This window comes from Piliocolobus tephrosceles, chromosome 9 (assembly GCF_002776525.5).
Source record: "Piliocolobus tephrosceles isolate RC106 chromosome 9, ASM277652v3, whole genome shotgun sequence".
Lineage (NCBI taxonomy): Eukaryota > Metazoa > Chordata > Mammalia > Primates > Cercopithecidae > Piliocolobus > Piliocolobus tephrosceles.
The window spans coordinates 55,646,960-55,719,048 of NC_045442.1; the positions used below are offsets into that span (position 1 = coordinate 55,646,960).

The window sequence follows — 72,089 nt, forward strand, 5'->3', positions numbered from 1 at the left end:
ACAGATATGAGCCACTGTGCCCAGCCCAAGATTGTTATTAATGAAGGAGAAAGTGCATGACACTGCTAATGTAAATCATGTATTTTATGTGCTCAGTATAATATTCCTAAGTAAAAGAGAAAATGAGACGTCCTTTGTTTCAAAATGGAGCTCCCCTTTATGTCCTGGAACATCCTGAGTTAGGATAATTCTATACCAATTGCCAAGTGCTGAGGCTACCTAAGGTCATGGGACTGGTTGGCTGGCAGATATGTTTTTGGTCATGACCTCCCAGTGCTGGAACTCCTGGTTCTTGGGAATTGTTCCTCATGAGCCCTTTAAAGATTGGTGGCTCAACCTTCTTCCCTGCTGACATGATTACCCTACAGAAAATTTTCTCTGTTCACTGAAGGATTGGTTTTAGAGCAACCCTCCTGGGTAGGCCTAATTTCTGAACCATGTTAGAAATTAAAAGGTTTACTTTAATTTCTACAAAGAGAAACATTTTGCGTTTTGGTTTTGGAAATTACTTATACTTTTATAATATGTTGTCCATAGTATTATGACAATTATATTTTAGATTATAAAATGAGGGTCATAGTTTCCATCTCACAAGGTTATTATGAGGGTTAAACAACATAAGCTTGAAACATATTAAGAATTCTATAAATGATTGGTGAAATTATTATTAAGAATTAAGACCTGCAGAATACTCTTTACAACAAGAGGTAAAGCTGATATACCAGCTTTTTGGAAGGCAATGGTCAAAGTAGCTAAGCATTTAGAATATGCTTTTGTCCAGTCACCATGTTCCAGAGTCTGAATTATGCTGGGTAATTTATAGTTTTACATTCAAGTGATGTGTCATTATAATTGGGTGGAGAACTAAGAGGAGAGAAAGCAACCAAACTGATGCAAAACAAAAATATTTTATTGTAACTTAAAATTCATCCCCTAGACAATAGATAACGCCCACATTGGATGTTATTTAGTAGACATAGTGAAGATGCCTTTGGACAATTATCAGCATTGATGAATATGAAGATGTCACATCAAAGTCAAACTTTTTCAGGTTATTGGGTTTCCTGAACATAACATTGGCAAAAAGGAACTTTCAACACAACAGGTAGGTTTTTTTTTTTTTTTTATGTCACTTATTTTATTTACTAACCTTGACAGGGACTAAAGAATGAGGTACGGAAAATTTTCCAGAAGTCTGAGTGTGGTGTAGAAGTCCAAGACATCTTGGAGCTCCATTATTGCATTATTAAGTAGAATGAACTGTTAGGAAATTCTCCATACTCCAGGTTTACTACATAGAAAAGTACTATTTACCTACCTCACAGAGGTGTTGTGAGGATTCGTGCTTATAAAGTGCTTCAGGTGCCTTCGAAGAAAGGCAACATACAAGTATAAAATAACCATACATATTTCAAAAGAAATGAAAAGATGATTTTGGCACAATGGGAAGGGTGCCTCCTATTTAAAGAACACTTGGCTATTTGTTTATAAAAACCTCTGACCTCTTGGGTTTTTAAAAAATTATTATTTAAAAGAATAAATGTTTTTCCATTGCCAATCTTATAAAAATTCTCAATCCAGGCTGTGTTACCAGAATCACTTGAAGAGCTCAATAAAATTATAGATGTTTGGGCAACAGCCTACACCAGCAGAACTAAAAGCTCCACACATGATACCCAGGCACCTATATTTTCAAAAAGATCTGTAGGGGATTCTGATGCACACCAAAGTTTAAACCCCATTTCTTTAGGGAAAAAAACCAATGTATTAAACATTGGAGTTTATCCCAAGGACATTTTTCTTAAGGCTAAATGCAGTTGAATAAGGGTATGAATTTCTTATTGCCCTTTTCCATTCCCATATCCCACGGAGACTTAGAGCATGCATAGCACATGCACACACACACACACACACACACACACACACTCACTTACTTTTAGTTCTGCCCTTGAATTAAATTTGATAGTGGTAAAATCCGATAGTAGCAAATAAATGCTTCACCGGGAGGATACGCAAGAACTTGCAACCCATCCCCACTGTGCCCAAAGCAAATGGATGGTTCCCATTTGCCAGAACGGAATGATTGAGAAATGTGTTTCCAATTTGGAAACAGGCAAAATTAGCACTTCCCGGGAAACATCAGCTGAGTGGATGGTCAAGAAACAAAAGTGAGCAAGGCTGGAGTGGCCAACCATGAAGAAAGTCTACAGTGACTACTCCTCCATTTGGAGTTCACTCACATCTCAGCAAACACCTTAGCAACTGAAACAGTGTATGCTCAGTGGGTACCAAACAACATGCGAGTACTTCAGTGAGGTAAATAAAACAGAGTAATGAAAACTGGTGACTGCAGGTTAAAATAACTTTTTTTAAAAAAATGACCAATTTGTTCCACTGCAATTTTAAGGCTGTTTTAGTAACCACTTTAATTTCCTGGCTGGCTTGAAGTCTTCTGTTTACTAGCAAGTCAAACATAGAGAAGAGAATGATTTATTTCCTAGCGGGCTTCACACATATCTTATCATGCTGCTTGCATCACTTTTAAAATAGGAGTGGTCTCTCTAGGTGCCTTGCAGTGTAATAAATGGAGTCGGCAGAGAAATTATACTTCTTTACACAGAGAAAGCCTTGTGAGGCTGGTCAAACTTTTTACAATGTTAAGAACTAGTGAATAACAGTAAAATAGAATAGTCCCATTTTTGGTGCAGGGAGGAGAAAGAGAAAAAAATACACGAGATAGAGGCTACGCATACACTACATAAAAAACAGGATATGTAAAAAATAATAATAATTCACTCAGAGTCATCCATTGTGAAATTTTGCTATAAGAAAATAATCTTGACTCTAGAAAATTTGCTTGAGAATCTTAAAATATCATTGCTATATGGTATAAAATAGCAAAAATAGTGTCTTCCAATATTCCTCTAAACATTAGAGGCAACTTTGTACAAGAAAGTTGTTGGAGCTGGCTTGGGGAGTTGCTTGTTGCATGTATTCCAAGAAGGCAAGGCTGCCAGCAGCAGAATAAAACCTCCCAGCAGGACGCAGAAGCCACTAAAATAAAATGCAATGTCATAGGTCTGGGTCCAGTCATAAAACCAACCTGAAAAGACAGTAAGAAAAAAAGTAAGTTTCATGGAAATAGTATGAACATCCAGCCCACACCCTAATTTCATCAGTTTTATATATAGTTATAATTATGATATGTATTACTCTACTACTTCCAACATGGTTTACTGGGAGTTAGAAGAAGAGAATCTCTCAAATATTTGGATAAGAATAAGCAGGCAAGCTGGGTGCAATGGCTCATGCCTGTAATCCCAGCACTTTGGGAGGCCAAGGCAGGTGGATCACGAGATCAGGAGATCAAGACCATCCTGCCTAACATGGTGAAACCCCGTCTCTACTAAAAAAAAAAACACAAACAAAAACAAAAACAAAAAATTAGCCGGGCGTGGTGGCAGGCGCCTATAGTCCCAGCTACTCCAGAGGCTGAGGCAGGAGAATGGCATGAACCTAGAAGGCGGAGCTTGCAGTGAGCTGAGATTGCGCCACTGCACTCCAGCCTGGGCAACAGAGTGAAACTCCATCTCAAAAAAAAAAGAATAAGCAGGCACTTTGAGTTTCTCCCAAATATAGAGTGAATACAAATCCCAGAGCATGCATACTGGGTTTCTCAATTACATCAAAGCAGTCTTGAATAAATCATTACCATGAGATGTTCCATGCAGATTTATTTTGTACAAATCTGTGCTACTATTATAATCTGGATTTCTGTATCTGGAGACATGACAGGGAAGAACAGTAAAATGGGATGACTTTAAGATAAATATCTTACCAACGATGGGTGGTCCAAGGCTATTTCCAAGTCCAGCAAAGAACATTAATATCCCATAGGCATGGGCTAATTTTTCAATTCCCACAGTCTTTGTGGTCACATATGGAAAGATGGACCAATTACCAGTAAAAAACCCTAGAATCGCAGAGAGCAACGCCAGTGTGACATAGCTTTTGGCAAATGGAATTGCACACAAGGCCAGGCCCATGATGATTAAGGTAGCAACATAAAGATACAAGGTATTAATCCACTTGAAGTCAGCCAGTATCCCTAAAAGCAGTTTACCAACTGCTGTCATAATGCCTATAATGGAAATAAGTGGCATAATAAACTCTTCTTCTTTCACATTTGAACTTCTTGCTACATCTTCCATAAGTAATGAAGGTGGAAACCCTCCGATGTCAAAGAGTAAGATAGCAATGAAAAGGGCTGAAAATACTTTGTTTTTAAAAAGAGCCACAGTTTCTCCACAGTAGTTTTTATATAACTGCCACTTCCTTTTGGCAAGCTGTTTGCAAAAATATGTCTGTTCTGCAACTTTCTTTTTGTACGTTTCAGGCTCTTTTGTGTGTGTCACTGTGAGGTTTTTAAAAAGTAGGCTCTCTTGTTTCCAGTCACCATTGGCTAACGTGCTCCTGCATTTCTCCTCACTACTGTAGCTCTTGTCAAGAATGTTTATGTTTTCTTCCAGATTCTTTCCTTTTTCATTGTAAATGGAGTATTTATCTGGTAGATCTTCTGGAGCTATTTTTTTAGGCAAAGGACAATCAGAAGATTGGAGGGGTCTCATCAGACTGCCACAGGCTAATATATTTAAAGCTAAAGCACCCACAATCAGCAAGCATCCATCCAGTCCATAGAACTCAACCAGCATCCTCTGCAGAGCAGCATATATGAAAAGGCCAACGCTTGAACCTAAAAAGGGAACGGGAACTGTTCAACCTCGTAATCTCAGGCTCTCAGGATTAGAATTTGTAGTATCACAATTCAATTTATTTTTTACACTGGCATTTATATGTAACTTTATATTAAAATCATAGTAAGAAGATAGAAATAACAATAATATAGCAATACTGATAGAACATTTAAGAATTAGAATTTGCAGCTCAGACACTGTTAAGCACTTTACTTGCATGATCATGTTTAATGCTTTTACTGATCCCATTGAGTAGGTCCTACTATTATTTCCAGTCTAGAGATAAAGTGACCTAGGGCTGGAATGGTTGAGAAATTTGCCATAGAGCAAAAATCTGTAAAGAACATAAATAGGATTCACACTCAGTCAGTTTGACCCCAGTAGCCCATATTCTTAACAAGTATCATTGGCAGGGCACGGTGGCTCAGGCCTGTAATCCCAGCACTTTGGGAGGCCAAGGCGGGTGGATCACGAGGTCGGGAGTTCGAGACCATCCTGACCAATATGGTGAAACCTCGTCTCTACTAAAAGTACAAAAATTAGCTGGGCATGTTGCCACACGCCTGTAGTCCCAGCTACTCGGGAGGCTGAGGCAGGAGAATCCCTTGAACCCAGGAGGTAGAGGTTGCCGTGAGCCATGATTGCGCCACTGCACTCCAGCCTCGTGACTGAGCGAGACTCGGTCTCAAACAAACAATCAAACAACAACAAAAAAAACCCAAAACAAAGTATCGTCATGAAACTACTTTCTTTGCACTTATTATGTGTCAGGCTCCATTCTACATATTTATTCCAGAAAAGCAAATTTTCATATTTTACTTTTTAAAAACAGTATGTTGCAGTTTAATGATATTTATAATGGCTTGATAGTTCAAATCCATTGCTGAATCACCAGAATGAGTGATTCACACATTTCATGCATTAATATAATTATGAAGAAAGTATAATTTTTAGGGTATTTAAATTACAAAGTATGCTGGTTTATACATCTGTGTAGCACTGTGAATAATTCACATTTTTAGCACTGATCACACTAAACACAGTGTTGCCAAGTTATGGTAGCCTAATCAATTCGTACTGTTCCCGTCTGGTTCTGATTGCAATCTTTAAAAACAGAGCATTTTAAAATTTAAATGTCATTGGGAAATGTCATGTGAAAAATCAGGAAAAAAATAGTCTGAAAAAGTTGATCATATGTTTAAGATGGTCAATATTAAATTACATTATAACCTTATGATGCCAATAGGACCAAGCTCAGAGGCATCACTGATTGCATGGATATGATTGCTATAAAAACCTATCTTATAAAACAATTCTTCTAAATAGCCAAATGACTCTGCCTTAGAGTTGTAAGAAAATATTTTCTTTGGGACCTCAGTTGTCCCTTCTTAACATTTTTTAAAGTTAACCCCTTCATTCCCAAAGGAAAAAAAAAACTTTGCATGCAAATATTAATGTCTCATGTTAATATAATGGCAGCTAAAATAGACTGCTGAGAGTATCTCTTTGCTAACTACTGAGAAGTAGTAACAGTAGACAAATGCAATCCTTTCTTTCTCTCATTAAATGTGGCATATACTGTAAAAGTTAAAAATGCTACAGAAAACACACTGACAGAATTAAAAACAGCAGGGTGACCTCATGTACTGCTGGCTGCATTAGTACCTATTAACTATAAATTTGTGATTTTTGCCTAACATTTCTTTGTACAGATTCTAACAAAGTGCCACATCATTAGATACTTAAAACTGCTCTAGGTGTTTTGAAAGTTCTATATTTTCACATAGAACAAATAAACAAACAAGTTTCCTATTCTTGCCAACCAAGTTTATCTGTCAACATGATGAAAATCAATTCAACAGATATTTATTGAACACATAAGATAGGAGAGAGTGGGGAAAATCAAATTACACATTGGAGGCTAGTTTCCTCAGCCTTCATCCCACAAGAACATGTCTGTGGTTTAGAAAGATGCAGGATTTTTTCCCCCAGGGTATTGAAGAGTAATTTAGAGTTTCCTGAATTTTGTAAACTGCAAAACTGTGATTTTTTTTTTTTAATTTTAAGTTCCAGGATACATGTGCAGGACGTGCAGGTTTGTTACATAGGTAAATGTGTGCCATGGTGGTTTGCTGCACCTATCAACCCATTACCTAGGTATTAAGCCCTGCATGCAATAGCTAAAACTGTAATTTTTAATCTTCAAAAAGAGCATCCTAATTTTAATATAATAATTGTAAAGGGTTAAGTGAAATAAAACTAATTATGCTTCCATGCATGTTATACATTATTACAAAGAGAGAAAATATTAAATGGTGTTCAGAGAACACAAAGCAGTGAGAAATACAGCCATGCTTTAACTCATTAATACCAGGGGTCAATAACTTCTGGAAAGGATCAGAGAGTAAATATTTAAGGCATAGAGGGTGTACAATCTCTGTCCCAAGTACTCAACTCTGCCCTTGAAGCATGAAACCAGCCAGAGACAATCCGTAAAAAAACAAGCATGGCTGTGTTATAATAAAATTTTATTTATGAACACTGAAATGGAAATTGCACCTAGTTTTCACATATTATGAATATTCTTCTTTTGATTTTTTTCAACATTTAAAAAAGTAAAAAGCAATCATAGCTTGTTAATCATACACAAACCAGCATTAGGCCAGATTTGGCCCATGGGCATTTGTAGACCAACCCCTGTTCACTATGAAGGAAGATCGCTTCCCCCAAACCTTCATTTCATGCCCACATTCCTTTCTTTCAACTAGGTCACAATATTTCAAGTGTTTGGATGTGCGGTTTCTTTTTAATTTTTAAAAACCTCTGCTGTGACTTTTGTTTTGTTTATTGCATCTTTGACTGAAGGTGGGTTCATACTTCTCCCTAATTTCCCTTCACCTAGCTCCCTGTGAGTTGAAACTGAAAACTCCTTTAAATCTTGACTGTCCATAGTTGCTTCATTTTTTATTTTGTGTGCTATGGACCAGGCCACTGTGCCCTCCTCTCAAGACTGAGTGAAAAGCAAGATCATCTGTCACAGCATGCAATTCCCAAAACCTTCAAAACAAATAAATTCGGACATTAGGGAAACCTAGGTCAGAATTATAACTTCTAACACTTGAGAGCTCTTGTCATGCGCCTTACACATACATCCCTTTCATATGTCCAATAACCCAGTGTGATGGGTACTATTTGTAAATCAAAAATAAAATTCTAAGCCACCCAGCCAGCTGATGGACCCTCCCCTTGGCCAAGGATAAACCTGAAAAACTAGTTCAGGCCATGATAAGGTCAGGGGGATGGGGGCTAGACATGCCTGATTTTACTCTCCCCTCTTTGGAATTCAGACACAGCTGACCAGTATTAACATTAAAACAGGCATCTTAAGATTGAAAGAACAGACTCTTTAAGGCTGATAAGAAATACTCCCTTCTATTGATTCTATCTGTATAATGGGACTCTTGGTCTCCACAACCCCTTGTCTTAACCCAGACATTCCCTTGTATTGAATCTAGATCTTTAGACAATAACTTAACCCTTTCAATTTACTGCCAATTAAAAAATTCCTGAATCCACCTACAACCTGGAAGCCCCTGTTTCCAGTTGTCCTGCCTTTCTAGATCAAGCCAATGTACAACTTACATGTATTGATCAATGTCTTATGTCTCCCTAAAATGTATAAAATGAAGTTTAGCCTGACCACCTGAGACAGAATCTCATGGGACTGTGTCACGGGCCACTTGCTACTCATGAAAATTCAAATATTTTAAAGAATTTGACTCTTTTCATCAACATACTATTATCCCTAGTTTACAGTTCCGAAACGGAGGCACAGAACAGTTAAGTAACTTGTCTAACACCAGATAGCTAGTGAGTGACAGAAGGAGGATTCAAAACTAGACAGTATGGATCCAGGATTGTGCTTCTAACTCGACGTCATGCTGCCTCTACAGAAAATATAGTACAGCTGAGACCCACTGTCCCTAAAGCTGCCATACCTACTCTCACAGTCCTTCCTACACTTGTAGAAGATCCTCACAGGTTCTGCAAACTGCAATCCGACTACTCTTCTGTTTTTGCATCCCTTCTCCCATCACTGCCTTAGCCATATCCTCTGACTCTGGCCTTGTCTCCGCCTAGACCACAATTCACACTTCTCACCAGGCAGTGCTTCTTAAAATACGCTGGAGAAATATCCAGCTGGATTCAATTCAACCACGAATCACTTTGTTGCCACTCGGTTGGCCTCAGGAACAAAATATTAGTTTGGATCCTGTTGCCAGAATAACTACCGACGTTCTTCAGCCTATCTAAAAGCCTGACCTTCCAGGGTTACCCACCTACCAGCAAGAAGCATATGTAAATTTACAACTTTTGATAACTTGGCAACTGTATGTCCTAAAAAAACTCAGGAAATGTTGGCCACATACGTTTTGATAAGAACTGTACATAACTTTAAAAAATTCATCTGAAAACTGAAACACCACTTTTATATGTCCAGAATGCTTTTATATTTAAAAATTATATTTTAGATTCCCCCCTCAGTGATTATCTCTTGATTACCAAAGGAATAACAAGAGTAAACAGCCTGTCATTTGGATATGCACACAGGCCAGTGAGAGGTATTGAGAAACCAGTACTTTAGAAAAATTGTAAGCTCTACACTACAAGGAGGTGGAGACATGATGAGCATGTCTTTCTGACAGTGGCCTTAGGGATGTTCATTTTCCTTCCTTTTCTCCTATCTTTTTCATGGATAAAGTGCTTTCTAGAAGCACTTGCTTTTTCTTTTAGCAAAGCCTTCACCAGCATGTGACTCTCAATTTACTGCACCCATAAGCTTTCTTTTCATATGTTATGTTGGACATTGAATGCCCCTAAATTAGATATCTTAGAGACATTTGAAAGCCACTCCTGCTCTCTAGTTCCTCCTCTCTGGGCAGGATATCTCTGAAAGAAAGGCAACAGCCCCAGGCAAGGGATTATAGATAAAACTCCCATCTCCCTGGGACAGAGCATGTGGGGGAAGGGGCGGCTATGAGTGCAGCTTCAGCAGACTTAAATGTTCCTGCCTGCCAGCTCTAAAGAGAGCAGCGGATCTCCCAGCACAACGCTTAAGCTCTGGTAAGGGACAGACTGCCTTCTCATGTGGGTCCCTGACCCCCATGCCTCCTGACTAGGAAACATCTCCCAGCAGGGGTAGACAGACACCTCATACAACAGAGCTCCAGCTGACATCTGGCAGGTGCCCCTCTGGGACGAAGCTTCCAGAAGAAGGAGCAAGAGGTAATTTTTGCTGTTCTCCAGCCTCTGCTGGTAATACCCAGGCAAATAGGGTCTGAAGTAGACCCTCAGCAAACTCCAGCAGAACTGCAGAAGAGGGGCCTGACTGATAGAAGGAAAACTAACAAAAAGAAAGTGATAGCATCAACATCAACAAAAAGGATGACCGCGCAAAAAATCCATCCAAAGGTCACCAACAGCAAAGACCAAAGGTAAATAAATCCATGAAGATGAGGAAAAACCAGCACAAAAAGGCTGAAAATTCCAAAAACCAGACTGCCTCTTCTTCTCCAAAGGATCACAACTCTTTGCCAGCAAAGGAACATAACTGGATGAAGAATGAGTTTGATGAATTGACAGAAGTAGGCTACAGAAGGTGGGTAATAACAAACTCCTCCGAGCTAAAGGAGCATTTTTTAACCCAATGCAAGGAAGCTAAGGAGCTTAAAAAAAGGTTAGAGGAATTGCTAACAGTTTAGAGAAGAACATAAATGACTTGATGAAGCTGAAAAACACAGCATGAGAACTCCATGAAGTATACACAAGGTATCAATAGCCAAATTGATCAAGTGGAAGAAAGGATATCAGAGGTTGAAGATCAACTTAATGAAATAAAGTATGAAGACAAGATTAGAGGAAAAAGAATAAAAAGGAACAAAGCCTCTAAGAAATATGGGACTATGTGAAAAGACCAAACCTACTTTTGACTGGTACACCTGAAAGTGATGGGGAGAATGGAACCAACTTGGAAAATACACTTCAGGATATTATCAAGGAGAACGTCCCCAACCTAGCAAGAAAGGCCAACATTCAAATTCAGGAAATACAGAGAACAACACAAAGATACTCCTTGAGGAGGGCAACCCAAAGACACATAGTTATAAGATTCACCAAGGTTGAAATGAAAGAAAAAATGTTAAGGGCAGCCAGAGAGAAAGGTCAGGTTACCCACAAAGGGAAGCCCATTGGACTAAAAGCGGATCTCTCTGCAGAGACCTTACAAGCCAGAAGAGAGTGGGGGCCAATGTTCAACATTCTTAAAGAAAATAATTTTCATCCCAGAATTTTATATCCAGCCAAACTAAGCTTCATAAGTGAAGGAGAAATAAAATTCTTTACAGACAAGCAAATACTGAGAGATTCTGTCTCCACCAGTCCTGCCTTACAAGAGCTTCTGAAGCAAGCACTAAATATGGAAAGGAAAAACAGGTACCAGCCACTGCAAAAACATACCAAAATGTAAAGACCATCGACACTATGAAGAAACTGCATCAACTAATGGGCAAAATAACCAACTAGCATCATAATGACAGGATCAAATTTATACATAACAATATTAACCCTAAATGTAAATGGGCTAAATGCCCCAATTAAAAGACACAGACAGGCAAATTGCATAAAGAGTCAAGACCCATTGGTGTGCTGCACTCAGGAGACCCATCTCGTGCAAAAACGCACGTAGGCTCAAAATAAAGGGATGGAGGAAGATTTACCAAGCAAATGGAAAGGAAAAAAAAGCAGGGGTTGCAATCCTAGTCTCCGATAAAACAGATTTGAAAGAAACAAAGATCAAAAAAGACAAAGAAGGGCACTATATAATGGTAAAGGGATTGATGCAACAAGAACAGCTAACAATCCTAAATATACATGCACCTAATACAAGAGCACCCATATTCATAAAGCAAGTTCTTAGAGACCTACAAGGAGACTTAGACTCCCACACAATAATAGTGGGAGGTTTTAATATCCCACTGTCAACACTGGACAGATCAATGAGACAGAAAATTAGCAAGGATATTCAGGACTTAAACTCAGCTCTGGACCAAGCAGACCTAATAGACATCTACAGAACTCTACACCCCCAAATCAACAGAATATACATTCTTCTCAGCATCACATAGCACTTATTCTGAAACAGACCACATAATTGGAAGTAAAACACTCCTCAGCAAATGAAAAAGAACAGAAATCATAACAAACAGTCTCTCAGACCACAGTGTAATCAAACTAGAATTCAGAATTAAGAAACTCACTGAAAACTGCACAACTACATGGAAACTGAACAACCTGCTTCTGAATGACTACTGGGTAAATAACAAAATTAAGGCAGAAATAAAAGTTCTTTGAAACCAAAGAGAACAAAGACACAATGAACCAGAATCTCTGGGACACAGCTAAAGCAGTGTTTAGAGGGAAATTTATAGCACTAAATGCCCACAGGAGAAAACGGAAATATCTAAAATCGACACCCTAACAACTCAATTTAAAGAACTAGAGAAGCAAGAGCAAACAAATTCAAAAGCTAGCATAAGATAAGAAACAACTAAGATCAAAGCAGAACTGAAGGAGATAGAGACAAGAAAAATCCTTCAAGAAAAAAATCAGTGAATCCAGGAGCTGGTTTTTTGAAAAGATTAACAAAATAGATAGACCACTAACCAGACTAATAAATAAGAAAAGAGAATAGAATCAAATAGACGCAATAAAAAATGACAAAGGGGAGATCACCACTGATCCCACAGAAATACAAATCCCATCAGAGAATACTATAAACACCTCTACACAAGTAAACTAGAAAATCTAGAATAAATGGATAAATTCCTGGACACATACACCCTCCCAAGACTAAACCAGGAAGAAGTCGAATTCCTGAATAGATCAACAACAAGCTCTGAAATTGAGGCAGTAATTAATAGCCTACCAACCAAAAAAATGCCCATGACCAGGCAGATTCACAGCCAAATTCTAACAGAGGTACAAAGAGGAGCTGGCAGCATTTCTTCTAAAACTATTCCAAACAATAGAAAAACAGGGACTCCTCCCTAACTCATTTTATGAGGCCAGCATCATCTTGATACCAAAACCTGGCAGAGACACAACAAAAAAAGAACATTTCAGGCCAATATCCCTGATGAACATTGATGCAAATTTCCTCAATAAAATACTGGCAAACAAAATCCAGCAGCACATTAAAAAGCTTATCCACCACGATCAAGTTGGCTTCATCCCTAGGATGCAAGGCTGGTTCAACATATGCAAATCGATAAACATAATCCATCACATAAACAGAACCAATGACAAAAACCAAATGATTATCTCAGTAGATGCAGAAAAGGCCTTGTAGAAAATTCAACACCCCTGCATGCTAAAAAGTCTCAATAGGTATTGATGGAGCATATCTCAAAATATGACAAACCCACAGTCAATATTATACTGAATGGGCAAAAGCTGGAAGTATTCCCTTTGAAAACTAGCACAAGACAAGGATACCCTCTCTCACCACTTTTATTCATCATAGTATTGGAAGTTCTGGCCAGGGCAATCAGGCAAGAGACAGAAATAAAGTGTATTCAAATAGGAAAAGAGGAAATCAAATTATCTCTGTTTGCAGATGACATGATTGTATATTTAGAAAACCCCATTGTCTCAGCCCAAAATTTCCTTAAGCTGACAAGCAACTTCAGCAAAGTCTCAGGATACAAAATCAATGTGTAAAAATCACAAGCATACCTATACACCAATAATAGACAGAGAGCCAAATCATGAGTGAATTCCCACTCACAATTGCTACATAGAGAATAAAATACTTAGAAATGCAATTTACAAGGGATGTGAAGGACCTCTTCAAGGAGAACTACAAAACACTGCTCAAGGAAATAAGAGAGGACACAAACAAATGAAAAAACTTTCCATGCTGATGCATAGGAAGAATCAATATCGTGAAAATGGCCATACTGCCCAAGGTAATTTACAGATTCAATGCTATTCCCATCAAGCTACCATTGACTTTCTTCATAGAATTGGGAAAAACTACTTTAAATTTCATATAGAACCAAAAAAGAGCCCATATAGCCAAGACAATTCTAAGCAAAAGGAACAAAGCTGAAGGCTTCACGCTACCTGACTTCAAACTACACTACACAGCTACAGTAACCAAAACAACATGGTACTGGTACCAAAACAGAGATATAGACCAATGGAACAGAACAGGGGCCTCAGAAATAACACCATACATATACAACCATCTGATCTTTGACAAACCTGACAAAAACAAGAAATGGGGAAAGGATTCCCTACTTAATAAGTGGTGTTGGGAAAACAGGCTAGCCATATACAGAAAACTGAAACTGAACCCCTTCTTTACACCTTATATAAAAATTAACTCAAGATGGATTAAAGACTTAAATGTTAGACCTAAAACCATAAAAACTCTAGAAGGAAACCTAGGCAATACCATTCAGGACATAGGCATGGGCAAAGACTTCATCACTAAAACACCAAAAGCAAAGGCAACAAAAGCCAAAATAGACAAATGGGATCTAATTAAAGTAAAGAGCTTTTGTACAGCAAAAGAAACTATCATCAGAGTGAACCAGCAAACTACAGAATGGGAGAAAATGTTTGCAATCTATCCATCTGACAAAGGACTAATATCCAGAATCTACAAGGAACATAAACAAATTTACAAGAAAAAAAAAACAACCCTATCAAAAAGTGGTGAAGGATATGAACAGACACTTTTCAACAGAAGACATCTGGCCAGGCACAATGGCTCATGCTTGTAATCCCAGCACTTCAGGAGCCTGAGGCAGGCAGATCACAAGGTCAGGAGTTTGAGACCACCATGGCCAATGTGGTGAAACCCTGTCTCTATTAAAAATACAAAACTTAGCCGGGCGTGGTGGTGGGCACCTATAATCCCAGCTACTCAGGAGGCTGAGGCAGGAGAATCACTTGAAACTGGAAGGTGGAGGTTGCAGTGAGCCGAGATTGTGCCACTGCACTCCAGCCTGGACAAAAGAGCGAAACTCCATCTCAAAAAAAAAAAAAGAAAAGAAAAAAAGAAGACATTAATGCAGCCAACAAACATGAAAAAAAAACTCATCATCACTGGTCATTAGAGAAATGCAAATCAAAACCACAATGAGATACCATCTCATGCCAGTTAGAATGGCAATCGTTAAAAAGTCAGGAAACAACAGGTGCTGGAGAGGATGTGGAGAAATAGGAATGCTTTTATACTTCAATCACTGTGGAAGACAGTGTGGCGATTCCTCAAGGATCTAGAACTAGAAATACCATTTGACCCAGCAATCCCATGACTGGGTATATACCCAAAGGATTATAAATCATTCTGCTATAATGACACATGCGCATGTATGTTTATTGCAGCACTATTCACAGTAGCAAAGACTTGGAACCAACCCAAATGTCCATCAGTGTTAGACTGGATAAAGAAAACGTGGCATGTATAGGCTGGGCGTGGTGGCTCATGCCTGTAATCCCAGCACTTTGGGAGGCCGAGGAGGGCAGATCACCTAAAATCGGGAGTTCAAGATCAGCCTGACCAATAGGAAGAAACCCCATCTCTACTAAAAATACAAAAAATTAGCCGGGCGTGGTGGCACATGCCTATAATTCCAGCTACTCAGGAGGCTGAGACAGGAGAATTGCTTGAACCCAGAAGGCAGAGGTTGCAGTGAGCCAAGATTGTGCCATTGCACTCCAGCCTGGGCAACACAAGTGAAACTCCATCTCAAAAAAAAAAAAAAGTAAAGGAAAAAAAAAGAAAGAAAATGTGGCACATATACTCCACAGAATACTATGCAGCCATAAAAAAAGAATGAGTTCATGTCCTTTACAGGCACATGAGTGAAGCTAGAAACCATCATTCTCAGCAAACTAACAGAACAGAAAACCAAACACCACATGTTCTCGCTGATAAGTGGGAGTTGAACAATGAAAACATATGGGCACAGGGAGGAGAACATCACACACTGGGCCTGTTGGGGTGGGGGCTAGGGGAGGGATAGCATTAGGAGAAATACCTAATGTAGATCATGGGTTGATGGGTGCAGCAAACCACCAGGGCACATGTATACCTATGTAACAAACCGCACGTTCTTGCACATGTATCCCGGAATTTAAAATATAATAATAATAAATAACAAGCAATGAGATGGTTCACTTTGGACTTTCAGAAAGCAAATACAATGGATGAAAAAATAGCTTTTTAAAAAATATCATAAAGACTAGTTTTCAAGTTTTATGGTCATTTAAGTTTCTAAAAGTGCTTTGACAATCATAGGTGTCCATGTAAAAATTTATTAATGTTATACTAAATATCAGTTTACAATTTTAGAAGAGCTATACAGTTTAGAAAACATCCCATATAAGACATAAAAATTTATAATGTAAAAAAAGAAAAAAGAAAGTCACTGCCATATTTACGATGTAAAATAAACTTTCCTTCTAGAAGTAAAGAAATTATTTTGCTACCTGATTGGTAGCTGGGTAATAATTGGTTAAACATGTCTGTGCTTGGTAACGTTTTACTTTGTTTAGCAGACTGAATGGTGACAATACTGTACTCAATTTGAAAATTTACCTGTTGAAATCAGGCCAAGTGCTAGGCCTCGGCGATCGTCAAAATACTGGCACGTAATGGTCACTGTTGCAGTGTATAATAAACCACATCCAAGACCTACGCATGAGAAGACATTGCATAAATTAAGACACTGCATTACATCAGTGCAAGAGAAAAAAGGAAAAACAAGTATGTCCAATAGGACATTCCATTATTTGCTGGCTAAAACTGTTATAAGTACAGACTCCTAGATTCCTTCCATGTGTGTAGCCCCAATAGACACCATTGGGCAGCCTCATTTTTCACCCCACACCCTAGATCAGGGTCAAGTAAAAAAGCATCCAATGTCTAAAGCATGAATGAATAATGCCAATGTAAATTAAGACATTATATATAAAGAGAGAGAAAATGGCTAAATTCACATACAAAACAGCAAATTTGATCAAGTTTGCCCCATAGAGATCTATGCCTCTTTCAAGTCCTTGCCCCCAGCTCAGTGTTCTTCTTCTTCTAAGTCCTCTAAACAACTTTTTAAAATACACTTGATCACTCAAAGCTGTTTTGTTAGAGTTTAGCCTGCACAACCCAGTCTGCAATATGAAGGCCCTGTGGGGTTCTTATATCATCTCACCACAGTGCAATTTATATCTGTAAGTCTTCATCTTTTAGAGGTGCATATTACCTTATTTAGAAGTAAAATGTAGTAATGTCTTTACTTTAAAATACTTTCACCAAAAAAAAGAAGCACATACAACAAAATACTAACAACTATGGTTGTTTGCTATACTATTCTCCACTTTTCTGTAAATTTGAAATTATTTTATAATTAACAACAAAAAAAGTTACAAGTAAATTTCTGTTCCTGAATCACAAGGGTAATATTTATCTCCAGATAATCTCCAAGGCTCTTGTTTGTTAGCTTAATATTTTCTTCCCTTTTAAGAATCTGACAACCCCAGTTTGTTTTTCATATAACTCTCCTTTGGCCCTCAGTCATTTACTTTATGCCTTTCTTCCACAACATTATCTGTTCTGAGGATCACTCTAAAACAACACAAGAGCCATAGTCTAACAACCGAATTTTAACTATGGCCTATTACGTGAATTATTAAGGTCATTTTCAGTACTTAAAATAGCTACCTGGACTATGATTTAAATGAATACATGAGTTTAACAAATACACTGCATAAACATTTTAGGAAATCAGCACTTAACCCACGACTCAGACGATCATCCATGATTGCATACAGAGTCTTATTAATGAAATGAGAGATTAAAACAATTAGACTTTAAATAACCCTTTAAAAATAGAGTGCCCTTTGATGTCATCTACGGGGAAAAAATACTTTCAAAATCTAAGGCATGAGTTGGATTAATTTATATAGTTGTCATTACTACACAGAGGACACTTCAGAACATGAAATAAGAACTGTTTCTAACCAATCAATTTTGTGAAGCCAAAAACTGTCACCTTTAACTTAACTAAGACTATTTCTGAAAGCCTTTGGAGGGGGCTTTATTGTAAATAATGCAAATTTATATTTGCATTATTCATTCATGTTTTCTGTGATTTCGTTGTCAGAGCTGTGTCAAAGGTTAAGCATCGAAGACATGGAAAAAAAGACATTTCAGATTACTAAGTGTCAATGCCAAAAAAGTTGAAACAGCAACTTTTAAACTTTAAATCTTATACTAAAATGAATTTTCAAAAATGATTTAAAGGTCTTAGGGTGCAGATAAGATTACTTCACTTTTTTTTAATGTACCAGAAATCTGAAATGCATTTACTTTAAATTTGTCAGAAAGCAAAAGTTGAGGCCAGGCACAGTGGCTCATGCCTGTAATCCCTGTAGTTTGGGAGGCTGAGGTGGGAGGATCACTTGAGGTCAGGAGTTTGAGACAAGCCTGGCCAACATGGCGAAACCCCATCTCTACTAAAAATACAAAAAATTAGCCAGGCACCCAATGGCGCACACCTGTAGTCTCAACTACTCAGGAGGCTGAGGCAAGAGAATCATTTGAACCCTGGAGGTGGAGGTTGCAGCAAGCTGAGATCGTGCCATTGCACTCCAGCCTAGGCAACAGAGTGAGACTCTGTCTCAAAAAAAAAAAAAAAGAAAGAAAGAAAAGGTGGCACGATTTCCTCTCTTAATCTGCATCAGGACAACCTTAAACCAGCAGCTGTTAAAGACAAGTCTGTATACCTACAGTCCCTAAGATCTTTCATGAAGTTAGTCAAGTCAAAACTATTTTTATAATAATACTGAGATGTTCTCTGCTCTTTTCACTATGTTTACATTTATGCTGATGGTGCAAAAGAGATGGTGAGTAAAACTGCAAAAAGCCTACCACAAACTAAGGTATTTCTAAGGAACTTGACACTTTATAGGTTTCACCACCACACCCTCACAGTCAGAACAAACACATTTGTTTTCAGTGCTTCACCTGAATTACTGCAAGGATAAGCACTTACAAGATTGTTTTACAGCTAGCTAAAATAACCACTTTTAAAATAGAACATTTTATTTGAAACAATGTCTGACAGAAACTAGGGTTATTTAACCTTGGGTGTCTGGCCGATATTTTCTTGGAAACGAACCAACGCCGGGAAACAACTGGCAGTAATTGTTACCAATGATAAAATTCATGTTTTCCAGCAAAAAAAAAAAAAAAAAAAAACCAGAATTTTGGAAAACTTGTATCTGTCACCATGCGTTTGACAGCTTCCCAATCCATAAAGATTTCTGATGAGCTTATGAGCTTTTTGGTAATATTAACCAAAGTGATGTTTTACAATGAAATGTGTTAACATTTTTAAGTTCTTGCATAACTCAGCAAATCAATATTTTTCAAATAGCCAATGCACAAAGCTACAAAGTTAGGTTTGAGTAAAGATCTATTCAAAGCACGGAATAAACAAATGGATTTCCTATGACAGAGTATGAAAAGTATACTGATACGGTATCAGGTTCGTCATTGCAATTAATCCTTAGGAAACTATCACTTACCAAGTTTCGGTAGAGGAATATCTATAATTACCTGTAATAGCTATTCAACACTCTTCCCTTTTCTAATTACATCTTTGTGTGTGAGACCAGATTTTCTTCATATATACTTCAATCAAGAAGCATATTGTAACATATTGAGTACAGAAGTAGATAGGAGAATACAGCTGCCTTCTATGAAACCAGACATTAAAGAGATTTGCAAACATGTAAGACAATGGCACTCTTTTCACCAAATTTTGTTTGCTTTGGAAAACAGTTATTTTTCATAATAAATATGATATTTATGTTAACATGTACTAGATTTGTTATCTTGAAATGAATAGCTAAATAAATATTTGTAAATGTCTTATCTCTTAATATAGTACATTTTAATAGACTAAATCTAAGTATAATATTCATAATCAAAAGCTTCTTGTGTCTTAAATAAAAGAATATAAAGGGCCCCAAGATTAAACAGTCCGGAAACCACTGCCTTAAAGCATTCCTTGGCCTCCAACCAGTTTGGATCAGACCCCTACCAGTGAAAAAATTCTGTGTACCAACCTCCAGTAAAAGTATAACAATTTTAAAAATTAAATACTTGTACTACTGACAATTCACAGCATCAGTATTAGTAAGGCATAGTTGTTTGTTTCCCTTTCTTTAAATGATAAAAACTAAATATATTTTACATGTTGCAACATTTCTTTTCCACACTTTACCTTCCATTTCACACACTGGAGACACAACTTCAGAGGCCTCTTTCCCCTCATCTCCTCTCATCAAACCAGATATCAAGCCCTTTATCACACCCATGGCCTGAACTGTCAACCTCAGCCTCTCTCTGCACTAACACTGCCTCAGTTCATCTCCTCATCTTTTTTTGTGTGTGTGTCATCTAAGGCCTCCTAATAGCTGTCTCAGCCTTCAGTACCTTTCCCACCAATCTGTCTTCTAAACTGTTGTCATACAGTTCTCATCATGTCATACTACTGCAATAAAGACCACATAAAACTGTTAGCATCTGGCCTCTGTTACACACCATGCTTTGACATATTTGCAACTCCTCACACCATCTGTGCATTCCTTAACAAACGCATATAAAAAGACTGCTGTTTAGCCATTCTATCTTGCTTCTCTGAGTACTTAGGCTACTGAAAGGTCCTCCTCACACCATCCGCACTCCCCTTCCAACCGTATTCACTTGAACCACTTCCTGCCTGTTCTTCAAGACTCAGCTGAAGCATAAATTAAGCATGAAGCCTCCACCGTGTCTCCCCTGCACACGCACATACATTGGCTTCATCATTGCACTTATTGTGCTGTGCTATAAGTTACATATTTTCAAGTCTATTCCTCCAACTAGACAATTGGTTGTGTGGCTCTGGCAAAGTCATTTAAACTCTAATTCCTAGTTTCTTTATCTATAAAACCATCTCCTAAGATAGTTGTAAAAATTAAGAGACATAAAAAATGTAAAGATGTAGTTTCTGCCCCTACACTATCATGAGTACTAAAAAATATCCATTATATTGGTATACTTTTTTCATTTTCACCTGAGTATTATAACATTATGTAGATACTGCCTCAGACTACATTAAAAAATCATAGTGCCTTACTACACCTGTATATCCATGACACTTAAAGATTATCTTCAATTATATAACAATTTTGAAAGGGGGGGGGCTTGTAAATCTCTATTTCTGCTAAAGCGAATATACAGGAAATGCCCTTTATCTCATTTGGCAGAATTACAGTAAGAGAATCAGACTGTCTACAAACATGTTCTTTTCCCTCCCCACTCTCAGTGGACTACGCAGATATTACCAAAAAAGGGCGGTGGCAGGAGGCGGGGGGGAAGAAAATGGAATTCTTCTAAAAATCGGGAAGGGAATAACAAGAAAACCATAATCAGGTAGCTAAATAACAATATATTCTAAAGAAAAGAGAATACCAGGAATTGATTTTGAGTTGTGCTTTTCAGAAAAGCAAAGAGAAATTATTAGAAAGAGGCTTGAGCAAATCATTACAGGCACATTTCCTGCACCGCCACCTCCTACCCACCTAATTTTCATCTCCCACTGTATTGCCTTTTTCCCAGTTTAGTAATTTTTTTGAGAAAACAGGAGCCTCAATTACCAGATTTGGCCGTGTGGCTTACAATCACTTGCCAATCCATAAAGATTTCTAATGAACTTGTTGGTAATATTAACCAAAGTGATGTTTTACAATGAAATGTGTTAACAGTTTTAAGTTCTTGCATAACTCAGCAAACCAATGTTTTTCAAAAAGACAACGCATGATGCTACAAAATCAGGTTTGAATGAAGATCTATTTGAAGTATAGAATAAACAGAGGCCGGGTACAGTGGCTCACGCCTGTAATCCCAGCACTTTGGGAGCCCAAGACTGAGGATCACCTGAGGTCAGGAGCTTAAGACCAGCCTGGCCAACATGGCAAAACCCCATCTCTACTAAAAATACAAAAATGAGTCAGGCGTGGTGGCATGCTCCTGTAATCCCAGCTTCCTCGGGAGGCTGAGGCAGGAGAATCGCTTGAACCCGTGAGGCGGAGGTTGCATTCATCTCAAAAAAACAAAAAAAAAAAACAAAGTACAGAATAAACACATGAACTTACTCTAACAGAGTACAAAAGCTATACTGATATGGTATCAGGTTCCTCACTGCAATTAATCCTGCAATCTGACAAGTTGGTACAGGTTTTCATTTGAGCTACAAAAACCTAAACAAAAGAGCATCATGTTTTCAAATTGTTCGTTTTGAAAAAATCAATTAAATGGTAAGACAGAATTATATCATTTAATACACTTTAGCATTCTTTTGACATTTTAGGTTATAATATCCAATATAACTTTAATTTCTTTTTCTACATTTTTAAATCTCTTACATAAATATTTCTGATTCAATAGAGCTTCTTCAGTAGCCAAAAACTACTGCTGTATGGGTCAGAAAGGAATTTAAGGAGAAAGGAACAAATACGTATTAAACATCTCTGTTTGTCTCTTTATAAACATTATCTCATGAATAGTCACAATACCTCCATGAACTCACATCAGTGCCATTTTATAAAAAATAAAAACGGAAGCTCAGAGAGGCTGAATAATTTTTCAGGGTCATAAAACAAATGATCATGGTTTTTGCTAGATAACATTCATTGCATTATGTTACTCATCTTCACAAACTCTTATAAATGGGTGCTATTATTATGCTCAGTTTAAAAATGATAAAACAGTAGTTACAAAACATGTTTACAGTCACACAGCTGGCAAGTGGATAAAAGAAGGTTAACCCACATGGTCCAACCCCAGAGCCTGCCTGCTAGTCAGTGTCTGATCTTTCCCTTGATCACACTGTCTAGCTTAAGAGGCCATCTAGCTCATTAAAGACAAATGAAAGTCTTTAGGATATGATTCTGCACAGAATTGCATCTTATAAATGTTACCATTAGACTGAACCCTTCAGCTCATGATACAGGAAAAAGATGTTAGACTGTGTAATAATTTCCTGTCACTTTCTTTTCAATTTGATACTCTACTTCAAATGGTAACAGAATGAAAGTGCCAGTGTTCATTATTATCTCATTTATTTATTCCACAAACATTCCATGAGCCCTTTACTATGAGCCTACTGATGAAATAAAACTGTGAAGAAATCAACGATGGTGGTAAATATTAATAATTTGCCAGCAAGCAGTAACTCACAGGTCCCCAGTAATTACCGTGGTGAGAGATACTTTTATTAATTGAAATCTAACTCAACTCTTTATTGTTATCTTGCTTGTCATCATTTAGTCCTCACAAGACCCATCTGAGGTAGGTTTCTTAGCCTGCTTTCACAGATGCGGGAGGGTACAGCCATTCACAGAGATGAAGGAGCTTGCTCAAACTCACAGAACCTTTGTCTGCTGACCTGAAGTCCAGCGCTCCCTCTATGAGCTGACAGTTTCCTCTTAGTCACTGAGAATCAGAACCTATTGCCAAATCAGAGTTATATACATCCTCAGACTTGAGCCTGTTTTCTGACCCAGAATCCACTAACTGAAGGAAAGGCCAGGACTCTAGGAGGAGGGACATTGCCACAAACATGATGACAAGTTTGTATACATGGAATGATAACCTGAGTCTTTCCCCAAAGAGAACTATGGCCATCTATTTGAGTAACTGTACACTGAGGAAAGTGAAATACATTTTGAACATTGTTGTCAGAGACACGAAGGGTCTACATGGCTTCCCCTTAGAGTGCGCTTACATGGGGCAGGTAATATATGGGATTATGCCCCAACTGCTCAGCCAATGGTCCTTTCCCCAGTCCCTGATATTTAATTATAGCACATATATGCAACAGCTGTAGAACTCCCCATATTGTTCTTTGGTCCCTTGGCCAAAGCAATAAGAGTTATCATTCCTTACAACACCATCATAGTGAGGAAAGCCAAGTGAAAGCCCTGTAACTCCACCATCAGCAGCAGCAGTCAAAAGTGTAAGCCAAATCCTGTATAAATGGACAGACTACTGAGTGTCTCTAAGTATCAGACCAAGTCTTCTAGCTTTGTTAATTTAGTTAGTAATATTTTTACTTCTCTGAGCTTCACTTTCCTTCTCTGTAAAATGGGTTCTTGTGAAGAGGAAATGAGGTCATATAAAGCATTTAGCACAGTCCCTAGCATACGATAAGTACTCAGAGAATATTAGTTGCTACATTTTCTATTTATTTATTATTATTATTATTATTTTTTTTTTTTTTTTTTGAGATGGAAGTCTCGCTCTGTCGCCGAAGCTGGAGTGCAGTGGCCGGATCTCAGCTCACTGCAAGCTCCGCCTCCCGGGTTTACGCCATTCTCCTGCCTCAGCCTCCCGAGTAGCTGGGACTACAGGCGCCTGCCACCTTGCCCGGCTAGTTTTTTGTATTTTTTTAGTAGAGATGGGGTTTCACCATGTTAGCCAGGATGGTCTGGATCTCCTGACCTCGTGATCCACCCCCCTCGGTCTCCCAAAGTGCTGGGATTACAGGCTTGAGCCACCGCACCCGGCCCATTTTCTATTTATTATTGGGGAACTATTTCCAGGCAGAAAAGAGGAATATTGGTAGTCAACATAATTAGCTCCTTTGAGGCATTAAGAAGAAACTTGAAACCTGGAGGCCATCTTTTTCTAAGTCTCTACCAACAGCTCCTAGAAATACCAAGTCTGGTGATCTTTAACACTGAACAGAATTAGTGTAACGACATGACAAGGATATCTTCCCAAATTTTCTGTACTCTAAGGTCCTGAGCCTCCTATACTTTCCTCCCCTGTAACCAGTATCATCCCACCACTCAGCTTTCTTCACTCATGTCTTATCTCTAAAAAAAATAATAATAGTAATACATGCTTTCAAATCTACTTTTTACTTGTGCTGTGACTTTTGACTTGGGCCCACAGCAACAGATGCTATGGAAGGCAAACAGCTGTTTGTGAATACAAACAGCTCCAAAGAATCATGCTTGACTGCCCAATAGGAAAAGGGCCACTTCATAATTTAGTGAGAAGTGACAGATGTCCATAACATCCAAGTTTTGTGTTCCCCTCTCATTTTTCCCGTATGTGCTATAGAGAGACAAGGGCTGAGATGAAAAACTTCCCTGTGCCTTGCAAGGAGATAGAGTATGGATTGCTTGTTCTCTCAAACATTTTGATTCACTGGGCAGGTTTTTTTTTTTTCTAAAGCAACAATTTTTGGAGAAGTGGTTATTGAAAGTAAATTATTAGTGAGCATTTTCACTCCTTTACATTAACTGGATCATAAACGTGGCACTGGTGAAACGATGTGTATCTCTTGAAGGTTAGGAAAGTCATAGTGATGAGGTTCCTTACCTACAACAATGCCATAGGAAAAAAACAGAAAGTAGATATTGGGAGCAAAACTGCTCAACATCAGCCCTCCAGCCACCATGAAGCCACTGAAGATTGTGACGGGTCTTGCTCCAAAAGATGAGACACAGAGACTGCAGACAGGACCTAAAAAAAGAAGTGAAACCTTCACTTATTATCATATGATCCATCCGTCATAAGTTCAAAATGATTCTTTCCATCATAAAACAACAAAAATAAACATGCACTGAGTACTTATGATATGCAGACACTATATGAGGCAGCTCACATGAACAATCTCATCTCATTTTAATCTTACTGCAGCCCTGGGAGGTGGATACTATTGTTAGTCTCATTTTTTTTGATAATGAAATTAAAGGATAAGATCACATAGGTAAAACAGAGGTTCTGGAGTCAGATTTTATTCAAATTCTAGCACTACTACTTGGTAGCTGTTTGGTCTTGGGCAACTTATTTGATCATTCTGTGCCTTAGTTTCCTCATCTGAAAATGGGAATTATAATAGTACCCATCTGATAGTGTTACTGTGCCCTGTTGACTGACAGGCAAAAGTGACCATCACCTGGAATTGTTCTACCATAAGTGGGCAACTGCTCATGTAACAGAATTTAAGCGATAGTGAAATTCTTTCCTACTAGGACTATACTCAGAAGTATAGAACTTAATATACTAGAAATAAAAGGATGTTAAGGGTTATTTAGCCCAACAGTCTTATTTAACATAGAAGGAAACTGAAGCTCAAAGAAGCTGTTCAAGTCTATGGTAGAAGAAAGACCAAGGATTTGGAAGCAAAGAGAAGTATATCTGAATTGAGTTGACAACCTTTCAAGCTATGATCTCCAATTTTCAAAAACCACACCTACCAGAATGGCTAAAGACAGACAATATTGTTACCAAGAAAGTGGTAGGAACAGGATTCTCACACACTGCTGGCAGTGTTTATTAAAGCTGAACACAGGCCGGGCGCGGTGGCTCACGCCTGTAATCCCAGCACTTTGGGAGGCCAAGGCGGGCAGATCACGAGGTCAGGAGATCAAGACCATCCTGGCAAACACAGTGAAACCCCGTCTCTACTAAAAATACAAAAATATTAGCTGGGTGAGGTGGCGGGCACCTGTAGTCCCAGCTGCTCGGGAAGCTGAGGCAGGACAATGGCGTGAGCCCGGGAGGCAGAGGTTGCAGTGAGCCAAGATGGTGCCACTGCACTCCAGCCTGGGCGACAGAGCTAGACTCCGTCTCAAAAAAAAAAAAAAAGCTGAACACAGCACGCTGTAAAACCCGGAAGTTTCAATTCTGTGTATACACCCAACAGAAACACCCACATAAACACCTAAAGTTATATACATAATTATATGGCAGTGAAAATGATCTACAACTACACATGTTAAGGGTGTATCACACAAACACAATGTAAATGAAAGACACCCAACATAAAAGTATAACCCATATAATTTCAATTATAAAAACTACAAAAACAAGCAAAACTAATCTGTGTTAGGAGTCAGGATACTGGCTATCTTTATTAGGGCCTGGGGAGTCATAATCAGAAGAGAGCAAAGCCAAACTTGCAGGGCACTGCTCATGTTCTGGTTCTCGGCATGAATGTCATGATTACATGAGTGTGTTCAGTTCATGAACATTCATCAAGCTATACTGTCATGATACATATACTTTTCTGTATGTATATGTCTTTTACCCCTTTTTGAAGCAACCTCAGAGAAACAATGGAATCCATCACAGTCTCACTGTTTGTAAATGACAGAAGCAGTTTCCAATAACCCATGCACTATACTACGTTCTTACATTCTTCCCAATTCCAGAGAATTTCTTAAACACATACTTAAGACCAGTTTATGGCCCCTGAGATATACTGAGATCATAGCTTCTGGTGCTTAAGGCTCTCCCACATTCCTTCCTGGCCATACATTGGATCCTTCCATTTTCAGGCCCTCTTGTGTGAGTCAGTGCAGAAGAGGAGACTGACACATTTACATGACAAACAGAGGGAAATATTCTGTGCCAGTATTTTAAAAGGAAAATCCATTTGAAAGACCAAACTTGTCATCCAATAGTTGGGCTGTCTGTACACCCAATGAGAAATACTTAGATAATTCAAAAACAGAAACAGTTTTAAGGGTTTAATTTTACAAATGGATGTCTGAGAGCATAAGGCATGACACTTCTCTATTGTTAGCAAACTACATTGACATTGAGTTTCAGTGTTCGCAAATTTTACAACACAGTGGAATTGAAACACACAGAGACTATTATTCCTGGAATACTCGAAAAGTTTCAAGTTTCATCCTCAAAACAGGACTTTAACTCTATGCTCCTTAATGCATGTTAATTCCATGAGGAAGCCTCAGAGGCTGGGAGCGTGGGGGCAAGATGGAGGAGTCATAATTTTCATAGCACATACAACCAAAGCCACTGTTGTATGAAATGTACAGCATTGTTATCAACTATGTGATAAATTCTTAAGTCACTTTTCTTGCCTAACAAATGATTTTTTTGAAAAACATTTAAGCATTAGGAAAAAATGAACAGAAATTCTCTTACAGGTGAAAACAGCAAATGGAAACAGGTTTTAAAGTTCTCTACTTTCACACTGCCATCTGCTGCTGATTTAGAGAAATATATCATTAGGTCAGAGATTAAAGACAAAAAATTTTAGAACTGAAATTTTGGAAGTTGGAAATGGTCTAAATACCTCAATTTAAAAATGGTGAAACTGGAACTCAGAAAGATCATGTGATTTGACCAAGAGTCCATAGCTAGCCAATGACAGGTCTAAGGCCAAAGTCAGATCAGCATTCTCCCTGATTGAGAAATAGTTCAACTGGGATCTTAATTTTTTCCTAGAAATCAAATTATTAGTAAAGAACATCAGTGTACTGTTAGAGTAGGTAGTTAGGCAGACATGAGCAGGGCAGGAGAGCCCTTGCCTCACCCAGGAATTTCCGGTAACCATCAGGTGATGGTCAGGTGTTTAATATACTGTTTTTCTGAAATGATAATTGGCCACAGCCAACACCAGGGGAAGACCATCTCCCAGTAGATAGAAAACACCTGGAGCTGGTGATCAGCAGCTTCTCAGTAAGCTCTCAGGAGTTGGGCACGTGGACTCGGGCATGCTCTCTAAGAGGCAAAATGGATGTACGACCTTCCTCTGGGGGCATTTGACTGGTAAAGGAAAACTGCCCCTACGGAGCACGAGCACAACCTCAGTAAACACACTATGCACGTGGTCACCCTCCCAAATGACCAACACTGCACATGCAGCAGTTGAGCAACAGCCAACCACGAGGGAAGAATCAAGAGAGAAGAAAAATCCCCAGAACCATGCCAACTGGTAAAACCCCAAGTCAAGGACTGAATGGGGCACTTGAATCTCTCAAGTTGCCCACGTGGCCCTCTTCCAAGTGTAAATACTTCCTTTCACTCCTGCTCTAAAATTTTTTAATAAACTCTCACTCCTGCTCTAAAACTTGCCTTGGTCTCTTTCTCTGATTTAAACCCACCTCTGTCCCCTGGCTGAATTCTTTCCTCCAAGGAAACAAGGATCAAGTTTGCTGCAGACCTGTATGGATTCACCACTGGTAATGGTACTTTTGTTAATGTCTTATAGATAACATAGCTTTATGAACTTATGTTAGATGAAAACATAAAATTTATAATCACTGGGTGTTCAATCGTTTAGAGCAAATTATTTTACCCTTATCCTTAGAACCTGGGTTTATTTATAGATTCTATTTACATAGATTTAAAACACAATAGCCTCCTATTTCAGCAATAACAAGACAAAATGTATCAAAGTGACCATCAAGTCACATCTGCAAAATGTGATACATTTATATGTTTAGCTTTGTAGTAACTGTGCAAGGCCTCAAGATGATAAACCATCTATTATTCCTCAGCACTGGATGAGTTTCAAGAGACAGATTAAATCAAAGGGCTACTTGCGGGAGATTTCTTACAATGCAAAGTGAAAACTTTGCAGAAGGAACTTTGGAACAAAAGTTAGTTTACCTATTACATGAACCAGTGATTCCACACCTTTGAACCTGAACAATTTTAGGGGAAAAAAGGGGGAAATGGGGAAGGGGATTCTTAATTTTTTATTTTCACAAGATACTTTAAAAATGTAATAACCAGGCCGGGCACAGTGGCTCACGCCTGTAATCCCAGCACTTTGGGAGGCCGAGGCGGGCGGATCACAAGGTCAGGAGATTGAGACCAAGGTGAAACCCCGTCTCTACTAAAAATACAAAAAATTAGCCGGGCGCGGTGGCAGGCGCCTGTAGTCCCAGCTACTCAGGAGGCTGAGGCAGGAGAATGGCGTGAACCCGGGAGGCAGAGCTTGCAGTGAGCCGAGCCGAGATCGCGCCACAGCACTCCAGCCTGGGCGACAGAGGGAGACTCCGTCTCAAAAAAAAAAAAAAAAAAGTAATAACCGGTCAGGCATGGTGGCTCAAGCCTGTAATCCCAGCATTTTGCGAGACCAAGGCAGGTGGATTACCTGAGGTCAGGAGTTCAAGACCAGGTTGGCCAATATGGCAAAACCCTGCCTCTACTAAAAGTACAAAAATTAGCCAGGTGTGGTGACACATGCCTGTAATCCCAACTACTCAGTAGGCTGAGGCAGGAGAATTGCATGAACCAGGAAGGTGGAAGTTGCAGTGAGCTAGGATCACGCCACTGCACTCTAGCCTGGGAAACAAGCAAAATTCTGTCTCAAAAAAAAAAAAAAAAAAAAAAAAAGTAATAGCCATCTATTATTACTACTGCTTAATTAGAGAAGAAGAAATGTTTAAATAAGCTAATAGTGGAAAGGATGTAATTTCAGAATAAAATGCAAGGCAGTAAGAAGATAATGGGAACTTCACACACACACACACACACACACACACACACACACGCTTCATCTATCATTGCCTTTATATTTATTTTGCCTTTGGTGAAAGTTTTTCCAGAACTTACCATTGCCTGTGTATTAGTGTTCAAGAGCCAATATTACTGTTGTCAGTATTGGTGTTTAGAAGCCACTATTGCCTCAGCTTCCTAAGTTACCACCACTCCTGGCTATTTAAAAAAAAAAAAATTTACAGAGACAGGGTCTCATTATGTTGCCCAAGCTGGTCTTAAACACCTGGTCTCAAGTGATCCTCCTATCTCAGCCTCCCAAAGCTCTAAGTTTTATAGGCATGAGCCACCACACCCAGCCCAGTGTGTATTTATTATACCTATAGCTCATCTAAACTGGAATGAGCCACATTTCAGGTGCCCAGTAGCCACATGTGCCCACCGTACTGGACAGTACAGTTCTAGAGTCTCATATAATGTTAGAAAAGGACACAGAGAAATCAAACACAATCCAGGATCTAGACAAGAGGCAAAACAAACTCACATCAAGGGTTAAAATAAAACCCAAGGCCAAAAGCACCAAAAGAAAGGTTCAGATGGCTTGTTTGGGGATTTCATAAGAGGGAGAACAACCAAGGCCACAGAACTAAGCCTTGAACTAGGCTGCGAAGTATGGTTACGTCAACAAAAGGGATGAACATGTATTCTAAATGGAGGAAATAGAAACATAACGTGATTTTTCAGTTTTTAATTTATTATAGGATAGTTTTGGGAATGAAATTATTCCCTTTGGAAAATAAACTCAACCTCCACGCACTTCTTTTTCCTAGAAAGTTTCAGAGAGTGCCAGGAGTAGAAGGATGGCCAGGTCTGCTGCAATGAATACATAAGTTGGCTGATGCTACAGTGAGAAACAAAATATAGCAGTAACCAAGTTATGGACCTGCCATGCAGCAAGGATTTCCTAACAGAGTGGATCAATTGGGCCTGTGAAGGTTCTACCTTTCCGCCTAAAATGCAGGGAGCCCAAGGTGTGAGCTCCCCCAAACTGCAGGTTCCTCAATCCTTGCTCCAGCAAAGACTGTAAATCTCAAGTTCGTCTCCTTGAAAAAGAAAAAGGCACTAAGGAGCCACACCCACTCAAATTGTTGATCTCATATACCCTGGCTGCCTTTCATTTTAGTTGGTTTGGTGATATTTAGATGGCAGAAAGCTTAACCAAAACCTGGTCTTTATTCCTACCAATCTTAAATCTGCCTAGCACACTGGGAACATGCCAATGCAACAGAATCCTTGAGAGAGGCAGGAATTCAGTACTTCTTGAAGGAGTTAACAGTGCTTAGGGATAAAGCCCAAACCCAGCTCTGCCAGCACTCATAACTCATTCAGCAAGTGGGCCTAGCCATACTGACTCACTGTATTAACATGGTGATAGGTTTACTGACTCATATTATGAGTTTGAACACCTTTGGAGGAAGTGAAGACAAAAGGGAGAGGGCAAGAACTCTCAGATCTGCTTTGAGTACAAAACTGCAGACTAGATCTCCGTGTTGTTTCCTGCTGTTTCAGCACTTGGGTAGTGTGAGAAACAGAACCACCGTTTCCTTGAATTTGGAGAACAAATATCTAGTCAAAGGGTGTGTTAGCTCATCTTAAAACAATGCAAGGCCATGATAGCTCTCTAGTTCAGTTACCTTCCATTCCTCCCCTATCAGTCAGGTTTCAACCAGAGAAACAAAACCAGTAGGAAGTATATATGAAGACATTTATTGCAAGGAATTGACCTACACATTTGGCATAACCTTACTAGGCAGCCAGACAATACCTGCCTAGCTAACCAAGTCAAAAATTTGTAGGGGAGGCTGTTAGAAAGGGCATGGTGGAACTCTCAGGGATAGGTCGCAGCTACAATTACAAGCAGAATTTCTTCTTTGGGGAAAGCTCATTTCTGCTCTTAAAGCCTTGCAACAATTGAGCCAAATCCATCTAGATTTTCTAGGATACTCTGCCTTATTTAAAGTTAAGTGACTATGCACTTTACTCACATCTACAAAATAACTTCACAGCAACGCCTAGATTCATGTTTGAACAACTGGAGAAAGTAACCTAGCCAAGGTGACACATAAAACTGACAGTCACACCTTCCAACATAATCCCTCCTCTGCAGCCAAATTTACTCCACCAGAACACAGCCTCTGAAGTATGGGATCCAGGCCTCTGCATAAAGTTAATTCACATGGACTTCCCTCTCCCTGTCTATCTCCTTATGAAAGTCCATCTTCCTATCTGACCCATCTCAATAGCTTCCTCAAAAGCTATCCCTCTAAAACCTCAGAGATTGTTCTGCCATTGCTATTCTCCTTGATACTTGTGAATTCTCAAATTATTAGTTACCTTTTTTTTCTGTCTCTTCCCTGAGACTACAAACCTCTTAGAAACATGGATGATGTTTTCTATCTTGGCATCCCTAGCTCAGAGACCTTAGGAATATATGTAATGAGAATACGCTCATTCACAATGTATAACCCAGGAGAGTAGGATCCTGCTTACCCAGCTTTATTCATCCCAGGGATTATCCCGACAAACAAAGAAATCAGGCAAGGGGAAGAAGTATTTTCTTCTCAATTATTTAAGTTTCAAGGAAAAGGAATTAAGAATTAAGATTACGAAGAGTGTAAAGCCCAGAATTCCATGCCTTTTCACAGTTGTAATATGCTATTATGAGCTACTGTCCAAATCTAGGTTTGTCAACGCCCAGGAGTAGGACTTCATATTTCACATGCTTAGGCACAATCTTGGCAAAGTTCCAGTTCCCTCTCCTGCCCATCTTTCCAAAAACTGTCTTCATCTTTCATCCTGAAGGGTCCCTTTCTTTTGCAGGTTTTATAGACAATTTACTTTTCATGATTTACATGGCATGAGTAGTGCCACATGCAAGAAGAAATCTACAATAGTTCTCTTTATTTTAAAAAATGTCAAAGCAAATCGTACATCAGAGAGTTATCAAAAAGTTAAAGATTAAAATTTAAAGATAGAGGACTTAAGTCAGTGGTAGTTCCTAACTAAAAATCACTTTGGGGACTTAAAAAAATTCATGAGGTCAGGCACAGTAGCTTATGCCTGTAATCTCAACACTTTGGGAGGCTGAGGCAGGAGAATCCCTTGAGCTCAGGAGTTTGAGACCTGCCTGGACCACATGGTGAGAACTTGTCTCTACAAAAAATAAGAAAAAAATAGTTAGGCACGGTGGCATACATCTGTAGTCCCAGCTAATCAGGAGGCTGAGTTGGGAGGATCACTTGAACCTGGAAGGTCAAGGTTGCAGTGAGCCAATACAGCACCACTGCACTCCAGCCTGGGCGACAGAGCAAGACCCAATCTCAAAAATAAAAAATAAAAAAATAAAAAATTCATTAATCTAGGCCCCATCATGGACCAAATGAATCAGAATGTCTGAGTGTCAAATCCACGCAATTATATGCTGAAATGGTCCCATAGATGATCCTAATTATCTCCCTGGCTAAGAACAGCTGATGTCCGTTTGAGTAACCAACATAAAAATACTTATTCCACTTCCAAAGTACTAATGATCCACTTATTTCTCTGTAGAACAAAGTTGTCATAAAGCAGATGGTCAAAGTGGCTTGCACACTGCCAGACACTGGTTACTAATACTACATAAACATTGTTTCAGAGTTTGCTTCTTAATTTATGCTATGAGGAACCCAAAGAGGCCAACATCAAATACAATATGTTCAATGAAGCCAGCCATGCTGAAACTTGAACACAATATCTAAAGTGTATGTATGTATGTTTATATATATATATATATATGCATATATATATATACACACACACACACATATGCAGGCGTAAGTTATAGCTGTTTAGCCATCCTTTTCTTTCCCCACCACTTTTCATTCTTGAATTATTTGCCCTCATTTTTTCTATGCTCATCTTTAAAAGCTTTGCTCACCAGGTGCAAATGACATTGAACCTAGAGAGGTTAAGTGACTTGCATAAGGTCACTCAGCTCAATGGTGGTAGAGCCAGGACTTGAATTAGCTTCTGACTCCACCCTCAAGCTCCTTCAAGTACTTGTTGTCTGCTAGAATTTTGATAAGATGGCCTAACTCTCTGGTCCTTACAAGCAGGGCTGGCTTGTTGGATTTGTGACCTATGCAAGTTGCACAGGGCCCAGTGCTTAGAAGGATCCCACACTTGGTTTAGTGCTCTGCTGCCACTAAATTCTTAATTTTTTAACAAGGATTCTGTATAGTCATTTTGCACTGGGGCCTGCAAATTATGTAGCCAGTTCTGCCTAAGAGTAAAGAGGGCTGCTCCTGGCTCTTGAGATGAGTGATCATCCACCTAGAAACATGGAAAACGTGTAGAGCTGTAGTTGAATTGTCAAAAACAGTCAGCTTCAGCTTTGACCACCAATGCCCATCCTTAAGGAGATCTAGGCTTTCCTCAACCCTCTACTCCAACCTGGACAGACTTGTGAAAAGAAGCTTCATTCTTCAAGTATGTGCTAATTGAGTTAGCATTTCAATTATCCTTTGACCCTTGCTGGAAGCCAAAGTAATTACATTTCTGTTTAATTTAGTATTTGCTAATAGAAATGGTGACTAATTAGAGAACATTTAAAAAATTCTTTCCTCCCCACTACCGGTCTTATTTTAGAAATAAATACTTTCAAATCGCATTATTAACATTATCAATTATCATCCACTTGTACTTTGATGGCTTTACAAGCAATCCTTATTTTGAGAAACTCTATGAAACAAATCTAGGGCAAACTTTTCCTGTTTCCCTTGAGCTCATAATGGCAATATTTTTATTTGTTTATTTGTATTTAGTCATCTTATCTGACATAGTGAGATGATCCCACATTGTTTTTTAAGCATTTTTGTCTTGTTTATAATTTAACAAGGTAATATAACAATTGGAAGCATTGCTTTTTTTGAAAGACATCCCCTTTAAAATTCAGGAGAGAAGCATATTTAAAAGAAGGAATGACTAATACATTTTGTTTTAAGCATATTTTCAAGAAACCATTTTAGAGCTGAAAAATACCTTACAAATCATATTTAATGTCCTTATTTTCCCCATAAGAATAGAGATTGTGATTTGCTCAATGAATAGTGGTGAGTTCATAGCATACAGGAAGAGAGCCCAGGGCTACTGACTCTATCTAGATCACCATCTTTTGTGCTTAAATAGTTCCAAATGTGTTGGAGTAATGGTCACTAAATATTACTGCAGAGTTCCAACTATGATTGTAGAAGTTGAAGTGGCATATGATTTTAATGGTGCAAAGGGAAATAAAAAGTCTCTACTGTTCTCTCTAAAGATGACAGGAATCACTATTACATCATATGTAACTGTTCATCAGGAATATCACTTTTGGAGACACAAAAAATATATCACATATATCTTATACATAACACTATATTAAAATCTTTAATGAGGATTTTAATTTTGTGATTGGATTGGACTGGATTTTGTGAGACTCTTTGCTATGTCTGCTTTCTCTTGTGAAGTTCTCATGACCACAGGACATGTGATTTGACCACAGTGTATCTGAAGCAAAGAAGAGTAATCACAAGCCATGTAGAAGCTGCTTAGAGGGCTGCTGAGAGCCATTTGGTCCTTTGGTCCTTACCAGTGTACCTTGAACACCTTGAATGTACCTGGATCACTACCTTCATCTCCCTGACTCATTCTTACTCATACATGTGTGTGTCTTACAAGACTGTGAGACTTTTAAGGGCAGGAACTATGTGTTTGCTGTTCATCTTTTCATTTGTAGCATCTAGTTCACTGCCTGGCACATCGTAGAAAATAAATGAATAAAGAAATGAATGAATGGATGGATGATTTAACATCTTAGGGAGTGCCTGTATTTTCACACAGATTTATTACAGTGAAAGTACAATCATTTTAATGAAGGTGGGAAAAGATACGTTATACTTTGAAAAGAAAGCCCTCTCTGCCTTGTATAATGTTCATGATGTAGTAAGTGTAATTAAATGATTAAAGAGTAAAGAGAGGCATAAATTTATCCACTTACTTGCAAGCAAGCCAACTCCACTTGCCAGGGATCCAACCCAAGCTGTTTTTCCTTTCCCTTCACCAAAGGCATCCAGCCATTCTATGTACAGGACTCCAACAGCTAGTGGGGATCCGTAACACAAAAACTGAGTAAAGAACGAGACAAACACAATCACCCAGCCCCATCCACCGTCAGGTGACTTTTTAAGTTCCATTGTAAGACAAAATCCGGAGACGTTTCTCTGCAGGTCCTAAACAAAAACAAACAGAAAAGAAAAGCTTATTTAGAGTATGGTAGGACACAGCACTTGGGGTTAAAATATCTCCTCCGAAAGTAAAAAATAAAAAAGGTTCTCCAAAGACATGCATGGAAAAGCATAAAATATCACTGACACAGCAAGTTAACAAATACATTTGCATTTATTATTTGAATAAATGATGCATATACATGGTACAATTTTTTTAATTATAAAAAGGCATAAAGTGAAATATAGCCTTCTCAACTTTGTCTACCTTCACCAGGTTCCCACCCTCCTCAAACACAGAGAGCCACTAATTTTAGTTTCTTAGTTTTTAGTTTCTTGAGTTCCCTAGGAAGCAGATTCCTAGCAAGAAGGAGACTGATTAGGAATGCTCTCTAGTTGATGCCTATGGAAGGGCATAGGTGGCAAAGGGAGCAGATCAGCTGCGGATAACTTTCCAGTTATAAAGAAGGGGATTTCTAAAGTTGGGATGACCCTTCAGAGCTGTGCTGAGCTGGGTGCTGGGAGCTTCCCATCCATACTTCCATGTTGATCATACACTGGATGTGGCTACCCAGGAATGGGTGGTGATCCAAGGTGAGGTGGCTCCCTTCAGAGGAGGCAATCTATCCCCATAAGAGCTGTCAGCATTCTCGACAGTTGGGGCAAGGATTCTGTCATTCCTGAAGGGGGCCTGGAGGGGAACTGGCAGCACATCACAATGCTCACTGACTGGAGTATTTTTCCAGTTTCTTTATGCATGTATAAGCAAAACCAAGCAAACATTCTCAATGTCTTTTTCATAAAAAAGTAGTGTATTATACATTACACTCCCCACCTTCCTTTGTCCACTTAACATCCTGAGAGATTTTTTCCTATCAATACATAGACAGCAACCTTAGTCATTTTTATAAGTACATAGGATGTACTTAGACCATATGGCTGTATGCTTGCTTATTTATTTACTTATTCAATAGCAAAAACACTTGCATTGTTCAAAATGAAAAAAACACAAAAGACGAACAGTCCCCTATCTACCTATTTCCCACCTAAGCCTTATCTCCTCCACAGGTAACCAGTGCATCTTGTTTCTTGTATATCCTTCTAAGGTTTCTTTATGCATACACTGGCAAACTCAAATATAGATTTCCTCTATTTTTTACACAAAAAAGAGCATATTATATACATTGGTATATGTTCTCTTTCACTTGACAAATATCTTGAAGATCTTGCACATCAATGCATATTGACCTTCCTTATTCATTTCTTACTTCCGTACTATATTCCAGTATGGAACTTTATCTTAAGTTTGTTTGACCAGTCCCTATGGCTTCAATGAAAAACAATGTGCAGTGAAAAACCTTACATATTCATATACCTTTTTGCTTATAGGTACATCTGTTAGATAAAATCCAAAAGAGGAATTGCTGAGTCAAAGGGAATATACAATTATAATTGTAATTTCAGAAAGTATTGCAAAAGGCTGAGGTGGGAGGATCATTGAGGTCAGATACTACCAAATTAAGTTCAAGAGCATTGAACTAATTAATATTGTCTCCAGGATTTTGAATGTGTTGTGAAACTTTTGGATTTTTGCAAATTTCTTGATTTTAAAATAGCATTTCATCATAGTTTCAACTTGCATTTCTTTTTCTTTTTTTTTTTTTTTTTTTTTTTTTTTGAGACGGAGTCTCAGTCTGTTGCCCAGGCTAGAGTGCAGTGGCATGATCTCAGCTCACTCAACTTGCATTTCTTATAGTATAAATGTGGTGTATCATTTTGGAGATGAAAAGTCAGCTGAAATTCCTAATTCTTAGGTGTATTTGGATATTCTATTCTGTTCCATTGGTCTGTGTATTCATACATCATTACCACATTTGTTTAATCACAGAATATTTTTTATAAAAGTTATTTTACCATATGTTACTCTCTAATGGGGATTTTTCTGTCTTTATAATTACACTCCTTTTGCAATATTTTGTAGCTATTCATGTTTGCTGTTCTATATGAACTTCAGAATCAGCCTGTCTGGTTCAAAAAGAAATCAGATGATGCTTTCATTAGGACTGAGTTAAATGTAAAAGTTGATATATGGAGAATTGACCTTTTACGATGTCAACTCATTCTAAGAACATAATATGTTTTGCATTTGTTCAAGTCTCCGTCTATGTTCTTAGTGTTTAAAATGTTCCTCAATAGTTCATTGTACTGGCCGGGTGCGGTGGCTCAAGCCTGTAATCCCAGCACTTTGGGAGGCCGAGACGGGCGGATCACGAGGTCAGGATTTTGAGACCATCCTGGCTAACACGGTGAAACCCCGTGTCTACTAAAAAAAATACAAAAAAGCTAGCCGGGCGAGGTGGCTGGCGCCTGTAGTCCCAGCTACTCGGGAGGCTGAGGCAGGAGAATGGAGTAAACCCGGAAGGCGGAGCTTGCAGTGAGCTGAGATCCGGCCACTGCACTCCAACCCGGGCGACAGCGAGACTCGGTCTCAAAAAAAATAATAATAATAATTCATTGTACTGTATTTTTATAGATTTTATCCTTGCTGCTAATATCGTAATTGGGGTCATTTCTTTTATTTGTCTTCTGTTTGTATGTTTAAAAGCTATTGATGTCTGTATGTTAATTTTACACCCCACTTCCTTACAAAATTATCCTGTTTGTGGTGGATTTTCAGATGATTTTCTGAATATACAATACACAATGCAATACAGTCATATAGTCACCTACAGTTATAATTTTTATCTCCTTATATGTCTTAAATATTTATACTTCAAATTTCCTTTTTTTTTTAAGACGGAGTTTTGCTCTTGTTGCCCAGGCTGGAGTGCAATGGCATGATCTTGGCTCAATGCAACCTCCACCTCCTAGGTTCAAGCAATTCTCCTGCCTCAGTCTCCTGAATAGCTGGGATTACAGGCACCCACCACCATGCCCAGCTAAGCTAATTTTTTGTATTTTTAGTAGAGATGGGGTTTCACCATGTTGGCCAGGCTGGTCTTGAACCCCTGACCTCAGGTGATCCATCCGCCTCAGCCTCCCAAAGTGCTGGGATTACAGGCGTGAGCCACCGTGCCTGGCCCCTAATTTCCTTCTTTTGTCTTTGCATTGAACAGTACATACAGAATAATATCAATTTACAAAAGTATACATTTTTGTCTAATTCCTAACTTTAGTGGGAATGCCCTCAAATACCATGATGGTGTCTCTGGTGCTCAGTTGGATTTCTTTTACAAAGTTAAGAAAGTAATTTGCATTTTTATACTTTTGATTGTTAATATAAGTAATCGTTATTATATTTTATCAAATGTGTTTCCAGTGTATAGGAAGATAGTCATACAATTTTCCCTTTATAACTTTTAATATGGTAAACTATATGTTTTCTACTACTGAAGCATCCATGAATTATTGGATTAAATTTCCCTGGTTCATGCATTATTTTGACTATGTTAGTCTATTTTGGGAGAGGGATTTTTTAATTCATAGGAAAAATTGGTCTATTTTTCTTTTTGATTTCTACTAGTGTTGGTACCCAAATGGTGTGTACTTTATTTAAAAATCTGGGCTGTGCACAGTGGCTCAAGCCTGTAATCCCAGAACTTCGGGAGGTCAAGGCAGGCAAATGGCTTAAGGACAGGAGTTTGAGACCAGCCTGGGCAACAGAGTGAAACCCTATCTCTACCAAAAAAGTACAAAAATTAGCCTGGTGTGGTGGTGCAGCTGTAGTCTCAGCTGCTCAAAGGTTGAGGTAGGAGGATGGCTTGAGTCCAGGAGTTTGAGGTTACAGTGAGCAGTAATTGCACCACTGCACTCCAGCCGGGGGGACACAGTGAGACCCTGTCTCAACAACAGCAGCAACAAAAGGCAAGAAAAGAAAAGAAAAATTTTTCTTCTTTTTCTAAACAGCTTACATGGCAATGGATTTGGAGATCCAAGGCCTAACCTTCAAGTCCCCAGCAGGGCCTCCCACTTACCCTGCACCTTCCATGTCTCTTCACTATGCCAGGTTTACAGTCAGGTGCAACAGAGTCTTTGCCCACAGATTCTGCCAAACTATGTACTTGGCTGTGGTTTCAACAGATAATGTCTGAAGACAGTAGGAATATCAAGTATCCATTCACACGCAGCCTAATTAGATGACAAGGCATTTGGCTACCTTTAGAGAGTCATAGCTACACCCATCATTTGCCTGGGCTTCCGTGGATTTATTTCTTCACTTTGATTTCAGAGCAATGGGCAGAACTCCTGTCACCATGTGCCATAAGTCTTTATACAAATTAACTTTCAACATTTAATAACCAAAAACAGAAAGATGTTACAAGTAGTGAACAAAACTGTAGGTATAAAATCCAGACACTCAAACCACATGATTGCGTTAACAGAATTATCCAAACTTCCAAATCAGAAACTTTTGTAGTAATCAAATATGTTCCTCCATTGGACATTTACTCTCTCCGTAAACTCTCTTATCTACTCTATTGTAAAAGTAAACAATGTAATGCTGGTCTTTCTAATGACAATTTAGTACTTTACAATTTCTGTTCAGAATCCTCTTTAAAGAAAATATTGTCTGAACTCCTCAAACTAGATAGGATATGATAAAATAGCCAAACACCTGAAGAGACTAAGAGGTTGTATGAAGACAAATGCATGTGAGATTGTTCTTCATTCAAATGCTCCAGTCACAGCACTTCAGGAAAAGTACACATTTATAGAGACAAAGCACCAGAATCATGAATAAAGCCAGTATTCCTGAGAGGTTGCAGGTAATGGGGGAAGATGAAGAGAATTATCTCCCTTACCAGTTTTCAAATCTAAGTAGACAAAAATGCCTTTCTATACCACATACCTCTGCCCTACCTTGCATTGCCATGCCTTGCCTTCGGTGACATTTCAGGATGTAGGACAAGAGCCAAAGAAATTCTCACAGTAAATATTTATGAGAGCAAACCTTGGAAATACAAAGTTCCCATGCACATCAACTCTGACTAGAAAGGCAAGTTTTTATAGTGATGACTAACAGCTTCTGATCTGTCATCATCTCAGAGTTTAAGATACATGTAGTCTCAATAGAACACAGTGAAAACTACCACTTAGTGATTTCCTGTATTCTGTCACTCTAGCACCCTCCTCTCGTGGCTTCCTCTATTCCCTAGGTGCCTCTCACCACCTGTTTTTCTGATATTCTGTACTGCGTAAGGTGATTTTATAAATAGGCTAGTCTTCATTTCTCCTTTTTGGTAATGGTGCTCAACTTCCTTTTTGAGAATATAGATCTGCCCTACGGCTAGAGGGCTTGTGGGACTGTTAATTAAGTTTCCTCAACCTTGAGCAATAAAGGGCAGATAACCCAGGAGAAGCCAGTAAGCTTTCAGGACTCTGAATCTTGATTGAAATGCCTGAATCTTGAGTGAAATGCTATAAGGAAAGGAAAGGAAAATCTGCAGAGATTCCGGATCCCCATGAAAGTGCACTGAAGAGACCTCTGTCAGTTCTACTACCTTGACCTCCCAGAGATACCGAAGCCTGGTTTCTCCAGCCTTCCACGTTTGTGAGCTAACCCAGTAAATTATTTTGTTAAGTTATTGATACTCATTTCTTTACTTGCACAATATATTTACTTGGATAAATATATTGTGAGTATGCAGTAATTTCAAGTTGATTATTTTAACCATCTATACTCCATTTGGTCCCATTTGGGACAAAGGTAAAGCTGAGGAATATTGTTGATGACCATAGAATATAAGAAATATAGATGTGCAGTATCTGTTTTTAAGAAAATTTCTTCCTATTATCGTCCCTTCTTCATATTTTATGATCTAATATGATAAATTCCCTTATCTGGCATTCTTTTTAATAAAAATTCCATATTAACTAAAATTTTCACTAAGCCTATTTATCCTAATGTTTACAGAAATGCAGCAAGACAAAAGTGGTCTTAAAAATTAGTTGGGTGTGGTGGCATGCACCTGTGGTCCCAGTTACTTGGGAGGCTGAGGCAGGATGATAGCTTGAGCCGAGGAGGTCAAGGCTGCAGTGAGCCATGATCATGCCACTGTTCTCCAACCTGGGCAACAGATCAAGATGCTGTCTCAAAAAGAAAAAAAATAGAAGAAGAAGAAAGTGGTCTTTATTCAAAATGTTCTTGATCACTTACACTTACGTTATATTGCACTAGTTACTAAGGGAGACCAGAAGACATAGAAGGCATGGTCCCTGACCTCAGAAGCTCTTTTAACTCACTTAGGAAGGTAAGATATGTGTACTTGGGAAAGTGTCTCCATGTGGGAAGGTATGTGCACAAGAGAGTATGTACACGATTGGGTGCCAAACAAGTGGATGGATATTAAATGTTTAGGAGTTAAAGGAAATGAAAGCACTCAAGGTGGGAGCAGGAGTGGAAGGGCCTCATAAAGTAGGTTAGTTCTAAAGAACAATGAAGAGATTCATATAAGGGCGGCCAAGGCAAGAGGAACAACATGAACATACATGTGTAATCAGGATAGGCCTGATAGGTTTGGTGGAGTTGCAGAGGGCAGTTCTTACAGGGCTCACATAGCGAAACAAGATTAGAAAAATGATACTCTCCATGTAAATTCAAGAAGAATGAGTTTCAAGAAGTCTGTGTTTATAACCCCAAGAAATAATTGTTTCTATATATTGTAGAACAAATCATTTATATTATCTAAGTGGTGGAATATTTTTTCCAAGAAAAAAACGGCTAGGTGGGGTGGCTCACGCCTGTAATCTCAGCACTCTGGGAGGCCGAAGTGGGTGGATCACCTGAGGTCAGAAGTTCAAGACCAGCCTGGCCAACATGGCGAAACCCCATCTCTACTAAAAAATACAAAAATACAAAAATTATCTGGGCAAGGTAGCATGCGCCTGTATTTCTAGCTACTCAGGAGGCTGAGGCTGGAGAATCGCTTGAACTCAGGAGGCAGAGCTTGCAGTGAACCGAGATCATGCTACTGCACTCCAGCCTAGGTGACAGAGCAAGGCTCCATCTCTAAATAAATAAGGAAACAAATAAATAAAACAGTTTCCTGTTGCCTTTGCTCCCTTCCCCAAAATAATCGTTCCCTAATAACCCCCATTTGAGCATTGTCTATAAATATCTCCTTAAAGATTCATACATAGACTTTTCACTTGAAATACAAAAGGAGTTCAACAGTAGCACATTTTTATTTGAATCTCAATCACTACCAGACTGTCTGGTGCTGAAGCACTCTATTTTAAGAGCCTAGAATCCTGTGACTTTATCTTGGGAAAAAATGGTTGATTCCAGGTTGATTTTGCCTTGATCTAGTCATCTGTGAGGTGAGTCAAAAGTCTAAAGCATGCTGGGTTCCATGACTTTCCTACAGTTACATTTATGACACTTTAAGCCTATAAACCACGGGTGAGGAGGTGGACTGAAACCCTCATACGCTGCTGGTGCAGATGAAAAGGCTGAAGCCACTTTGGAAAAAAGTTTCAGGGGTGGAAATGGGGAATGACTTAAAGGGTGCAGGGCTTCTTTGTGGGATGATGAAAACATTTTAAAATTAGATTGTGGTACGGGTAGCACGACTCTATGAACATCCTAAAAATCACTGAGCTGCACACATGAAATGGATCAATTTTATCATGTATGAGTTATACCTCAATGAAGCTGTTAAAATGAAACACTTCAAAAGCTACCGAAAATTGTATTTTAGCTCTGACTCCAATGTTGGTAACAAGTTTTATAAACTAAAGAGCAAACCTGTTCAGCCAGAAGCAGTTGTAATACTGATGCCACTCTTCCCCTCAATGACTTTTGTCCCTCCAAACATATATCATTTATCCTATACCACCTCAGTTTGAGTAAAGGAATCCTGGGAATTGAGAAATAATTAACCAATACCTAAAAACAAACAAACAAAAAATGTAGGTAAACAAGTCATTCTTTGGGTGTTTTAATGAAATGTAAGCAAAAATGTAGATTTTTGGGGGGAATTCTAAAAATAGGCAAACAAATATATTTAATGCAAAATGAAGCTCATAACTCAAATACAAATTAATTACATTTCATTTCATGAGAGGCATAACACAAGTGATCATTTCTCTAGTTCTTGAATCCGCCTTCTCCCTACCACATCTATTATTCGACTTCTACTTTCGCTTTCCCATTTCTTAAACAATTTCATTTTATACTGTTCAAGGGGTAAAAAGTGCATCTGCAGTCATCAGCTGCAACAGTGTTAACACACTTATAACTGATTTTTATAACCATTTTTAAGTAGGATAGAACTTTAAAATAAGTCTCCTCTGGGTCAAAGACCTAAACTGTCAGGTAAAACTACTCTCTTTGTTGATTTATATATTAGCAAATGTCATCACGTTAACACTAACGTAAGTCCTTTAAAAGTTATAGTCACCAATGACTTAATTTTGGCACTTTCCAATGACATTTCAAAATGTCAGTGTATCATTTCTCTTCTAAGGTCAAATAAATATAGTTATATATCAACATCGGTTTTTAAGGAAAAGAAAAAGAATCCACCCTGTTGTGCTTCTAAAGTATTAAAACTCTTTGTAAAATCATATTGAGTCATCTTCGTTCTGTATGTGTGTGTGTGTGTATACACACAATTCTATAAGTATTTTCTACAGTTTGAAATAGCTATTCCAGGGGGTGAACTCCAAATGATATATATACATATATATATATATATTTTTTTTTTTTTTTTGAGATGGAGTCTTGCTCTGTCATCCAGGCTGGAGTGCGGTGGCGCGATCTCGGCTCACTGCAAGCTCCGTGTCCCAGGTTCACGCCATTCTCCGGCCGCAGCCTCCTGAGTAGCTGGGACTACAGGCACCCACCACCACGACCGGCTAATTTTTTTTTTTTGGTATTTTTAGTAGAGACAAGGTTTCACCATGTTAACCAGGATGGTCTCGATCTCCTGACCTCGTGATCCGCCTACCTCGGCCTCCCAAAGTGTTGGGATCAAAGACATGAGCCACTGTGCCCGGCCTCCAAATAATAATTTTAGTACAACTGTAAATCCAGTTGTGGTGGCCTTGATCAGATTGTCTCAGAAGTCAAGATGGGATTAAGCTACTTTCATGTTTCTGACTACTAGCATACTAAATATTGAAAGAAAGCAAAAAAGAGGATATGAAAACCCAGGTTTTGGTTAAATATCTACATCTTAAAAGTTAATACTATTAGCCAAAGAGTGATGAATATATATAGAAAATAGCCTACATATTAAGATAGACTATAGATAGAATATATTAAATATACTAAATATTCGGCCAGGTGCAATGGCTCATGCCTGTAATTCCAGCACTTTGGGAGGACAAGGTGGGCAGATTATTTGAGGCCAGGAGTTTAAGACCAGCCTGGCCAACATGGTAAAACCCCGTCTCTACTAAAAACACAAAAATAAGCCAGATCTATTGGCAGGTGCCTGTAATCCCAGCTACTTAGGAGGCTGCAACAGGAGAACCGCTTAAACCCAGGAAGTGGAGGTTGCAGTGAGCTGAGATGGTGCCACTGCACTCCAACCTGGGTCACAGAGCGAGACTCCATCTATACAATGGACTATTATTCAGCAATAAAAAGGGATGAAATATTTACACATGCAACAACATGTACAACCTTAAAAACCTTAAGCTAAGTGAGAAAACGTAATTGAAAGAGACCACATATTGTATGACTCCACTTATGTGAAATGTCCAGAACGGGCACATCTGTAGAGACAGAAAGTAAATTAGTGGCTGCCTAGGGCTGGGAGGTTTTGGGGTAGGGAGAAATAGGGAGTGACTGCTAATGCATATGAGGTTTCTTTCAGGGGTGATGAAAATGCTCTAAAATTGATTGTAGTGATGGTTGTACTACTCTAAATATACTAAAGCCACCAAGGGAGCGATACACTTTAAATAAGTGAATTATACGTAATTTATAATTTAATAAATCCAAAAAAATTAATGTAAACCCTGACCATGTGAATTTGTCAAAACTCATCATACTGTAGGCTTATAATTGTTGAATTTTACTGGATGTAAGTTATAACATGATAAATCTTGTTGGGAACAGACGCCCCCAAATTCTGGCCATAAACTGGCCCCAAAACTGGCCATAAACAAAATCTCTGCAGCACTGTGACATGTTCATGATGGCCATAAAGCCCATGCTGGAGAGTTGTGGGTTTATGGGAATGAGGGCAAGGAACAGCTGGCCCACCCAGGGCGGAAAACCGCTTAAAGGCATTCTTAAACCACAAACAATAGCATGAGCGGTCTGTGCCTTAAGGACATGCTCCTGCTGCAGATAACTAGCCCATCCCCTTGTTTCCCATAAGGGATACTTTTAGTTAATCTAAAATCTAAAGAAACTATGCTAATGACTGGCTTACTGTTAATAAACATGTGGGTAAATCTCTGTTCGGGGCTCTCAGCTCTGAAGGCTGTGAGACCCTTGATTTCCCACTTCACACCTCTATATTTCTGTGTGTGTGTCTTTAATTCCTCTAGTGCTGCTGCGTTAGAGTCTCCCCAACCAAGCTGGTCTTGGCAACTTACTTTTTAAAAGATGAATGCTATAAACACACAGTTACAATGACCAAATATGTGGCCTGACTTAGAGATAAAATTAACAACTGCACGAGACTTTTCATAAATATGAGCCCACATACCGGGTCAATGGCCCTCCTCCCCACCCACATCCACTCTCCCCACCTATACCTACACCCAAATTTTTAACCTAGTAACAGGTTTGTGTGAGGGAAACAAAATCAGGAAATTAGGTGCTGCTTACTTCATTGGTATTATAGCTCCTCAAACAAAGCAGCAACAGAGCAAAGCTTCTCCTCAGGTGTAGGAATGCCTGAATATCATGAAAGAGGAATCTGAACAATGAGAATAAAACATAAATTCAGGATTTCTGAGGTCAACATCAGTGACCTTGGGCTGCTTTAGATACACATGGAGGAAGGAGAAAACAGAAAACTATTTTAAGCAAGTTAACAATTTTTTCAATTACTTCCTAGCTTTCCTTTATTCTTCTTAGTCAAGATGGAGTAGATAGGAAGAAGGCACATTTTTCTAGTATCTGGTTCCAGAATGATAGGAACTGAGTAATGGTTAAGATCAGATGCTTTTTAAATCAAGTTTGTATCTAAGTTCTGGTCCAGTCTGTGCTACTTAGCATGGGATTTTAAGCCAATTGCTTGTTGGCTTTGAGCCTGTTTTCTCATTTGTAAAACAGGATAAGAGTGGGGTTGCAAATTCAAAGCTCACTGCTAGGCATGTAGTAAAAAAAAAAATGCTTAATAAATGTGAGCTATTACTTTCACAACCTTAGGATTTTTTTTCTGGTATTGAAGAATCTGGAACTTAAGGGATTTCTGGTAATTTCATAGCCATTGTCTAAGGAGTAGTTACTGGTTACTCCAGAATTTTAGAACAACAACCGGTTACTGGATCATTTAGAGACCTAGGGCTTTTAAAACTTTTAAATCTTTAGTTATTTCTTAATACTTAGAACACTTAAACAAAACTTTATAACACAAAGGAGCAGAATAATTAGATTCTTTCAGGAGAATACGACTTTTTTTCCTAAGCACACTGGACCATAGAGGAAGACCAAAGGAATGTACAGTTGCCTGCTCATTCACTTGCTGCATTTGATGCTGTCCGCACTGGTGGTGGCAATGCTATTAACCCCACACTTTGATGTGGCAAATCCCCAGAACCTGTTGGCTGGTCTCTGGCTAGAGAATGAGCACAGTTTCACCCTTGTGGCTCCAGAAAGGGCAAGACACACCACTGCCAGCCAGAAGAGAGAAAAGTCTTGTTCCATCTCTTTCCCATTGTCCCAAATAGCCAAGCACAGGTTCAACCACCCAAAATGCCACCCTTCTGCTGTGCAGTAGCCAAGGAAAAGACCCAGGAGGAGCAGCTCCCAGAATCTCTGGGCAGTCAATGCCCAGACACTTGCCCCAATTCTTTGTGTCCAAGCCACACTCAGCTGACAAAAGTCAACACTTCGTCTCTTTTTATTTTTTTCTTTTTTTTTTTTTTTTTTGAGACAGTTTCACTCTTGTCACCCAGGCTGGAGTGCAATGGCGCGATCTTGGCTCCCTGCAACCTCCACCTCCCAGGTTCAAGCGATTCTCCTGTCTCAGCCTCTCAAGTAGCTGGGATTTCAGGCATCCGCCGAAATGCCTGGCTAATTTTTTTTTTTTTTTTTTTTTTGTATCTTTAGTAGAGATGGGGTTTCACCATGTTGGCCAGGCTTGTCTCGAACTCCTGACCTCAGTTGATCCACCTGCCTCAGCCTCCCAAAGTGCTGGGATTACAATACTTTGTCTCTTAAGCACTGCACAGTTGAGTTTATCTTGGCATTTTTCATAACCCAGTGTTCTGCTCTTTCCCCAGTTCTGCTTTTTCCGCAGTCCCCAACAGAACAGGCATGGGGCTGGCAGGAAAACCCCTGAGGAGATTCTAACAAAGATAATGGTGTGAATGACGATAATTATAAGGCTGTCAGGATAATGACTGTCACCTATTAATTTGCTCAAATTAACAAAACAACCTCTCAGTGTGGGAAAGGTAGCAGAAGAGAGGCTGTGATCATTTGGTAAAGGTATTATGTGGTTCACAAGAATGGCTGGTTGAATTTCCGCTTCTCTGTGTTTTCAATAACTACAGTGTCATACAAGTACACACACAGATACTTACGTCTATGAGTACACGAGAACATCTATTCTAGAAAATTTCACATAAGGAATAAGCACACTGGCTGGTGTCCTGGATAACCTGAGTGTACATCACAGCTCTGGTACCAGCCAAGAGTGTGACCTTCAGCAAGTTACTTAAATAGCTCTGTGCCTCTTTTTCTTCATCTGAAAAGTGAGGGGAATGGCAGGATTTACCTCATCAGATTGTGGTAATAATTATATGAGTTAATTTCTGTAAAACATTTAGCCCAGTGCCTGGCACATAGTAATCTGAATATAAAGTATCACTGTTTTTTTTTTTTTTAATCCCTTTAGATATAATTGGTAGTCACAAAAAGTTATTTTTTATTCTCTTATAGCTCCCCCCAAAATCTTTAAGGTACTTTCCCTATAAAGACCTCTGGCCAGAACATCCTTGACTCTCCTCCTTCCCTGCCACAATAGCACATCTTCTGTTAGATACTTGGTTCTAGGTTTTCATTATTTCAGATTCAACTGCACTTAAAACACACATACACACACATACTAGTATCACATCTCTCCCCTCACCCAAAAATAATAATATGATATGGAAATGGCATTTTTAACATCTCTTAGAATAATTTCCTGATGGAAAGAAAAGTCAGCAAATAGGAAGAAGGAAGTCTTAGTGAGGAAAGACCAGAATGACAATCATAGGCTGCTTTTAGATCACTGAAAAGCTCCCAGGTCACTGACAGCCAAAAAAAGACAAAATCAAGAGGCACTGAAGTCCAAACAAGGTTTGCTTTTGTTTCCTGTCTTTCCTTCCCTTTCTTCCTTCTGTCCCTCTTTTCTTCTTTCCTTTTCTCCTCAAATCAGGAAACCACATAGCTGGTTTGCACCCCCTTTCCAGATGTTGCAGCACAGTTATTAGGGTACTTGTTGGTAGAATGAAAGTTGACAAATGGCTGACTTTTTCTCTTAAGCACTGCACAGTCAAGTTCATCTTTGCATTCTTCATACTCCAGTTTGGTGCTCTTTCCCCAGTTCAGAGACCCCTTCCTTATCCCAAAGACTCCTAGGATCTCCCTTTCAAAACCAGTTTTCAAAACAAGGTGGTAATTCAATGTGCAGCAAAAAGCAAATGAAGAACCCCATTTTAAGTTTGTATTTCACATGAGCATGTTTCTAGTATCCATCCAAGCATATGCTAAAACCTACAGGGGATTTCAAGCCTGGCTATGAAGCACAGGCAAGGAGTTTGGCATAAAGTAACTATTTAGTAAGTGTTAGATCTTGTTACTGTAGTTGCATCTTTCAAAGGTTTTCTTAGAAAAACAAGAAAGGGTACTCTCCCTACCTCTGTTTCCTCACCTTCTCATCATTCCTCTACTCAGTGATTTCTGGCTTCTGATGCATCCAAACAAGAAAAAGTATTTTCACTACGGCATTCCCTGACTCCTCACTGTTCGTCAGCACAGCGTCCTCATTCTTGACACTGTTTACTTCTCTGTTTTTACGAACCACTGCCCCCTTGCTTTCGTGAGCGCACTCCCACAAGACTCTCCCAGGCTCTCTCAAAAGCCACCAACTGATCACAGATACTCAAGCAAGAAGTCTGAAGTCTCCATCCCCAGCCCTGACCTCTCCTCAGAACTCTAGATCCACATTTCTAACCAATTTTTCACCATTTTCCATGTCAAGATCTCAACTGGATGTACCCAGGCCCCTCAAACTCAATTCTTAATTTCTCCTCCTGAATTTTATCTGGAAAACTGTCATGACCATAATTCCATTTGCCCAAGCACTGAGCCTGACTTCATTGCATTCCAGCTCTTCCTTGAATCCCAGCCCCTCGTCTCCAGCATAGCAGGGTCCCCCAAAGAGTTCTGCAATCAGACTCTTCCTCTCCATCTTTTCTGCAAATGCCTGGACCATCACAACTGCCTACAGATGGATCCCTCAGCCTACACTGTCTCCCTGCTGCAGGGCATCTGCCGAGCTGCTGCCAGATGGATCTTCCTAAACCACGGCTCTCTGGTCATCTCAATTCTGCTTCCAAGTTTTCAAATTCTTCCATGGTTCCTCATCACCCACAATTTACCCATTAGCAGAGCACAGGTTATTTCATTAATTACAAAAGGACACTAAGAAATCAATGACAATCATTCTTGCCCTCGTGACGCTTACAGTCGTCCATCACTAAAACTATAATGTTATTCAAAAATTATAAACAAAAATGAAAACATTGATTTTATAAAACCATGTTTTGTCCATATGACATCAGATATCCAGATCTTTAAATAAGTAGCCAGTTACCTGATTCTTTCTTCTAAAAGTCTACTGTAACGCTAGGATATCCCACAAATCTGTGTCCCCCAACCCACAGCTCGTGACTCAGCATTTTAGCATGCTCCCTCCCTTGTCCAAGCTTTGACTCTTCAGTTCCTGTTAGTAGGTGGAGGCAGCTGGAATGCCTTTCTCCAATTCCAACTCTTCCTTCAAGACTGAGCCCAAATGTTTCTCTCATCTTGATGCCATCCATGAAACTCTACATCAGTCTTTCCTCCTCTAAGGTCTCACACCAATTTAAGCATCCCTGCTACAACATTTATTATAACAGATTGTTATTTGTTAAGGGATTAGCCCACAAGTCTATCCCCTATGTCTAGCACTAAGAATTATGATTGGCACATAGGGAAAGCTCAACAAATCTGTATGAAATGAATGAATGAATTCATTGAAAGCCTACTTACCTAAATCTCCTATATATTCAAATGATTAATCAAATATCTTTCATTCAACAAAATGAATTGAGTGCATTTAGAAGGCATTGTGGGGTGAAGAAGATGTGGCCCCTTCCTCTCTGGAGCTTAGAGTCTGTTTCCACCACTGAATCTGAAAAGCTAGCTGAATACATGAGTAAAAAACTTAAAATCCAAATCTTTTACCAATATGACATCAGATGACAGGGCTAAAATGATCAAATAATTACCTGATTCTTTCCGATTCAGTTTTAAATGTTAAACCTTCAGTGATGGTTAACATACTCTCTGATGTGGAAGGGTGGGGTTGACTCATTATTGGGACAAGGGCAAATCAGGGCTCAGAATTGTCATTCAGAGCCTCTCGTTTGTCCTCTGTAGTCAGCTCAGTCACAGTAAGGTATGTGGTTTCTCTGAACACGTCATTCTTGTTTTATGTACTCAGATGCTTCCTTCTCATTGTCAACATCTGCTCTGAACTTTAAGTTAAAGTCAGGTCCACTTGTTTGTAGAATAGCTCATTGACATAAAGTAAATAACACATCCCAGCCAGTCAAATCCAAGAAACCCAGCTTTAAAAACACACTTGTATTAAAGAATTCCACTGCAAATCCATTCATTATGTTTACCTTTTTATGTTTTGGATCCATATAAATAGCTTTTCAAAAAAATCTAAATTGCCATGTTAACTTCTAAAAGTCAAACACTTAATTTATTCATCTAGCTGAAATTCAAGAACATCCCTAGATAGTTCTGTTAAGGAAGAGGGACAGAATATGTGGTGAAATATTGCCAGGTTAAAGACAATGAAGATTTCTTTGCCTGAACACCATAAGCCAAGCATATAAATATGCCTCATCCAAGCGGAAACCAAAATTGATTCTTTCACATCGAGATGGAAAGGCAGAACAGGAAGTAAAATATTTAGAAGAACAGTTCTGAATCTTGGAATTAAATCACACTAATTGTTCCTGAAAGGGACAATAAAAACAGGCAATTAACTTCTGGAGCCTCTGATTTTTTGAGACAGGTCCTTGCTGTATTGCCCAGGCTGGGGTACAGTGGTGCAATCACAGCTCATCACTGCAGCCTTGACCTTCCAAGCTCAAATGATCCTGTTACCTCAGCTTCCCAAATAGCTAGGTCTATAGGCAGGTGCCACTACAACCAGCTCACTTTTTATTTTTTGTAGAGACGAAGTCTTACTGTGATACCCAAGCTGGTCTCGAACTGCTGGGCTGAAGCAATTCTCCTACCATGGCCTCCCGTGGTAGGAAGCCTCTGAATTTTATCAATAGTGCTGCTATGAAAAAAGAATATATTTTAACCTTCAAGGCCTTGTAGATTTTTCAAAATCCAGCATTTGCCAAAGAGCTCCTCTAAAGCTGTCATAATTTGGATACAGGGAGTACAACCATCTGTTTTAGCAAAAGGGGAAGAAATAGGTTATATAGGATCACCCAAGTCTGAAGCCAGAAGGTATTTTGGAAACTTTGACACCACTCAAGCCAAATCTGATCTCTTAATGTCTTTTGTTTGGCAGACCCAACGTTTTTGGTTTTGTTTTTTAGCAAATTTGAATGAATTGCTGATTTTATTTTTATTTTTATTTTTATTTTTTTGAGACAGAGTCTTGGTCTGTCACTCAGGCTGGAATGCAGTGGCGCGATCTCGGGTCACTGCAAGTTCTGCCTGCCGGGTTCATGTCATTCTGCCTCAGCCTCCTGAGTAGCTGGGACTTCAGGCGCCTGCCACCATGCCTGGCTAATTCTTTTTGTATTTTTAGTAGAGACAGGGTTTTGTCCTGTTAGCCAGGATGGTCTCGATCTCCCGACCTCGTGATCTGCCCGCCTCTGCCTCCCAAAGTGGCTCACAGGCGTGAGCCACCGTGCCCGGCCAAATTGCTGATATTTTAACACTAGAAGATTTCACATAAAAATCTGAATTTCAGGATTCTCTCAAAACATTGAAGGGTATGGTAACACTGGGCCCTCGTTCTTACATAACGATTAACTGGAACTGAGTAAGTCTGGCTCTCACTGGATGAGGCATTTTCTCTCCAGGTCCTTCCACTCCCTAATATCTCCCTGACCACAGGACTAAGGTTGCCTTGCATTTAGTTTCACCTGTGCTATCCCACACACCTTCACACACCTACTACCCAACCACTGCCCCCAGGCTTCTTTGCTCATTTATGATGCCTGTCTCATTTGGGTAAACCTTGTGAAGATTGTGATTGCCACCACTGATCTTATTCAATCCCTTAATCCAACCATGAGGAAACTGAAGTTGAGAGACGCCATGCTGAAGGAGAGAACAGTTTCAGGATCGTTTACTCACCAATCCAGTGAAGAGTCATCTATTTCTAAGTCCTACTCTCAAACTCAAAAGTGAAAATAGCAGGATCTGTAAAACCACTCAAAGTCTGAGAAAAGATGGAAAGGTCCAAATATTTAACAAAGTAAATACAAAAATAGAGATGTAACAGAGTTAAATTTAGGCAGAGTGAGGGCCAGACACTGAGATCCATTGGTATCATCATCTCCCTGGGTCCCACACTGTTACCAGGGTCACTGGACTGCTGGGTTCTCATTTCAGCTTCTCTCTACTCCACACAACCCTCTCCTGCAGAGCTTGGCCTGGGAGTAGTGTTCTGGTGAGCAAATCTATGATAATAACAACACTGATGTGTTCTTTCAGTTAGCAAACATTTTGCACAATTTATACGTGATCATGTGATGTTTGATCTGTTGTCTAAATACATACTTTAGTATGTCATGTACAAAGTAGTATGTTCACTGTATTACCTTCATAATAAAAAAAATCAAGACACACGGAAAAATATATGGGATGCCGAAATGCAAAAAGATCTGGTGATTTGGGGAGTTTATTGGGAATCGTGAGAATATTGGTAATCGGCATTCTTCCAGAGAATCTGGAAGGCCTGGTCTTCACATTTAGTGCCATCACTTTTGCTAACATTTTTTTTCATCCCACATCCTGTGTCTTCTCAGAGTTTAAGAGTTCCTTTTGGGTGGGTCATAAAAGTACAAGATCCCATGAGTGTTTAAAGGTATATTAAAACATTAAAATATGTCCTGTCACTGAACGTGTAAGGTAAAATTAATCTGAATGATGAAAATGATGATGCAAAGAGAAAAACAGAGAAACGGTTCTGCTACAGGAATCAGGCACAGTTTCTAACTAATATTAATAATAATTATCATACACTACCCCTGTTACATGTTAGTACGATAGTTCAAAGGACAGGCTCTGGGGGTAGACTCCTTGGTCCATTTACTTAGTCGTGTGACCTTGTAAAAATTCTCAGTCTAAGATCAAAATAACGCCTCCCTAGATAACATAAGACTATGTGGCTCCCTTGGCATAACATGTTTAATAAACATTAATTATTATTATTATTAATGATTGCAACAGAGAATAGAAAGTGACTATATTCTGCCTATTGCCCCAGGAAAGTGGAAGTGTTTTCCAATCCCAAGAGTCTTAATCAAGCTAAGAGCTATTCATATCATTGGAATGCAGGTTTGGGGGTAAAATACTGTTGTATTTAGATAAAGCATTGAAGGATATCAGGAATACATTATTCTTTTATTGACTGAAAGTAACTGATAGGAAGTAAATATTGAAATTTTAATCAACTACTTATTTGAGAAGGAAACTCATAAAACTGAAATTAAAAGCAAGAAGTACAGTTAAGGACGTCGACACTGTTTATGTAAATATACCAATAATGTTCAATCACATTTTAATTTCTTAGCATGACATGCCATAGTCTCTATAATCTAGCCCCATCCCACCTCCCAGCCTTATCTGTCTTAAATTCCAGAGTTCAGCTACTCCAAACTGCTTTGCTTCCTGTAAACACACTAGACTTCCTTATCTCTGTGCTAGTCTCTTGTTCCAGCAGGCCTCTTTTCCATCAAGGAAATCCTCTTCCTTCTTCAAGTCCCAGCTAAATTGCTACACCCACCCCACAACTTTTCTTCATACTTAGCCTTGAATGAACCTCTCCTTTTCTTTGTCATTTAGTAGCACACTATTGATGTTGCTACCCTATGACTCCATTTATACTATCTTGTAATACAGATATTTGTAAGTCTATTTTTCCTCACTAAACATTTGGAGGCAGGGACCATGTGTTCTTTCTTTTTTTGAACTTAGTTTTTTGTTATAGTTCAATCTCATCATCTATAAGAGTTACTTTGGTGTCTGCCAAGAACCTCCTGAAGAAAAGGCTAAGTAGCTCAAAATATATACATTTTTGCAATCATTAATTAAAGTCGAAGTCATTAAGTGATACTATCTTGGAAAGCCATGATGGAAAACAACATGGTGTTTCCTCAGAAAAATTAAAAATAGAATTACCATATGATCCAGCAATCTCACTATATACCCAAAGGAAAGGAAAGCATTATATTGAAGAGACAGCTGCATTTCCATGTTCCTTGCAGCATCATTCACCATAGCCAAGACATGGAATCAACCTAAATGTCTATGAGTGGATGAATGGATAAAGAAATGTGATATACACACACACAATAGGAGACTAATTCAGATTTGAAAAAGAAGGAAATCAGTCAGGCGCGGTGGCTCATGCCTGTAATCCCAGCACTTTGGGAGGCCAAGGCGGGTGGATCACCTGAGGTCAGGAGTTCGAGACCAGCCTGGCCAACATGGTGAAACTCCATCTCTACTAAAAATACAAAAAAATTAGCCAGGCATGGTGGCACACGCCTGTAATGCCAGCTACTGGGGAAGCTGAGGCGGGAGAACTGCTTGAACCCGGGAGGCAGAGGTTGCAGTAAGCCAAGATTGCACCACTGCACTCCAGCCTGGGTGACAAGAGCAAAACTCTGTCTCAGAAAACAGAGTGAAACTCCATCTCAAAAAAAAAAAAAAAGAAAAGAAAGAAATTGGCCAGGCACAGTGGCTCATGCCTGTAATCCAGCTTGGGAAACATGGCAAAACTCCATCTCTACAAAAAACACAGAAATTAGCTGGGTGTGGTGGCACACGATTGTAGTCCCGGCTACTCGGGAGGCTGAGGTGAGAGGATCACCTGAGCCTGGTGAAGTCGAGGCTGCAGTGAGAAGAAAGAGACAGAGAGAGAGAGAAGAAAGAGAAGAAAAGAGGGAAGGAGAGGGAAGGGGAGGGCAGGGCAGGGCAGGACGGGGCAGGATGGGGCAGGACAGGGCAGGGCAGGGGAGGGGAGGGAGGGGAGGGGAGGGGAGGGAGGGGAGGGGAGGGAAGAGGAGGGAGACTTGAATCTAAAATGGTTGAACTCAGAGAAGAGAGTAGAACCCTGGTTACCAGTAGCTAGGGTTGGGGTGAAGAGACCTTTGTCAAAGGATACAAAATTTCAGTTAGGAGCAATAAGTTCAAGAGATCTATTGTGCAACATAGTGACTATAGTTAATAACAATGTATTGTACTTTCAAAATTGTTAAGATGGTAGACTGCAAGTGTTCTCACCACACCAAAAAAAAAAAAAAAGATAAAAATGTGAGGTAATACATAGGTTAATTATGTTGGTTGGGCCATTCTACAATGTATTACTATTTCAAAACATCGTGTTGTGTGCATCACAAATATATACAATTTTTATTACCTAATTAATTAATTAGGGGTTTGAAAGATTGGGGCAAGGAAGTAAAACTTGAAAATGTGACCACGGCTGTGTAGTTGTCATCCTCTAGCTTGAGTTGCAAGGCCAGATCCACCCCAGAGCACCATGTGTCCTGATAAAGATTCAGACACCAATCAATTCACACCACCTTTTCAGACTCAAAGTCAGAAGCCGGAAAAGATTTCCTAATGTCTTTATCTACCTCCCCATATCTTTGGTTCCTCCCGATGCTCATCCTATGGATATGAAGGATACTTGTTATTCCACTTGCCTACACACAAAATGGAAGAAACCAATAGGGATGTTATTAGGGGATGGGTGGTGCTGAAAGTCTGAGTTGCTGCAAAATTGCAGGTTAAGCTATTTTATTAGCTAATTCTTACTTCCGAGGACATTTTTGAGGTGGTGGGGAGCGGGACTGGTTTCTGGCAATGATTTGGGTATTAACCATGTTTTCTGCATTTACATATTTATTATTAATTATTGCAACAGATAATAGAAAATGGCTTTACTCTGCATTTGGTCCAGGAAAGTGGAAGTGTTTTCCTATTAGAAGTTTTAAAAGACGCTATAATCATGCAGCAAATAATCATCCTTTCTCTTCGGAATCTTCTCTAGCTTCCTCAGCCCTGCCTAAACCTGCCTGAAGAATTTCTCAAAGCTGAAGCCAACTCCAATACAAGAAACTGTTAAGGCATAACAATTTACAAAATTTGATAGAACAACGGAAAATTCTACTCTGGGTGCAGGGAATGGGAGAATCCACCTTCAATATGAACTATTATTCAGTTAATTGACGATTTTTTAAAAAAACACATCAAAACTGTAGCCTAGAAAATTGATCAAAAATGTTATATCGAATAACTTACTATATAAGTAATATATTTAGTGTAAATCCTGACTAAACTTCCAGAATAATTTGCGTTGGATAGACTAGGGACCCCAAAAACAAGGTAAAGCATTGATTTGCTTTGGACGGCCAAGTTTGTTCGTGGTTATCAGCTCTCTGGAAAGCCTCTGGGCGCTGCTGAAGCCACAGCAGGTTACCTCGGGCGAACCAAAGATGGGGCATTAAGCACCAAGTCCTCCCAAGTTCTGGCTGAGCGGCCAGGTGGCCGCGGTGCCGGTGCCTCCTGCGGCGGTGGCAAAGGCTGGGCTCCCGCGCTTGCCCAGGGCTGACGGGTGGTGCTGAACCTGGCGCCAGCGTGCAGAATCCGCCGGCCCTGCGCGCTGCGCTCCACGTAGGTCAGGAGTACCGCCGGCTCCCCAATCCCAACCCTCCGAGGGCACCTGCTTGCTCGCGCTCCGGACCAAGGCAGTTGGAGGCCTTTCGGTCCTCTGGGAAATGGAGGCAGACCTGCAACACATGTACCTCTCCCTGCTCTTCCACCAGCAACCCTAGAAGCTCTCTCGGGAGTCCAGGGGCAGCTCTCTGGCGGGCCAACGTACCACCCCCAGGACCACCCTCCCTCTCTTTCTACTCCGTGCAAAATGCCGCCTTCAGATTCCCGGGAAAACTTGCCCACTTGGTAGAAGCACCCCATCAAAAAGTGAGGAGGCGAGGGGCGGGCGCACCGTGGACACTCGAAGCCCCGGCATACACCCCAGACAAAAGCCACGTTCCATGCTGCTCCACCGCCCCCTCCTACTGCTCGGAGTCGGAGTGACTTCTTGTCTCTAGGACGCAGGGCAGCAGGGACTGCTGCCCTCCCTTGGAACCCTCCCCACAAGCTCCAGCCCTTTACCTGAGTCCCGGCCTCTGCGGGGCCTCCGGTACTCAGCACCCGGCGCAATGCCCCGGGCGGCCGGGCTGGTGGTGTAGTGGGGGCCGCGGCCGCCGCTCTCCCCGTACAGCTCCGGGCCCGCCGGGCGGCTATTTATCTGAGCCAGCTGCGGCCCCGGCCCCTGCCGGAGTATTAGGCAATCGGTCCCGCTACGCGCGGCCCCGGGAGCCGCCGCCCTCTGCCCCCACAGACCCGCAGCGGCGGCGGCCACATGGAGCTGGGGAGCCGGCCCCCTTCTCTGGGCTCCACCTTCTCTTTCTCCTCCTCCTCCCCGGGGTTTTCCCTGCTGTCTTTTTCTCCCTTGTCTGTCTTTGCGGGGCACCCCGGCCAGTCTGAACCGGTTGTGACTGCGCGGGTGGTTGGGGGAAGGAGGAGGAGGCGACGGAGGAGATGGAGGCGGAAAAGCCGGCGGTAGGGGCGCTGCGCCTCCTCCTGCTGCTCCCGGCCCGACCAGGAGTAGGGAGGGCACTGCCCGAGCCGCGGCCCCGGCCCTACCAGGCCTGGAGCCACAAGGCCACGAGAGAGGTGGGCACCGTCGGCCAGGCACCCTCTCGGTGCGCACACACGCGCGTACCCAGGCGCCGCTGTGCCCCCGCCGCCCACCACGTGCCCTGACCGAGCCCGCCAAGGACCGTGCGCATTTCGGGGGAGCCGGGGTCTAGAAATGAATGCTAGTTGTCCTTGGTCTCCCTGGCTCCCGGGGCCACTGGCGCCCTCCTGGCCGGAGCTGTATGCTCAACTGGCAGTGGTCCCGGAGAAACGGGCACCAGAACTTTGTGGAGTCCGTGATCGTGGGAAGTGAGGAGTGAGGATGCCAAGTGAAGTCCTTTGTGACAGCTCCGCGGGAAAGGAGGGCGTCCCGTGGTGCACACATACACACACAGAGGCTGCTTCTAAGGACGTCAGTCTGTCCTGCAGTTGAACTGCACTAACAATACTACCATTGGCAATACTATCTTTGGCTGAAAGGCAATGGGCTTGCGCGCGGATACGGATGGCTGTTTTATCCCTCAGAGTCACTGCAGCAGCTGGGGGCTGTCCAGAGGTACCAGTGGTTCACCAGCCATGGGAACCCTCCAAAGTGATAGGCACTTTTTGTGTTTCTCTGTGTATGCGTTTTTCTGGAAAGCCGCACCACACCGGGGCCATCAACCACCTTGATGAGAACTCCCTTTATACACTGAAAGTCACTGGTCCTGGCCTAGACGAAGACTTTACACCCGGCAAAGGGTTGGTTTCAGAAGTGCTGATCAAGCTGCTGAGCCTCCATTTCCTTGTCAATGAAATTACAAGAATCTTGCCTGTATCATGGAGTCTGTGTGAGATGAGAGTTTAAAAAACCTGTGGAGCCTAGGCAACCATGTCATGTTTTCTTACAGCACAAATGTGGTGGAGGTTCAGTCCTTTTGCCCCCATCAGTCCTTTCTACTCAATTTACTGACTTTCAGGTTAGAGGGAAGAGAATGACCACTGCTAGTCAATAGTATTTTGTTTTGTTGTAAGAAGGAAAAAGAGAAGGGGGAAAAGTAACAGAAAGAGAGCAAGGCGGTTCCAAGAATAAGTTCTGGAAGAAAAAACGGAGAAGCTATACTGTCAACACCATAAAAAACTTACTTCCGAAGAGGAGAGGGAACACAATAGGGGATTCTTAAGCTGTATTTTTTACCTTATTTATTGTTAGTCAAGTGCGTTCACTTTGTGATAATGCATTGACCTCTACACTGACAATTTGTGTTATTTTCTCTATATGTTTCAATAAAAGATTTTTTTTTCTAGATGGAGTCTTGCTCTGTTGCCCAGGCTAGAGTGCAGTGGCATGATCTCAGCTCATTGCAACCTCCACCTCCCAGGTTCAAGCGATTCTCCTGCCTCAGCCTCCTGAGTAGCTGGGATTACAGGCAAGCAGCACTACACCTGGCTAATTTTTGTATTTTTAGTGGATACGGGGTTTCACCATGTTGGCCTGGTCTTGAACTCTTGACCTCAAGTGATTCACCACCTTGGCCTCCAAAGTGTTGAGATTACAGGTGTGAGCCACCACACCCTGCCAATGAAAGGTAATTTTAGAAAGTCTGTCTTTGATTCAAATACTTCCTAAGCACTAGAGCCCATGTTATCTTGATTGTTGCTCAAACCAATCAATGTATATGAACTTATGTTTTGGGGACAAGGAAACCATGCCTGGAAAATATTCTACATCCACCAACTAGTTTCTGAAATTGACACATGCCTGTTATCACTTGCACCAAGTTTTCCCAGATTTCTTTTGGAAGAAAGAAATCTTGGCCAGCACTTCCATCTCTCCTCAGGCCAACCCTTGCCTATCAACTAAGAACCAAATATGAGCTTGTGCTCACATACAGGCATGCTCCCAGCTTTAGAGAGAAAGACTGGTTCTCAGAGGTCATAAACTCAGATGACTGCAGGGCCAGGTTTCTAATGTAATTAATGAAGTGGCTAGTAGGGAGCTTGGAGGAATCAAAGAGCTGGAATCTGGCCCTGGGGCAGTGTACACTTGGCTCAGGGGACTGTTGCCAGGCTGGAATGTGAAAATTGCCCCCATCATCTGCAGGAGAGCATTAAGACAAGTAAAAGAACTCGGAAATCTAGTTGAGCCCTGACACTTTACTTGCAAATGGAATTTCACCAGGAGAAGCTCAAGATGTGCTCCAGATCACCCTGAGGGTGGGGAAGGCAGATAAGTCAGCAGAGACAAGGCTAAAACCACCTCTCTATGCCCCCACTTTTTTCCCTCAAGCCACAAAAAATGCAAGATGTGCTTGCAAAGCAAGAATCAGATAAGTTAGATATTGCTGGCTTTACAGCTCTGGCCAGCCCTTTGGGTCACTCTCCATGCTCAGAAATAGTTTCAACAAGATGGATAAAGGCAGGCTATTAAATAAGCCAGATTTAAATGAACCCGGCTTTGGAAGAAAAGGAACCTGAGAAATGCTTTTAAAGAAAAGTTGATACAGAGGTGTCAACTAAATAAAAGAGTTCATTCTTTGCTTTGCATTGTTATTATTAAGCATTTATTAAGAACTTCATAATTTGTGAAATGTTCTAAGGTCTCCCTTTGTTAAACTATTTGCCACCTTAGTCCTTTAGAGAATGAGATGGAGCAATTAACATAAAATTGCTCTTTCATCCTTATCCCAGCATGGAAGCAGAAACACAAAACACAGAGGGCAGAGCAAGGTGTCATCAGGTCAGGGGAAGGTGGTACATTTGACCAGCACCTGAGTCACTGGTCCAGTGCTTGCCCAGCTGACCAGACTTTCCTCCCTGACTTACCATGCCGGGCAGGTTTCTTTTCTTTTGACATGATGTTCTTCTCCTGTTATGAATGACAGCATAGCTACAAAGACACTACACATTGTATTAAAAACAATTAGGCCGGGCGCAGTGGCTCAAGCCTGTAATCCCAGCACTTTGGAAGGCCGAGACGGGCGGATCATGAGGTCAGGAGATCGAGACCATCCTGGCTAACACGGTGAAATCCCATCTGTACTAAAAAATAGAAAAACTAGCCGGGCAAGGTGGCGGGCACCTGTAGTCCCAGCTACTCAGGAGGCTGAGGCAAAGGAATGGCGTGAACCCGGGAGGCAGAGCTTGCAGTGAGCTGAGATCCAGCTGAGTTCGAGAGTGAAGTGAACCGTGATCATGCCACTGCACTCCAGCCCGGGCGACAGAGTGAGACTCCATCTCAAAAAAAAAAAAAAAAAAAAAACAATTAAAGAAAACTGATTTTGTGGTTTTTATAGCAGTTGGCTTGGAGATCTATCTATAAACCATTCTATTAATTCCAATTTATTCTCTCACACTCTAACAGACAAATGGTCAGAAAATGATAAAAGTGGATAAATCATTCTCTCTTATGCTTATAGAGCTTTTGTTTAAAAGGACAAATTTTCAAATGTTAAAAGTGACCTTAAAGATACACTATATTGTATTTTTACTTGCAATTCTCCAGAATATCATTTCATATTTTCCTGCCTTTATCTTTCATCACATTATCTGGCTCAAATGATTTTTCATTTAGGGGAAATGGGGAAGATAAATACATGGTATTGTTTTGTTTTGTTTTTTAGAGACATGGTCTTTCTCTGTCATCCAGGCTGGAGTGCAGTGGCATGATCACGGTTCACTTCACTCTCGAACTCCAGGGCTCAAGGGATCCTTCACCTTAGCCTCCTGAGTAGCTGGGACTACAAGCATGCACCACAACACCCAGCTAATTCAAAAAAATGTTTTGTAGGGACTTGGTCTTGCCGTCTTGACCAGGCTGATCTCAAACACCTGGGCTCAAGCGATCCTCCCTTCTCAGCATCCCAAAGTGTTGGGATTATAGGCATGAGCCACCGTGCCCAGCCTGGTTAAGTATTGTTATCTTCACTTTGCAGATGAGGACAGTGGGGTTCCGAAAGCTTAAGTTACTTCCCGAGTCACTCAATGGGTCAGTGATGGAGTGGGATTCCGAGCCTGATCTGGCTGATTGTTAAGCCTGTGCTCTTCCCAATCTACTTTAGAAAAATGATTCAAGGCTGGGGAGAGCTAACAATGAGGACTGACTTCTTACACTAATTTAAAGCTTCACAAGAAACCCAAGAAGTAGGTTCTACTAGTATCACCTACCTTTTACCAATAATGAAAATAAACTGGAGAGAAGCTGAATAATTTGCCCTCAATCACATAGTGAGAGGTGAAGTTGAGGTTTGAATCTTGGTGACCAGGCCACAAAGAACCCTGCTCTGAACTGTCACTCTAAATTCTCATGAAAGTGGAAATCAGAAACATAAAACTATACAGAATGTGCATATTCTTATGTATAAGGAAAATTAAGGCCTCATGAGGTTGAGAGAGGTGCCTAAAGTTGGAGGGCACCAAAGTGGCTGATACAGAGGCAGACACAGGCAATGTGAGTCCAGGGTCCACACATAACGTAGGACCTCCAGCTGTGCTTACCGAGCTTTATACCAGACTCCAGCAGAGTGCTTGGCACATAGCAGGTTCTCAAAAGTGCACTGAAGGAGAGGAAGAGAAAAATTCTGCATGTGTCCAGGACACTTTAAAGCCATGGCCCACATTTTAAATCCACCCATATGTGTTACAAATTCAGTTTGTGTCATCATTAAGGAAGAAGGGTTTACTACCAAAGGCAGGGTATGGAGTTCAAATGTACCCATGGATCCAATTTCTTCTTGTGAAAATACAAGTGGAGTAGATGAATACTATATAAAATAATTTAACAATTTAAATATTTAATATTAATAATTTAATATAATAACCAAATCTCACATTTGAAAGAAATGACTATGTACAGTGTATTAGGGTCTGGGCAGGAAACAGGATTCATCTCAGATAGTTAAAGAAATCTTAAGGGAAAAACACTTTATAGCAATGCGGGCAGAGTCAAAAGAATAAACAGGAGGCACCCAAAGATGAGGGACAGTGGGAAGTCTTTACTGCTCCTGGGGCTTCAGTGACAAAGGGAAGACCTAGTGTGCCCATGGCCTGGGCTAGCAGTACCTGAAGGGGGCTGGAATTGGGAAGGAAGGTAGTTTATTCCCAGAGACAAGGCATCAAAATGGTTGTAGAGCCAATACCCTCACCTCTCTCTCTGCTCTCAGATCTCATGGTGGTGCCTACCCTTGGCCAAGCCCAAGCAGAAGGCAGGCATTGAGGGAGCCCAGGGAATGCTGCCCATAAGGATTCGGCCTCCCAGGAACAGAGAGTCAAAGAGGGGCAGAAATTGGATTGGGATGGGGGAGGAGGTGGCAAATGAAGAATGACTAGAACCACCAGGCAGTGTGCTAAGTACTTTACCTATATTATTTTATTTTCATAATGACAACCTTATGAGGTAGGTACAATTTATTCCATCCAAAAAATGAAAAAATAGAGGTATGGAGATTAAACCGAGGCTGTTTGACTCTGGATTCTGTGCTCTCAATCACTACTATTTAACCAAGCTGTATTAAAAATTACATTTTCATCTGGATGTGGTGGCCCATGCCTGTAGTCCCAGCTACTTGGGAAGCTGAGGCAGGAAAACTGCTGAAGCTCAGAAGTTTGAGTCCAGCCTGGTCAACATAGTAAGACCCCCAACTCTAAAAATCAATAAGTACATAAATTTAAATGATATTTTATAACTACTTACCTAATTAGAAACTACTTAGCTAGTAACATACATGCTCTGTGTTTGTCACATAACTGTATCATTGTCATCACTCCTATTTTAATAAATTTGCCCTAATTTCATCAGCAATTCTCCTATAGTCAGTCTCATGAATTTTATGTTGATTCTATTATCTTAAACCTTCTATCTTTTTCTTCAGTTCTGGAGATGTGCCTTATTTGTTATCTGCAACATAAATTCCCATGTATAAAATACAAAGTATACTGTCATTTTATTTATTCATTCATCAAATAATTCTTGTAGCCCGGGCATGGTGGCTCACACCTGTAATCCCAGCTACTCAAGAGGCTGAGGCATGAGGATCGCTTGAACCTGGGAGGCGGAGGTTGAAGTGAGCAAAGATCGTGTCACTGCACTCCAGCTTGGGCCACAGAGTGAGACCCTGTCTCAAAAAATAAAAATGAAAAATAAATAATAAATCTTGTTTATTTTATGCCAGGCATCATATAAAACAAAGGAGGTTGCAATCTAGGAAAGAAGACTGACAGTAATTACCAGAATGGGCAAACCACCCCAATCAGGGAACTTGTACTATGTTAAAGAAACAGTCTGAGGCACTGCTTGGCTTGAGAAGGAGGCATTCCAACACAGAGAGGAGAGCATCTGCAAAATCTTCACGGCATGAAAGACTCCCATGGTATGCTAGGGAATTACAATGGATTATTACAAATGATTAAAAGTCAGAGTATTTGTGGGAAGGGGAAGGTAAACAAGCACACGGCTTTTGAATGCAGTTAACATTTCCCATCTCTTGGCAGGATAGCATAAATTGGATGCAACTTTGAAGGACCCAGGTTCATTTAGAGATCTCATTGGTAGGGACTATGTATCCTCATGAGGAAATTAATGAGCTCCATCCTTCCAGAGTTTTATTCAAAATTCAAAGTCGCAGAAGAAAGTGTGACTGGCCTGGTTGGGGCCATGTAACCATCTCTAAGCTAGGAGAAGACAGGGCACTTTGAGAGTACTCATTAGGGGAGAGATACTTCTCCAAAAACAAACTGGGATGCTGACTAGCCAAAAAACAACAAGTGTTCTCTACAGTGGTTTAGACCATGGAAGTTCTCATCTCCACATGAAGACTATCCGGCAAAGGAGAACCATTGAAACATTCTAAACAGAAGAATGACATTGTTGAATTTGTGTTTCAAGGTGATCACTCTTAGAAACCATGTTAGAGGATACACTGACTGGGAAGGAGACTAGTTAGAAGGCTGATTTAATAGCTGAGGCAAAAGATAGGAAAACTTAAAATCTATAAAATTATAAAATGATAAAGGGACCAATTTGAAAGACTGAGAAGCACCACACAACTGGTAGTGGCTGTGATTAGTAAAGATAAAGATCTAAGATAGTTTCTGGATTTCCAATTAGAACTTAAAATAATAAGAACAAAGAATTGCTAGAAAGTGAGGGAAGTGTGCCTCACATTGCAGGATCCTCTAGAATAGTTCCAATTTCAAATATGGTATCTCATCATTCCAATAACAAATAAAAATTTCATGAAACTCCAGCATTATTGAATCTAAAATACATCTTCAAGATTTCTTTTGCAAATGGCAACAGTGCAAAATTATTTTTTCAAACTCAGTTTCTTGATTTGTGGCTTGGAAAATATAATCATAGATCACTGAAGAGATGCAACAGAAACAAAAAATAGAAAACCTATGAGATACCAGTATATTGAGGAATGGTGTCTGGTAAAGCAAGTGCTAAAGTTTCACTGGAAATAGGACTGTCCTAACCAAGAAGAATCAGAAACTGATGATTAGGCTAACGAGGTCTTAGGGAAAAAAAGACAATCTCTTTTGGGGGTAAGAAGCTAACGTCTGTCAAACTCCAGGGGTAGAGCTGGCTCAGATAGAAGCATGACAATAGCTCCTTTAACCTCAACCAAATCTATCACTGAGGATTTAGATTAAAAATCATTATGGGCCGGGCGCGGTGGCTCAAGCCTGTAATCCCAGCACTTTGGGAGGCCGAGGCAGGTGGATCACGAGGTCAGGAGATCAAGACCATCCTGGCTAACATGGTGAAACCCTGTCTCTACTAAAAATACATAAAAAATTTAGCCGGACGTGGTGGCTGGCGCCTGTAGTCCCAGCTACTCGGGAGGCTGAGGCGGGAGAATGGCGTGAACCCGGGAGGCGGAGCTTGCAGTGAGCTGAGATCCGGCCACTGCACTCCAGCCTGGGCGACACAGCGAGACTCCATCTCAGAGAAAAAAATAAATAAATAAAAATAAAAAATAAAAGTCATTATGTTTCCAAATCTACAGAGAGGTATGGCCCACAGTACAAATACTTGAATCCATCACAAAGATTCTGGTACCCACCAATCTAAGGCTGAATTGATCATCAACATCATGTACAATGATAATTATGGGCATTTCCTTTTGTTGAATCTGGTCCTTCAGACATCTTTAGAGGCACAAAGAAGCTGCTTCTGGGTGTTTTAATTTCTAGGGTATTTTTTGTCTTGATTATTTCTCTTAGTCACATGTGGTCATGAATGCTCTTTTTTTTGGCATTCTTTTTTTTTTATTTTTTATACTTTAAGTTATAGGGTGCATGTGCACAACGTGCAGGTTTGTTATGTATATATACATCTGCCATGTTGGTGTGCTGTACCCATTAACTCGTCATTTACATTAGGTATATCTCCTAATGCTATCCCTCTGTCCTCCCTCCACCCCACGACAGGGCCCAGTGTGTGATGTTCCCCATCCTGTGTCCAAGTGTTCTCATTGTTCAATTCCCACCTGTGAGTGAGAACATGCGATGTTTGGTTTTCTGTCCTTGCAATAGTTTGCTGGGAATGATGGTTTCCAGCTTCATCCATGTCCCCACAGAGGACATGAACTCATCTTTTTTTATGGCTGAATAGTATTCATGGTGTATATATGCCCCATTTTCTTAATTCAGTCTATCATTGATAGACATTTGGGTTGGTTCTAAGTCTTTGCTATTGTTTATCATGCCACAATAAACATATGTGTGCATGTGTCTTTCTAGCAGCATGATTTACAATCCTTTGGGTATATACCTAGTAATGGGATGGCTAGGTCAACTGGTATTTCTAGTTCTAGATCCTTGAGGAATCGCCACACTGCCTTCCACAGTGGCTGAACTAGTTTACAGTCCCACCAACAGTGTAAAAGTCTTCCTATTTCTCCACATCCTCTCCAGCACCTGTTGTTTCCTGACTTTTTAATGATCGCCATTCTAACTTGTGTGAGATGGTATCTCATTGTGGTTTTGATTTGCATTTCTCTGATGGCCAGTGGTGATGAGCATTTTTTCTTGTGTCTGTTGGCTGCATAAATGTCTTCTTTTGAGAAGTGTCTGTTCATATTCTTTGCCCACTTTTTGATGGAGTGGTTTGTTTTTTTCTTGTAAATTTGTTAAAGTTCTTTGTAGATTCTGGATATTAGCCCTTTGTCAGATGGGTAGATTGCAAAAATTTTCTCCCGTTCTGTCGGTTGCCTGTTCACTCTGATGGTAGTTTCTTTTGCTGTGCAGAAGCTCTTTAGTTTAATTAGATCCCATTTGTCAATTTTGGCTTTTGTTGCCATTGCTTTTGGTGTTTTAGTCATGAAGTCCTTGCCCATGCCTATGTCCTGAATGGTATTGCCTAAGTTTTCTTCTAGGGTTTTTATGGTTTTAGGTCTAACATTTAAGTCTTTAATCCATCTTGAATTAATTTTTGTATAAGGTGTAAGGTAGAGATCCAGTTTCAGGTTTCTACGTATGGCTAGCCAGTTTTCCCAGCACCATTGATTAAATAGGGAATCCTTTCCCCATTGCTTGTTTTTGTCAGGTTTGTCAAAGATCAGATGGTAGTAGATGTGTGGTATTATTTCTGAGGGTTCTGTTCTGTTCCATTGGTCTTTATCTCTGTTTTGGTACCAGTACCATGCTGTTTTGGTTACTGTAGCCTTGTAGTATAGTTTGAAGTCAGGTAGCGTGATGCCTCCATCTTTGTTCTTTTGACTTAGGATTGTCTTGGCAATGCAGGGTCTTTTTTGGTTCCATATGAACTTTAAAGTACTTTTTTCCAATTCTGTGAAGAAAGTCATTGGTAGCTTGATGGGGATGAATGGGGATGACATTGAATCTATGAATTACCCTGGGCAGTATGGCCATTTTCACGATATTGATACTTCCTATCCATGAGCATGGAATATTCTTCCATTTGTTTGTGTCCTCTTTTATTTCATTGAGCAGTGGTTTGTAGTTCTCCTTGAAGAGGTCCTTCACATCCCTTGTAAGTTGGATTCCTAGGTATTTTATTCTCTTTGAAGCAATTGTGAATGGGAGTTCACTCATGATTTGGCTCTCTGTTTGTCTGTTATTGGTGTATAGGAATGCTTGTGATTTTTGCACATTGATTTTGTATCCTGAGACTTTGCTGAAGTTGCTTATCAGCTTAAGGAGATTTTGGGCTGAGACGATGGGGTTTTCTAAATATACAATCATGTCATCTGCAAACAGGGACAATTTGACTTCCTCTTTTCCTAATTGAATATCCTTTATTTCTTTCTCCTGCCTGATTGCCCTGGCCAGAACTTCCAACACTATGTTGAATAGCAGTGGTGAGAGAGGGCATCCATGTCTTGTACCAGTTTTCGAAGGGAATTCTTCTAGTTTTTGCCTATTCAGTATGATATTGACTGTGGGTTTGTCATAAATAGCTCTTATTATTTTGAGATACGTCCCATCAATACCTAATTTACTGAGAGTTTTCAGCATGAAGGGCTGCTGAATTTTGTCAAAGGCCTTTTCTGCATCTATTGAGATAATCATGTGGTTTTTGTCTTTGAATGCTTTTTTTGAGACTGCTGAATCTGAACCTGAGTCTTAGGAAAAGGGCCCTGGAGATTAGCAGGTGCAACCTCATATTCAATGTAGGATTTTATCTTCTAATTTTTCAGATGAAGAAACAGAAATCCCAAGAGGTTAAAAGAAGCAGAGGGCATATAGGACCATATAGGACAAGAGCACAGACCCTGAAGCCTAAACTACCTATTAGCTTCTTAATCTTGATGAGGGTCCTTATCTTCTTTGTGCCTGTTTCATCATCTGTAAAACAGGGAAAATAATACCTACCTCAAATGGTAGTTGTGAAGATTCATGAATTAAACCAGAAAAAGTGTTCAGAACAGCCTAACACATAGTAAGTAAGTTCTATATGAGTACTTGTTTTCATGAGTATACCAAAGAATCCTATGGCAAGTAAGGTTCTGAACCTATCTGTACTAAAGTTAAAAGAAGAAAATTCTATCCAGTGACAAATTTATAATGACTACAAATGGATGTCATATGCACTATCGTTTTCTCTCCATTACACAACTGACATCTGAGTTATTCAAATTAATCCAAGAAGTTTCTGTAGTGACAAGCAGGTATGGTAACCAGTTCAGAGAATCAAAGTCCAGAGACCAAAATAGTCTGAAACGTGGCCTTTTGATGTGAATTTAAATAGAATTAAATCACTCCTCAGGCATCACCCTCCTTCCACATCACATCAATATTTCTATAACTCGGGTACATCTTCTGTCAACTGTGGTCTTAATGAAGTAAAGGATTGGATTCTGCCTTTGATATAATTCTTGGAAAGTCTGCTAGTTCAACTTTTCTTTGGCCGGTCAAGATTGTTTTTCGACAGGTTCTCTAGCCAATAATGTTATAATATATACCAAATAAATTAAGACATGAACATTGCTGTGAGGTGGAAAAATAAATACCTAACGGAACTCCTGTGGTGCTAACAACTGTAACTTGCAAAAAGTTTGACTTACCAAGTATGGCCCAAATGGCTTATTTTGTAAAAAGAAGTATGCAACTAATGAATACCCAAAGCAAAACACTCAATATGCAAGGAGCTTGCTTGTGGAACATTAGCTATGATAATTATTTGTAGTACACAGTGTTCCTTCAACCCTGCAGTAATAAAGTAACCTCTTAAAGTATAAAATAGCAATGAAAATATTCATCACTGCACACATGCCTGGCACAGAGTAGGTGCCCAATGATTTAGTAGGTAAATAAATTTAATGACTGCCAATTAAAAAGTATCTCATGTTAACTTGGCTCTTCATTACTTGACCTAAGGCATTTGAAGAAAATGTGAGGAATTTCTTATGTAATTAACTATTTAATATGTAATGAGTAATAAGGAATCCCAATAATCAGGTATATTGTTACTAGAGGGCATAAAAAATAAATTTAAAGAAAATAAATGAAAGTTTTAAAACTCAAACCTCTTACTTTAGTCTGAGTTTTAAAACTTTCATTTACTTTCCTTAAATTTCTTAATTTCATAATCTGTTTATTTAACATTTCAAAGGCTGAGAATTATCAGGTGTCAAAAATGTGCTTCCCGTCCTAGAGATTAGGAGAAAATCTTTTCAAAAACTATAAAAGTGGGGCAGCCATTCTGTAAAATAGCCTGGCAGTTCCTCAAAAGGTTAAAGATAGAGTCACCAGATGAGCCAATAGTCTCCACTCCTGGATATATAACCAAGAAAAATGAAAACATGCCCTCACAAAGACTTGTGCATGAATGTTCA

General features: G+C 39.9%; 1 protein-coding gene across 1 annotated transcript; it reads right to left on the minus strand.

Annotated features, from left to right (window-relative positions):
* Positions 1-892: 892 nt before the first annotated feature.
* Positions 893-59,694, minus strand: SLC16A9 (solute carrier family 16 member 9). The gene is made up of 6 exons (XM_023185604.2): positions 59,281-59,694; positions 36,221-36,452; positions 25,264-25,407; positions 16,426-16,521; positions 3,839-4,753; positions 893-3,103 (listed from the first exon to the last, which is right to left on the minus strand). Exons 2-6 carry the CDS (start codon positions 36,414-36,416, stop codon positions 2,925-2,927), a joined length of 1,530 nt encoding a protein of 509 aa, XP_023041372.1. The 5' UTR covers positions 36,417-36,452; positions 59,281-59,694; the 3' UTR covers positions 893-2,924.
* Positions 59,695-72,089: the final 12,395 nt, after the last annotated feature.

Coding starts and splice junctions, on each gene's coding strand:
- SLC16A9 (XM_023185604.2), bottom strand. CDS start 36,416: ATGGAACTTAAAAAGTCACCTGACGGTGGATGGGGCTGGGTGATTGTG. Junction 25,408..36,220: donor TGGAGTTGGCTTGCTTGCAA/GTAAGTGGATAA, acceptor TTCTTTTTTTAG/GTCCTGTCTGCAGTCTCTGT. Junction 3,104..3,838: donor CCTTGGACCACCCATCGTTG/GTAAGATATTTA, acceptor CTGTCTTTTCAG/GTTGGTTTTATGACTGGACC.